General features: G+C 37.8%; 1 protein-coding gene across 7 annotated transcripts; it reads right to left on the reverse strand.

The window, feature by feature from the left end:
* Nucleotides 1-5,970: 5,970 nt before the first annotated feature.
* Nucleotides 5,971-60,056, reverse strand: slc1a3a (solute carrier family 1 member 3a). Of its 7 annotated transcripts, none has more exons than XM_009301170.4 (10): nucleotides 59,966-60,056; nucleotides 51,996-52,204; nucleotides 49,243-49,380; nucleotides 33,201-33,405; nucleotides 27,999-28,041; nucleotides 25,402-25,673; nucleotides 21,462-21,695; nucleotides 18,767-18,961; nucleotides 14,917-15,051; nucleotides 5,971-6,509 (listed from the first exon to the last, which is right to left on the reverse strand). In XM_009301170.4, the coding sequence occupies exons 2-10, from the start codon at nucleotides 52,174-52,176 to the stop codon at nucleotides 6,299-6,301; spliced, it is 1,614 nt and encodes a 537-aa protein (XP_009299445.2). In that variant the 5' UTR covers nucleotides 52,177-52,204; nucleotides 59,966-60,056; the 3' UTR covers nucleotides 5,971-6,298.
* Nucleotides 60,057-69,204: the final 9,148 nt, after the last annotated feature.

Below are 69,204 nucleotides of genomic sequence, written 5' to 3' on the forward strand. Positions count from 1 at the left end.
ACAGAAATGTCTAACAGTGCAGGTCACCGGCATTCCAGGACCGAGTATGGACACCCCTGTCTTAAGGGCTTGTCTTATAAAAAAAACAGCATCCGTGGCCAAAACTCCCATTTTATTTATAGATTTCTTTTTTTTAAGGCTGGCAGTCATCTATAAAAGCCTTGAAGTAAAGCGATTACATCAGTCTTTCAAAAACAATTCATGCATTTGACTCCAGTTTACAGATAAAGTCTGCTGAATTGGTGTAGCATGAAAACATTGAACAGCACTGTTGTTTCTGGCCTCGCTTTGCATCTTAAAGGAGCCCTATTATGCTATTTCATTTTCAAAGTTACAAAACAAAGTTACAAATCTCAAAGTCCACTCCAAAGGGAGGCATGTCATTTAAAAATATACAGGACAGACCAAAAGTTTAGACACACCTTCTCATTCAAAGAGTTTTCTTTATTTTCATGACTATGAAAATTGTAGATTCACACTGAAGGCATCAAAACTATGAATGAACACATGTGGAATAAAACATACATAACAGAACAAGTGAAACCACTGAAATATGTCATATTCTAGGTTCTTCAAAGTAGCCAGCTTTTGCTTTGATTACTGCTTTGCACACTCTTGGCATTCTCTTGATGAGCTTCAAGTGGTCGTCACCTGAAATGTTCTTCACTTCACAGGTGTGTCCTGTCAGGTTTAAAAGTGGGATTTCTTGCCTTAAAAATGGGGTTGGGGCCATCAGTTGTGTTGTGCAGAAGTCAGGTGGAAACACAGCTGATAGTCCTACTGAATCGACTGCTAGAATTTGTATTATGGCAAGAAATAAGCAGCTAAGTAAAGAAAAACGAGTGGCCATTATTTAGTGATGGTGAAATGAAGCTTTCTGAACCAGTAAAGCGCTCGACTCAATTGTATCGGAAAAAGGTTCGTTACTCGAAGCTTTCTAAATCAGAGCTCGATGAGGACCTCTTCTGGTTAAAGTGTGGGAAAGCACTGTGTTGCAATAATGTCAAACGTTCACAACTGACCAAATCATTCATGTAGTAATACGACAACAGCAATATAAACAAATTACTCAATTACTGTAGTTTTTACACAAGATATATTATATTACACCACTGATGATTGTAGTAAAATCCAAGGTATTCAAAGGTTTATCATATTACAACTAGTCCTGTTGCAAGCGGGGATCGAACCAGCGATACCTGCATGGGAGGCGAACCCTCTAGGAGGAATGTGATTGATGGCTTTGGACTGCACGAGCCAGCTGGACTCTGGTAAACACAATACTACGATATGCAGTGGTTTTCTTTAAAGATAGTTAAAAAAATACGCTAATACACTTTAGTATGGTTCAAAACCTTTTTATTGTATTTTAGTTTAATTACTGGTGTGTGGGACCGGTGCAGTGCTTTGAAACAGTAGTAATGTATGTAATCGACGCCTAATCTCTCGCTATACACTTTACTAACCCATGAGGGTGTTCAAACCTTTGAATCAAAATTCGAAGCAGTCACGTGGGTAAAGGCGAAAATGAAGCCTCGGACGTCACTGATCACGTGATGATGGCAAAACGAATCAAGCTCCGGTACGCTGCTTCACTGCGAGATGTATTGTTTTTTTGATACATGCTTCGAAGTCTCGACGCACAACGTCACATCACTACCATTATTACTTTAACAAATGGTCAGTCAGTTCGAAAAAGGAAAAGAAGACCAAGAGTCACCTCTGCAGTGGAGGATAAGTTCATCCGAGTCACCAGCCTCAGAAATCACAGGTTAACAGCAGCTCCGAGTAGAGACCAAGTCAATGCCAGACAGAGTTCTAGCAGCAGACACATCTCTGAGAGAGACTGTTTCTTGCAGCAGAACAACTGAAAACTGACAACGATCACCTCAGGTGCACCTCATGTGCTTTATTCAGTGTTAAATGCTAATAATGTGAGTTTGAATGGCATTTTACATGACATTTATTGCCATACCACTGAAAGCAGCAGCAGATTCACCTCAGATCTGGAAATTAAAATAAACAGTTTGAAATTGAATTTTAGAGCCGTGACTCAAAACCAGCACATATCAGTGATTCAGCAGCTACATTTAATAATGTTAAAGAGGTTTAATATGCATTAATTAGATTATAAACAGTACCATTTTGTTGGAGTGCAGTGAGTCCACTATTCTGTGCTTCTGAATGGCTGTGTTTAAATTTCTGCCGTGTTTCATGAAACAGCCAAATTGCTTAGCATTGCAAATCTCATCACGTAGCACAGGCCCGTGCAGAGACCGTCCAAAGGGGGGTGTTGGGGGGGTTGGGGGGGGGGGGGGGGTGTTGGGGGGTTGTTGTTGCACGCGTACTGAAGAGCGGTGTTGTCGCGCGCGTACTCAAGAGCGGTGTTGTCGCGCACAGGTTGAGCCCTATGTGTGCACGTGCCTGACGTAGCATGTTGTTCAGACACAGGGTTACAATGTAACCCGTTCACCTATTGTGTACTTTCCTAATATTTAAATTATTTTGTAATCAATAATCACATGTGGAACTCTGAATCTGCGTCTCATTTCGGAGTCTGCTACTGTCCACCGGAGGTCACATTTCGGTCACAGGCGCATACTTTGAGAGCCTTCCTGACTGAGTGAAACATGCTGTTTACTAGCAAGCCAACCCGCGGTGCTGAAATATAATTGGATGAACTGGCATTGGGCGGGTTAAAGAGACCAAAACAAAGGTTTTCGTTCCGACACGTGACTCACATTTTCAAAACAGAAAATCTGACTTCAGCATTGTTTTTCAGATAAACAAGAATGTTCACTTAGCATGTTTCTTAAATATCTGCAAATATATTGTGGCATTTTTATGCTTTAGCAGAGTCTTTTTTGCAATTCTGTAAGTAACGGTAACACTTTATAATAACTACACACTATAAATCATTTATTAAGCATTAGCAAATAGGGAATTCATTATCTGTTAAGCCTTAACTCTACATTAATAAACGTTAGTAAGCAGTTTATAACTGCAGCTACAAATGCTCTATTATTGACTTATAAGCAACTATAATGTGTTTAATAATTGTAATTTCATACTTAGTTAAGGATTTATTTTTCATTACTAAATGAAGCATCACATTATTTACAAGCCATTAGTAATTAAGAGTAGTTGAGGGTTTTTCGGATCATTCAGAATGAGTTAGTAAATGATTAATAAACTATTGAAATCAACATTTATATGTCTTATTACTCAGGCATATATTAATGGTTACTATGTATATTAATGAATGCTTTATTAACTCAACTTCATCTAGTTTTGTGACCTAATTTAAAGTGAGGACTATTTATGCTTTATAAATCCCTTAAAAATGACAAATAAAGGCTCAGTTGAGCAACAAAGATCAGTCCAAGGCACTGGAAAATAGTGAAAAATTAAAAAGCCTTTATTCACATGGCCAAATCTCAAAAAACCCAGTTGGCTTTTAGAGATTTAGCCATGTGAATAAAGGCTTTTTAATTTTTCACTATTTTCCAGTGCCTTGGACTGATCTTTGTAGCTGTTTTGATGAATCCCTTACCCAAAGAGCACCGACCATACATTTGAGCTCACCCCAGAGCGCTTTTTGTTTGTTTTAAAATGCTCAGTTAAATTCTAAACAGGAAAAATGACATTATTCATTCCTATTCATTTAAAGATACACAAATGAAACTGTTCTTCAAACGAAAAATAAATCTTTGCAACCTATAAAATCACTGTAGAGTTTAAACATTGCATCTTATTATATTGTTAAATTATTATATTGTTGTTGTTTTATCCAGTTTTATGTCGTATTTTGGCACTACTGTTATTCAGCAATGTTCAAACTTTACAGTCATTTTACTTTTTAGTAAAGATTGCAAGGATTATTGTTCATTTGAATCTGAGCCTGTAATAGTCATTTATAAGGGATTTATAAAGCATAAATAGTCCCCACTTTAGATTAGGTCACAAAACTGCATGAAGTTGAATTAATAAAGCATTTATTAACATATTAGTTTACAATTAGTATATGCCTGAATAATAAGATATATAAATGTTGATTTCAATAATTTATTAATCATTTACTAACTCATTTTGAATGATCTGAAAACCCCTCAACTACTCTTAAATACAAATGGCTTGTAAATAATGCGATACTTCATTTAGTAATGAAATATAAATCATTAACTAAGTATGAAAATACAATTATTAAACACATTATAGGTGCTTATAAGTCAAGAATACAGCATTTGTAGCTCCATTTATAAACTGCTTACTAACGTTTATTAATGTAGAGTTAATGCTTAACAGATAATGAATTCCCTAGATGCTAATGCTTAGTAAATAACTCATAGTGTGTAGTTATTATAAAGTGTTACCAAAGTAACAAATTTAAATTATGTGAAAAATAAAGCCTGATCTCATAAGGAAACTTAACTGTATTACACTTTGTGAGTTTAGTGGTAAAGCGCCTAAAGGCTCGTACACACCGGGACTTTTTTTCATGTGCGTTTATCATCAGCGTTTATCGAGACATTTTTCCTGATTCAAACCCAATCAATTTTTACTGGCGTCGAGCAGAAGAGTATGCAAAATCACTCCTTGATGTAAGATGGCGCTTAATGAAAACAGAAAGACCCCGGTGCACAGGGTGGCGCACTGGTGAACAATAATCATTTCTTCATCGCTAGAGATGGAGCTGCTGCTTGAACCATACATGCTTGTTCGAATCGCCAGTAACTTTAACTACGAGCGTGTCAACTTTCTCTCTTCCTCTCCTGAGTTTCAAGCGAGTGTCAGAAGCTTAAAGTTGTGTAGCGCAAACCCCATGCACCAGGGTCTTTCTGTTTTTCATGAAGCGCCATCTAACATCAAGGAGGGATTTTGCATAGTCTTTTGCTCAACTCCAGTGAAAATCTCTTGGGTTTGAATCAGGAAAAACATCTCAAAACGCTGACGATAAACGCAAACGAAAAGTGTCTCGATGTGTACAAGCCTTTACTCTAGCGCTAAATTCTCTGAGTACAAACAAGTTACTTCGTACAACTAGCACTTGTCATAAAGCCACAGCCATGTCACCCTGAAGCCCAAGACCGGTTACTCACTGAAGCTAAGCAGGGCTGAGCCTGGTTAGTACCTGGATGGGAGACCACTAGGGAACACTAGGTTGCTGTTGGATGTGGTGTTAGTGAGGCCAGCAGGGGGCGCTCAACCTGTGGTCTGTGTGAGTCCTTATTCCCACTAGTAAAAGTGAAGGGGACGCTACACTGTCAGTGGGCGCCGTCTTTCGGATGAGACGTTAAACTGAGGTCCTGACTCTCTGTGGTCATTAAAAATCCCATGGCACTTCTCGTAAAAGAGCAGGGGTGTAACCCCGGTGTCCTGGCCAAAGCTATCGGCCCATACGATCATGGCCTCCCAATCATCCCCTTCCACCGAATTGGCTCTATCTCCGTCCCTCCACTCCACCAATAGCTGGTGTGTGGTGAGTGCACTGGCGCCGTTGTCCTGTGGCTGCCGTCGCATCATCCAAGTGGATGCTGCACACTGGTGGTGGTGTGAAGAGACCCCCCCCCCCCCCATGATTGTGAAGCGCTTTGGGTGTATGGCCATACACAATAAATGCGCTATATAAATACACATTACATTACATTATACATTGTTGTGTGTATTGTCTTTAGTTTTTGAATCGCTAAATGTGTCTTCAATTGTAAGTCGCTTTGGACAAAATCGTCTTGCTAAAATAACTAAAAATGTAAATTAATTAGATTGTACATATTACTAAAAATTAAATTAAAAAGTTACGAATTTGCGTGAGATAGCGTTGGAAAAAATAATGTGCTATTCAAACACATTAAAACTCAAACCACCAAAACATGAGCATGTTCTAGCATAATAGGACCCCTTTTACACCGTAAAACATACCTTAATATTGTTTTATAACACCACAGTTGCAAAATGACTGATTCAATTGACCTAATTTAAAATCAATTTATTTTGTAGAGCCATCATTTTTAACAAACAGTTTCCACAACGACATGCTTTGAATTAATAACACCAAACCTGGACATCTAGAGTTAATAAAAACACGTCTAACGCGATCAGATCTTTACCAAACTAATCCATTTACTCTACAAGAAAACAGTGGACCGCCCGTGTCCATCTCAGCTCGGACTTCACACATTTGGATGTCTTTGAGGAATAATAAAAAAACTTGAGATGAATATCAGACTAGAAGTGTCTGACTAAGTCACTAGTGTTTGTACAAAACCTCCAGGAAATGAAACTCCTCAGGAAACAGGAGTTACATTTTGCTCTCGCTGTCAGGGATCTTGGCATTGTCGCTCTCGCTCTCCTGAGAGATGAGCTGGTAGGATTTCTTGGTCTCGTTCTCCTCCAACACAGAGTTTCCGATCTCCGCGTCGATGGAGCGCAGCTCGTGACGTGACAGATGCTCCACTATGCCAGCGCCAATGGAGTCTCCTAAAACGTTAGTGGTGGTGCGGAGTCGATCTCTGAAATGGCAGACCAACACAAACAGATTCACTTTCATGCAGGAAGTGTCGAAGTCATCTCCTTCTAGGACAACACACACACACTTAATACACAAATATTATTGAACATGTACAAGGGTGGCATAGTGGCTCAGTGGTTAGCACTGTTGCTTCACAGCAAGAATGTCGCTGGTTTGAGTCGTGACTGGACCAGTTGGCATTTCTGTGTGGACTTTACATGTTATTCCCATGTTGGCGTGGGTTTCCTCAGGGTGCTCCGGTTTCCCCCACAATCCAAATACATCTGCTATGGGTGAATTGGATGGACTAAATTGGTCATAGTCTATAGCCCCTTTCACACAGTGATACCGGTAAATATCCGGAAAATTTCCGGAACGACTTTACCGGTGAATTCAAAAAAGCGCTGTTCACACAGGCGAGGACGTTACGGAATTTTTCCGGAAAAGAGCATTCACACATCCATTGCAAAATGCCGGTAAATTCTGACATCATTAACCAGAAATGACCTCTAAACGGCTGCGCTTGTGTTTGTAAACATTTGACTACATTACAAACTCTTTGCATGGATCAGTATTGAGTACAACTCCAATGAAAACATATAGAGAAACATTTTCGCATGTCGAGATGTTCATGATATGTGTGTGTGCTGGCGCTATGGGCACTCACGGGCACACGCAAAGCTTGAAGGTAAACAAACAACGGATTATCATAAACATTTTATCGATAATTATTTACACAGTTAGCAATAAGAAGGAACATAGAAATGTTATCTGACTAACATCTAGCAGCTAAATGTGTCTGGAAAAATATTCAAAGGCTTTTATTCTCCTAAACCGCGCAGACATGAATGCGTCTGACTGTTCTGATTGGCTAAAGCAGACGTTCACGTCAGCACGTTCTAGACGTGCACGCGCTCTTTCCGGCAATCTTCCTTCTGCATTCACACAGCGCAGCATTCCGGCAAATTACCGGTAATCTTACAACTTCTCTTTCCGGAAAATAGCCAGAACGAATAAGCCAGATAAACCTTCTAAAACAAGTTAAAGTAACCTAAAAACCTACATTTTCAAATTTTTAAGTTTTTAAATATATAATTTTTTTAATTGGCCGTTACTTTTTTCAAAAAGTAAATAAATGTGTTCCATTTTAACACTGAAACTACCAAAATAACTAACAATGTGGCCATCATTTTGACCGTTCTTGTCACACCTGTTGCATTGCCCTAGTTTGGACACTTGAGGGCACTAGTTTTTGTAGTTTCACTTCATTTCACGTAATAGTTTTTTGTATTACGATTATTCTTGGATTCCTGTTTGTGTTCGTTTTTGTTAGCACTTGTTAGCACTCCCACCCTGTCCTTGTATTTACCCGTTTTTGGATTTTTGCCAGTTCCTTCGTCTGGTCATCTAGTTTTTGTATCTTGCTTATAGTTCTGTGCAAGATTTGGAAACTTTTGTCTCTTGGAAATCTATGTCTTTTTGGATACCTTTGTCTTTTTGTTGATAAATTGCTGCACTTGGATTTTTGCGTTTTGTGTGATTCTCCCCCATTCGTGACAGTTCTGTTCCAAATTACTTTTTTTGTCATGTCATATTTACATATTTACACCGCAAAGATAATGTTTCACTTAGGCTATGGGATCTGTATTTGATATAAATGGGCTAAAATATATCCTCTATATCCTTATTAGTGGGTTTATTTAATAAGATTTAATATGTAAGGCAGGTGGCACGGTGGCTCAGTGGTTAGCCCTGTCGCCTCACAGTTAGAAGGTCACTGGTTCGAGTCCCAGCTGGGCCAGTTGTGACTTCTGTGTGGAGTTTGCATGTTCTCCCCGTGTTGGCATGGGTTTCCTCTGGGTGCTCCTTAAAGTCCAAAGACTGAATTGAATGAACTAAATTGGCCGTAGGGTTTGTGTGTGAATGTGAGAATGTATGGGTGTTTCCCAGTACTGGGTTGCAGCTAGAAGGGCATCCGCTGCGTAAAACACGTACTGGAACAGTTGGTGGTTCATTCCACTGTGGCGACCCCCAATAAATAAGGGGCAAACCCGAAGGAAAATGAATGAAAGAATAAAAATGTAAGGCATGGTGTTTGCTTGATTCCCAATTTAATTTCTTCTCAGATTGATTTATTAGATGAGAAATAATAATAATCATATTATTATCATATTATTATGTCTGAACACTTCTGAACAATCCTGAGAATGATTAATTAACAGTTTTTTGTCTCGTTTGATGTCATGTTGGAAAATTAATAAACATATACATAAAAAAAAAAAAAAGAAAGTAATGTTCTTGTCGATGTTGATTTATTCTCTGGTTCACACATCTGGATTGCTTAACGTCACTTGAGCCTTTTGTTGTGCTCTGGAGGCCTCAAAAAACTTTCCAGAAAAACAGTTCCTCCATCTTTGCTGCTGTTTGTGCTGAGCCATCTTTCCCAGAGCGAACCGTTTCTCACAATGCCTCTTCTGTTCTGTACGCCACTTTAACCAGCACATAATCTGACAACAAGGTCTCAGAGTGAACCTGAATCCGGGGACTGCTGTGAATGCGGTGGGAATAAAGGTCGCAAGAACATGCTATTGGATACGGGTGTATTGTTCAGCCGGTCCTAAAGCTCATTGGAAGCAGATGTTGCATGGTCCTGTACAATTGGATTATGGGTTATGGAATGTGAAAGATGGAATATCTTGCTTCCTGATTGGCCCGGAAAGATCTGCCTGATGGGTTTGTGTATAGGAATAATACAGTACATCAAAAAACCTTCACATACACTGAACAAAATTATTCATATAAGGTTTTTTTTTAAGGTAAGTGGATGCAAACAATTTATATTTGCTGAATTTCAATTTAATTGAGTAATTTTCAACTTAATTTGTATGTTTAAACGCCTGGATCGTCAAAATAGAGCCCCTTAAATTCAATGAATCATTTTGCTCAGTGCATCAAGTCAAATATACTTGTCGAAAACACACACAGCTTCACAGCAGATTTAGAAAATTTGTACAATTATTATGTCTATAGGGTAAGGCAGTGGCGCTGCTGGTGCAGTAGGTAGTGCTGTCGCCTCACAGCAAGAAGGTCGCTGGTTCAAACCTCGGCTCAGTTGGCGTTTCTGTGTGGAGTTTGCATGTTCTCCCTGCCTTTGCGTGGGTTGCCTCCGGGTGCTCCGGTTTACTCCACAGTCCAAAGACATGCAGTACAGGTGAATTGGGTGAGCTAAATTGTCTATAGTGTATGAGTGTGTGTGTGGATGTTTCCCAGAGATGGGTTGCGGCTGGAAGGGCATCCGCTGCGTAAAAACTTGCTGGATAAGTTGCCGGTTCATTCCGCTGCGGCGACCCCGGATTAATAAAGGGACTAAGCCGACAAGAAAATTAATGAATGTATTATGTCTATAATATATTAAAATCGACGACAGCGACACGGTGGCTCAGTGGTTAGCACTGTCACTTTACAGCAAGAAGGTTGCTGCTCAAGTCCTGGTTGGACCAGTTGGCATTTCTTTGTGGAGTTTGCGTGTTCTCCCTGTGTTGGCATGTGTTTCCTCCGGGTGCTCCGGTTTCTCCCACAGTCCAAACACATGCGCTATAAGTGAATTGAATAAACTTATAAAGTATAATTAATGTGTGTGTAAATCTGAGAGTGTATGGGTATTTTCCAGTACTGGGTTGCAGCTGAAAGGGCATCCACAGTGTAAAACATATGCTGGAATAGTTGGGGGTTCATTCCGCTGTGGTGACCCTTGATAAATAAGTGACTAAGCTGAAGGAAAATGAATGAATGAATAAATATATTAAAATCTTCATTACTGTAAAATTCTCCAGTTCATGCCTCCTGCAGCTTTTAATTAGGAAACATGTTATAGTTTAAAAATTACAGTGTTTTCGATAGTTCACCAAAAATTTAACATTTACTCACAGTTCAATCAACCTCATGTGGTTTCAAAACCTTAATGAGTTCCGTTTTTTACTGTTGGACATAAAAGAAAGTATATTAAATAAAGCTGAACACCCGATGACTTCCATAGAAGAAAAACAAAACAAAACAAATGCTATGGAAGTCAATGGTTACAGGTTTCCAGCTTCCTCAAAATATCTTCTTTTGTATTTAACAGAAGAAAGAAAGTCCAACATGTTTTAAACTAGTCAAGGATGAGTAAATGATGAAAGAACTTTCATTTTTGGGTGAACTATCACTTTAATTAATAAAAGCTCACTAAGATGAAATTGTAAGATTACCTATAACAGTGTTTCTCAACCACGTTCCACCAACACTGCATGTTTTGGACGTCTCCTTTGTCTGTCACACCCATTACAGGTGTTTCAGTCTCTGCTAATGAGCTGATGACCTGAATCAGGTGTGTTTGGTTAAGGAGACATGGAAAAGTGCATAGCTGGTGCTTCTCCAGGAACATGGTTGAAAAACACAGATCTATAATACTGTTATAAATTTTAAAAAGCATGACAGATTTCATTGTGTTCAATGTCGTTACCACATGAATGTGAATTAATATATATGAATAAATACTAGTTCATTTTTGAAATACATAACTACGGTAAGTACAGTATATTCATATACCGAAATTTAGCTGGCAGCTAGCTCTCTGCAACTTACATGGTCGCCCACTGAAGCTAAGCAGGGCTGTGCCCGGTCAGTACCTGGATGGGAGACCACATGGGAAAGCTGGGTTGCTGCCGGAAGTGGTGTTAGTGAGGCTGGCAGGTGGGTCCTAATGCCCCAGTACAGTGATGGAGATGCTATACTGCCCAGTGAGCGGCGTCTTTCGAATGAGACGTTAAACTGAGGTCCTGACTCTCTGTGGTTGTTAAATCCCAGGATGTTCTTCGAAAAAGAGTAGGGGTTTAACCCCAGCATCCTGGCCAATTCTGCCCACTGGCCTCTGTCTATCACCTCCTAAACCTCCCCATATCATTATCTGTCTCCTTCATCACTCTGTCTCCTCTCCATCAATCAGCTGGGGCCTCATGTATCAACGCTGCATACGCACAAAAACTTTGCGTACGCCAGGTTTCACGCTCAGAATCGCTCACGTTTGGATTGGCGACTCCTAGAGGCAGTTGTGTTAAATTGCTCTCTACAAAGTGTCTGAGCCTTGCAATGGCAGCTGTATGAGACGGGTTCATCTAGCAGGTATAAGGTTTCCATACCATACAGTTGACCAGCTAAACATTAAAGCGCAATTGGCAGCAGTCGGCTGTTTTCCCAATGTAATCTGAGCTATTTACTGCACACACAGGGCTATAAAGACACTATCTGAAGATGAATTTGCATGCGTGAATCAGAAACATTTCCATTCAATAAATGTGCAAATAAAATATGATGCACAAACTTATTAATGATTCCAACTTGTCTTTCTTGTGATAAATAGTTGGCAAAATCTGATATGTAGCGGGGGGAAAAACAAGAGAATTCATAAGACGCTGGATTCGAACCGAGTTCATGCTCGAACGTGTCAAAACATGATGACAAGCGTCTTACGAGCTGCGCCACTGAGACCGTTAAGGGTACTGCAACATTTTACACATATAAACCACACTATTTCTTTTCAAATTCACTCAGTGCGATGTTCAGACCCAACTGTGTTAACCGCATCAGCTAAACTCTCCCACTCTATTTTTTTTCTATTGTTGTTAATTCCAGAGAACAAACTTGCAAATAACACCGCTTTTCTCCGGTCCACCTCCGAAAGGAGCACCTACAATTCACATTCTGTTCAAAGTTTCTCTTCTTGCTTGCTTTTGCCTTTGCTTTTTCGTTGGGTTTTGCCAAAGTAGAGTCATTAGCATATTCATACGGGGGAGGAGGCAGGGAGGGGTTTTGTGCTCGTGCATGTTGCGCTCAGTTTCACGTTTCATTCAGATGTACAAAAGAATATGCGTGAGATTCGGCGTACGCAGTGTTTCATACATCTGAATTTTTTTCTGCGTACGCAATGTTTTAGTATGATTTCCACGCAAGTCTTCGTACATGAGGCCCCAGGTGTGTGGTGTGGGGTCTGGCGCAAAATGGCTGCCGTCGTGTCATCCAGTTGGATGCTGCACACTGGTTGTTGATAAGGAGATTCGACCTATGTGTAAAGTGCTTTGAAGGCCCAGAAAAGCGCTATATAAATGTAAGGAATTATTACAACATTATGATATTTTCTTTATAGTAAATTTCAAAAGCCCTTTTTCACATTTGTGCATTTTTGTTGCAAAAAATAACTATAAAATTGTCCTCCTTTATATAACTTTGGATACAAAAGTATGTCTTTATCTGCATATATGCCACTCTTTAGAATCTACAATATATTTAGCAAATATCATTAATTAATACATGCAGTCAAAAAAAGTGATTTTTGCTGCATGTTCAAAATACTTAAGTAAAACATGAAACAACATGTTTTTTGGGAGGCAACACGGTGGCTCAGTCGCCTCACAGCAAGAAGGTCACTGGTTTGAGTCCCAGCTTTCTGTGTAGAGATTGCATGTTCTCCCCGTGTTGGCGTGGGTTTGCTCTGGGTGCTCTGGTTTCCCCCACAGTCCAAACACATGCGCTATAGGTGAGTTGAATAAGCTAAATTGACCATATAGAGTATATGTGTGAATGAGATTATATAGATATCTCCAAGTACTGGGTTGAAGCTAAAAGAGCATCCGCTGTGTAAAACATATGCTGGATAAGTTGGCGGTTCATTCCGCTGTGGTGACCTCTGATGAATAAAGGGACTAAGCTGAAGGAAAATGAAAGGATGAATGAATGAACATGTTTTTAGAGACAACTGTAAGTTACTTTAATCGATTTATGTTGGGACAAGATGAGGGAATTGCATGGAACCCAGCCTTTTTTTACAATGTCTAAACTTGATATCGATCAGCTATTATCTGCTAAATATATTTCAATAAATGGAATCCTGCCAACAATACAATATTCTAAAATAAACCCAGCAGACACACAACAATTTGAGACGTTAATATCAGGTCAGATTTAGATCGTGTCGTCTGCCAAAATTCAATCTAGCCAGCTTCTAAGGACAACTCCATTTTGATGTCCAATAACAATGTCAAATTAGGTTGATATTTGGTTGATTTTAGGTTGTGCTGGAAAGCGATCAAAATCCAACGTCTGATAGATGTCACAGTGGTAACGTCCACAAAACGTTAAGACGTAACATGATTAGACGTTGAAATTTGCTTGATTTTAGGTTGGACATTGGATATTGACGTTGGCCTGACGTTGGGGTTCTGACATCAACCTGATTTTCATTTCCAAACAAAATCCAACGTCCTCACGACGTTGGGATACGTTGGAGTACAATGTCAATATGACATCATGATGACGTTTAGTGCTTGCAGGGAACATTCATTCATTCATCTTATCCCAACTTATCCAGCATATGTTTTATGCACAGATGCCCTTCCAGCTGCAACCCATCTCTGGGAAACATCCACACTCATACACTATGGACAGTTTAGCCTACCCAGTTCACCTGTACCGCATGTCTTTGGACTGTGCGGGAAACCGGAGCACCCGGAGGAAACCCACGCAAACGCAGGGAGAACATGCAAACTCCGCACAGAAACGCCAACTGACCCAGCCGAGGTTTGAATCAGCGACCTTATTATTTCAAATAAGCTTTTTTTTCTCTGTTGGACAATAAAGAAGATATTTTGAATAATGCTAAAAACTTGTACCTGCTGACTTCCATATAGAAAAAACAAATACCATGGAAGTCAAGGGTTACAGGTTTTAAGCTTTCAACAAAATATATAACAGAAGTGCTAAATGAGACAATATATCATGCCAATAATCAAATATCCTAAATTAACCATAATATTTCTGTCAAACTACTCTGAAACATTTCACACTTTCATCAGATTGATGTCCTACCACAACATCGTGGGGACGTTGCATTTTTTTGGAAATTAAAATTGGGTTGACGTCAGAACCCAACGTCAGGCCAACATCAATGTCCAACCTAAAATCAACTAAATATCAATGTCTAATGATGTTACAGCTTGACGTTATGTGGACGTTACCACCATGACCTCTATCAGATGTTGGATTTTGGTTGGCATCCCTGACGAATAAATGTCAGTATTTGACATCAGTATGATGTTGGTTTAAGATGTTGACTTGACTTTGGATTCTGGTCACTTTCCAACAACCTAAAATCAACCAAATATTAACATCATTTCTCGTTATTGGACGTCAGAATAACGTTGTCCTTAGATGCTGGCTGAAGATTGAATTTCGGTCACCTGCCATCCTGACCTAAATCTAACCTAATATTAAAGTCTTATTTAAAGTCGTTGTGTGCCTGCTGGGTTCTCTGAAAAGTCTTATGCACAATGATGTCAGTCAAAAACACTTGGTAGTAAACAAGACACAGTACTCACAGAAACCAATCAACAGCGATAATCAGAGTGATGTCATCAGTGGGCAGTCCCACAGAGGTCAGCACAATCACCATGGTAACCAAGCCAGCTTGAGGGATTCCAGCGGCACCGATACTGGCTGCTGTTGCAGTGATGCTTTAAAAATCATAACAAATATGCATTGTGAAAGGATTTTACATTCACTCCTGGAATATTGTGAGAAATAAAGATTTAAGGCAAGACACAACAAACAACTTCTTTCAGACCTGTGGAAAGAGAACATCCTGCATCCATGCACTTTATTTGTGTTTGTAGTATTCAGTTAATATACAACTTTAAAGGCCCTTTCTCCAGCACAGAGTTAGAAATCTTCATGTTAGAAGCATTTATATCCAACAAACTTTACTTTTATCCGTATTCTTAAAGTTTTTATAAAGAGGTTTGTTAATTTTGTTGTTATTAATTGTATTTCTGACTATTGACAGTGTTTTCGAAAGTGAATAAACCAGAAAACGAAAATAATTTCTATAAATATGATAGTAAATGATTAAACCAGGATATTTCCAATTGTTTATAATTCTGTTCTTTAAATGTACATATGCAATATGCATGCAGTTAGAGATTTTATTTTTTAAAGACGAGACACTTCAGGCAAATCAGTCTTAAGATTTTTTCATATTATTATTATTATTATATTATTATTTCATAAATAACTTTTTTTTCTGTCTAATGGAAGAGAAACATCCAAAATACACATGGTTTTGGTCGTACTTCATCGATTTGAGTCTATAGATGCATATTTTTAAAGAGTGCTTATGTAAAACATATTTTCTCCTGCACTGAGCCATAAATCACCACATCTTTAGCACTTACAAACACATTTTACAGTTTTATTCATACGATTTGTCAGGAGATATGGTCATACATAATTTGTCAACATTTTATTCTACAAAAAGTAGCGATTTTTTTATTTTTTTTTCTTAATTATCTAATGATAAAAGCAGATATCACTTAAATAAAACCTCAAACTAATTTGAGCATGACATTATGTAGTCTTCAGATCTTTGTGCAAGAACTACACACAAAAGCTGCGTCCCAAATAGCACACTATACACTATGCACTCATGCACTATGTACTTATGCACTTACACACTCAACAGGATAGTATATGTATGTAGTGTCGTCCCAAATGGAGCACTGAGGTTTTTTTAAGCGGAAATTCAAACCGTTTCCCTAATGATGGTTGACGGTTGCCAAATCAGTGAAATAAACGACCGAATTATCAAATAATACCTGCCGTGAGTATTCACCATCAGGAGGCGCTATAATCACTCTCGTAAGATAATTTTGCTTTCACCATCCACAATAAATAAAGTTATCCAACATGTGCGCCCAATAGCTCAGCCCCTTCCGCTACATGAGCAAACCTACGGTCGTTGAGTGCGTGAAGTGTCCATCATTACACACTTCATTTTACCGGCTGAATGAGTGCAGTGTGAACACACTACTCACACTCTTTATACTACAAAATGGCGTAGAATAGTACATAGGTATGCAATTTGGGATGCAGCTATAGTTAACTTAATGATGCCTCATTTGCATATTTAAACAACATTTTAGTAAGATTTTCCATAGGTTTTAACTTGGATCTTAGTTTATTTTAGTTTTTTTACTTTATTGATTTAATGATGACTTTCTATAAAATTGGTCATTTTAAATATAATTCAGAAATCTACAAAAGTTTTAAAAGTTTTAAGTTTACAAGCGTTTTAATTTACTGTGAATATTTAAATGGGATCAGAAGCATTTTTATTATTAGTTAAAGTTGTGTCCTTTTACCTATGGGGGTTTTGCTTTAACTGAATAACAAAAGTGTTGCTAGAAGGGACATAGCTGCAGACGATACTCAAAGGGAATTATTTGTATTATTTAACTAATTACCCATTAATTGTATTGTAGTGGTTCATTCCGCTGTGGCGACCCCAGATTAATAAAGGGACTAAGCCGAAAAGAAAATGAATGAATGAATTGTATTTTAATAATATCTACCCCTTTCCCAACCCTCACAGTAATGTAAAAAACAGCAATTATAATGAGAACTATTTATATTATTTATTAAATTACAGATTAAATTGTGTTTTATTAGCATCCACCCTAATCCCAACCCTCACAGTAATATTAAAATATGAATTATTGTTGTGCAGTGTCACAAAAAAATTATTGACGTATCCATAGCTGTACTTCTTCTAGAGTTTACCATACAGTACACTGAAAAAAATAATTAATTGATTTTTTTTTAAGGTAACTACTTGCAAATAATTAATATGGGCTGAATTTAAACAAACAAATTAAGTTGAACATTACAAAATTGAATTAGTTTGTTTAAATTCATTGTTTGCAACCACTTACCTAAAAAATATTAAGTGAATCCAATTAACACTTTATTTCAGTGTAGAAAGCAAACTCATGAGTGTTAAATTATCATGGTAAAGTGTTTACATTATAAAGTTAGATTTTGATAAATGAACACAAACAGAGTTTGAAGCTGATTTGATCCAGTGTAAAATTAAGGAGTTACAGGTAACCAACACTTAATGGTGTTATTTCCAACATCCTGGAATTAATTTGACCCAAAAATCCTAATGCAACATAAGTCAGGTCATTTTTAAGATATTTTAAAGTCTTTAAAAGTGGTCATTTGTTAAAAGTGTAAATGTGTCGTGCTGACTGTCATGACAAATGAACACTGAGTAATGTACAAATTTAATATATTAACACTTTTTAGGGTAACAAACACTCCAGTTTGATGTGAGAATAAACTTGTACGGTGTTAAAATGAACTCTTTGAGTAATGTACAAATTTCACACTTTAGAAAGTGTTATTTTAACTCCAAAATGGAGGGAGTCATATGCACACCCAGAGAGTGTTAAGTTAAACTCAAATTGAGTTAAATGTACACTGATTTTTGTTTTGCTGTGCAAGTGTTAACATGTTTCATTAATAACACAATTGTAAATGTGAACCTTTCTATCATTCTTGGAGAATTGCCTTAAGTACGTTATTTCAGTGATCAGTCATGAGTATTGTAATGTTTACTATAGGTAGACTAGGGTGTGGTGAGGGGGCTAGCCGAGAGCCATGGGATCGGAATGAGGCCACCGCGTAAGTGGATACACCTGCGGTGCTCACCTGCCTCGGATCCCACGGAAGGAGCTCTGGACAATAAAAGGAGGAACGATGGCAGAGGAAGCCGAGAGAGGACCGGGCCCGGGCATTTTACATTTGCTTTCAGTTTGTTTTGGTTTAGACGGCAGCCTCCGTGAGGAGCTGCCGTGACTGTTATTAATAAATCAGTTAAAAACTGCGTCGGTTCTCCGCCTCCTTCTTCCCGGCGGCCAAAGGGCCGTGAACTTCATTACATAGGGTTTTTAAAAAAAAGTTAAAATCTCTCTGTTAAAGTGTTGAATTTTCACTTTTTACACTTAAGTCAGGGAGCAATCAACTCCAGTAGTGTAGACCAGAGTAATTTTTTACACGATTCAGTGTAAATATAACTCAGTGTAAATATAACTATTTTAACTCTGAAAATATTAAGGCTCACTCATTTGGAGTTGATTTTGGCATTCACTCATTTGGAGTTGATTTTGACTCCATTAGAGTTTTAATAGCACTGCTACTTTTGCAGTGTAGCTCTTATAAAACATGCTTGTATTTCCTGAATTGTCATTGTAGTATCGTACAATAAAATTAGTTTGGTAGCTTTTAGACACCAACAGCAATAGATGTAAACGTAGAACAAATCAACACAAGATTTAACTGTATAATTAAAGTGTAGCAGAGTCCTAGTGCAGTAATAGTGCAGTGAAGTACCTGATGGTTAGGATCTCTCCAAAGTTCATCTCCATGTCATTGACCTGTGCAATGAAAATGGCAGCCAGAGCCTCATACAGAGCAGTGCCATCCATGTTTATGGTGGCACCGACAGGCAGCACGAAGCGGGTCACACGCTTATCCACACCGTTATTTTCCTCTAGACACTTAAAGGTGATGGGCAGAGTGGCAGAACTACGGAGAAACACAGCAGATTTGAGATGTTGCTATAATTTATTTATCGTTGTGATTATTATAAACCTGAATTAAAGGGAGATTTTATGCAAAAATGTCAATTCTGTTCAAAATCATTATACGTTTTACTTTAATCAAAACTGTTCAAGTCAATATTTTTTTCTGTCAAACCAAAAGAAGATATATTTAATTGAAAAATGTTGGAAACCTGTAACCATTGACATCTAAAGTAAGAAAAACAAACACTATATGGAAGCCAGTGGTTACAGATTTGCAGCATTTTTCAAAATATCTTCTTTTGTGTTCAACAGAATTAAATTATAAACTAAAACTGGTTTGGAACAAGTGAAAGGGGAGTAAATGATGACAGAGTAAATGATGAAAAGCAAATGGTGAGTACATATTTCCTTTTTGAGTGAACTATCTCTTTAAGTGTAATCCACGGAACAACAAAAGGAGAGTATTGCGCAATCCTGACGCAACTTTTGTCTGATGACGACAGGCTGTCATGCTCCAAGAAAACCACTAAAATAGGCCACAGGAGTACTGCACTTTTGAAACAACATGTGCTTTGGTAAGTAAATAATCATTAGATTGATCTTTAGGTCATGTAGCACTTTAAAACTTGCCGCTAAATCCGTATTTCCCATATATATCTGTAGCCTACATACATTGCTTTTTAACCAGAATGAAATATAAAAAAAATAAATAAAATCACATTTTAATACTGTTATGAAAGTAATTATGGCCTAATGTCAATTTGTTACAATATAAAATCAGTGTACAAGACATAACGACAAAAATCTGCACACAAAAACAACATACACAACCTAACAAAAGTCTTGTCGCCTATCTAAGTTTTAGAAACAACCAATAATAACTTGACTTCTAGTTGATCATTTGGTATCAGAAGTGGCTTATATAAAAAGCAAAGGCCTCTAGATTACGCTCATTTTACCACAATAAAACATGATCAGGCCTTGATTATTAATGATTTCATTAGGACAGTAAAGTTTGACTTTGTTTAGAAAAAAAAGTCTTGTCACTTAACAGAAATAATGTCCAGTATAGAATATAAAGTCATGCTGCAGTGGAAAAAGAGTTAATATTGTGTCTGACTCCATCATGAGCTTAGAGGACTTCACCCATACATCTCTGCAGTGACTCAAATCACTTATTAATAAAGTCATCTGGAATGGCAAAGAAAGCGTTCTTGCAGCATTCATGAAGATTCTTTGGATTCATCTTCAATGCCTCCTCCTTCATCTTACCCCAGACATGCTCAATAATATTTGTGTCGGGTGACTAGGCTGGCCAATCTTGGAGCACCTTAACCTTCTTTGCTTTCAGGAACGTTGATGTTGAGGCTGAAGTATGAGAAGCAGCGCTATCCTGCTGAAGAATTTGCCCTCTCCTGTGGTTTGTAATGTCAGCACAAATCCACTCTGCAGATCTCTCGCACTCCCCTTTACTGAATGTAACTCCAAACCTTTTCCAAATGATCAACTCGAAGTAAAGTTATTATTTGTTGCTCTTACAACTGGTATCGACGATAAGACTTCTGTCAGGTAGTGTAGCACTTAAACCACATATAGTCTGATTGGCAAACAAATGACAAATTGGTTTGTTTTCGTGAGTCAAAAGCATTCAGTGCAACAAACAGTTTAATTATGATACATTCTACTCTGATTGGTAGATGATATGAGAAAGCATGAAGATCAGGATTAGACCAAAAAGGGAAGATTCTATCAGATGATTCACTCATTGAAAATAAAAGCGGCCATTGAATCAACACCTGACTCAATGGACTTAAAGGGACAGTTCACCCACAAAAATAAAAATTCTGTCGAAATGTACTCATCCAGAATGTCTTGTTTTGTGTTCAACAGAAGGAAGAAATTCATAAACCACTTTTTGCCGTTTAAAAACACTTAAGTGTGAGTAAATAATGAGAAAATTCTCAGTTTTGGGTGAAATACATTGGGATAAGTACACAAGTCAGCAAAATATATAACAATATTCTAATGTTTTTGGATGATTGATTGAAAAACATCCTACATATTGTGGCTTTAATATGCTTTCTAATGCATGTACTGTTTATAAAATCACTTTTGTACATTTAATTTGATGCAAACACCAAAATGACCTTTACCAATACTATATAAACAGCTAATAATGATAATAATAATAATAGTAATAAAAATGCAGTAGTAATAACACTAATAATAGAAATAATAATAACTAGAAAAGTAAAATTGCTAGATAAACTTTATAGTGGCTTAAGAAAGCCTAGTCTAAAAGTTTGAAGTAGTTTTAAAGTTTAAATTGATGAAGTAGTTTTTACGAAGTTTGAAACAGTCAGCATAAATAGATAAGTACATGTGTGTTAGCATGTTTCTAGCATGGATTGGCATGTTTCTTGCTAGGTGGTTGATAGGGGGTTCTAATAATAATAATAATAATAATAATAATAATAATAATAATAATAATAAACCCTCACCTGGAGGAGGTACCAAGCGCAGTGATCAGGGCTTGCAAAAGTCCAGCGATGAATACGAATGGATTTTTTCTTGTCACAAGGAAGTAGAGCATTGGCAGTACGATGACAGCATGAATCAGCAGGCCAATGATGACTGTAATGGTGTACATGCCCAGCTGACCGCCCATTTCTGACAGATCGTCCATCTCCACTATCTTTCCAGCAATCAGGAACATTATACCCAGTGGAGCGTACCTGGAGGGAGAAAGCACAGTGGATGTTTATTACCATTTGGTATTTCCGTAATTAAGTGGAAACAAAGACAAAAGGGTGACACTTTACAATAAGGTTTCATTAGTTAATGTATTTAATAACATTGACTAAGTATGAACAGTACTTGTACAGCATTTATTATTTGTAGTTCAATATTAACTATTGAATTTTCTAAATCAAAAGTTGTGCATGTTAAGTTAGGGATAAAGTACATCCAGGAGGTTGTTATCACAGAAAAAAAGTCTAACACAGGATTATCAGCAGCTGTTCTATAAGACTTAGGGGCTTTATTCTGTGAAAACAACCATCTTGGATGTACTTTATCACACTTATTATTAAATGTTTACTTGCCACAAAATATAGAAGTTAGACAAAAAATATTGTTCTGAGTCGTTTATAAAGTAGTTTATTAACTCTTTAATAAAAAGCTGAGAGAAATGAAAAAACAGCTGAATAGAATATATACTAACCTGTCAATTTTTCAGTCACAAGATGGCGCCAAACAGTCAAAAACACAAAGCTGACAAAAATGTAAAACAGCTGATGGATTATACACTAACCTGCGCATTATTCAGTCACAAGATTGCTCCAAACAGTCAAAAACACAAAGCTGACAAAAGCGTAAACAGCTGATGGAGTATACACTAACCTACACATTATTCAGACACAAGATGGCGCCAAACAGTCAAAAACACAAAGCTGACAAAAACGAAAACAGCTGATGGACAATAAACTACCCTGCACATTATTCAGTCTCAAGATGGCGCCAAACAGTCAAAAACACAAAGCTGACAGAAACAAAAACAGCTGATGGAGTATACACTATCCTGCACATTATTCAGTCTTAAGATGATGGCAAACGGTCAGAAGTACAAAGGAGACAAAAAAAAAAAAGCGGCTGAATGGAGTATACACTAACCTACATATTATTAATTCACAAGACGGAGCCAAACAGTCAAAAACCGTGGTGTGACAGACAAGCACATACACATGAATATGGATGTAAGTATATGGATGTGAACATATTCACTGACGGTCAGGGTGATTCAAAGATTCTGAATAAGCCTGTCTTATTGAGAAATTGATTTCTCGAAATAACATACATTGGAATGTTGTGACTGACAAATCAGAATCGAGTGTTCCAGAGAGCCATGTAATAACATTAGTTAATGCACTGTGAATGAACAAGAGCTAACAATGAATAACTTTATTTAACTATTTATAAAACTAACATTAGAAACAAGTCATGATATCAGTCAAAAAAGATTCACGAAACAGCTCCAAATGTAATTCATGAGGAAAGTTTTAAATGAGGGTCTGAGGCTGTTTACACAACTGATTTCACAATGTCACAAAAACCTGAACAGTGTGTAAATGTTTTTGGTCACGACTCATGTCTAATTATAAATGGACAAGGAACCATGCTTTCCTGTTTTTATGGTCACTTAGACACCACTTGGAAGTGAAAATCCAGCCTATAAATAGAGTTAAAACATAGTTATATGTCAAATAAAGTAGTACATATATTATTTAATAATAATAATAATAATAATAATAATAATAATAATAATAATACAACATTTAAGTTACTGATGACCTTTGACCAAATATTAAATAAATACGTTGGCATTTAGATTTATTTATTATTATTTTAACTGAAAATTTGTAAAAATAACAAAAAGCGATGTAGTTCTTTCAGGCATGTTTATATTTTCTTGTAGACAACATAATACCAATAGCAACTTCAGAATAATATGCAGGGAATAGTCCAGATTTATATTCACAATATATATATATATATATATATATATATATATATATATATATATATATATATATATATATATATATATATATATATATATATATATTATATGACCTTGTGCTATATTCTTGAAATAAATGCTTTAAATTTGAAAGAAATTTTAAAAACATGCTGTATAATAAAACATACAACTAGATAAAAATATTTTAATACTATGATTATTATTACTATTATTGTAAATTTAAATTCTATTTGAAAATTTCCCAAGTGATTTTTAACAGAGCAAGGACATTGATACGCAGTATTTACTACTAGGTTATTCTTTTGCGGAAAGTCTTATTTAGTTTGTCTGTAAGGGAAAAATATACAGTGTGTATGTATATATATATGTTTGTTTTTTTATTTATTTATTTTTATCCTTTAATTCCAATTTATTTAGCGTTTATATGACAGTTTGATGGCATAATCGTGTATATAAAAAAGAAACTCAAACACAAAGAGTCTCAAAAACCCTTTTAAAAGAGACCTTCCACTATTTATTTACAGCAGAAAACAGCAGAAACCGTTGCTTAAAAACACGTCACTTTAGAGCTAGTATTTGAATGATTCTTTAGCGTAATGTCTAAAGTGATGACAAAACAGGAGATTTTGTTGACATTTTCAGATTATAATGTTGAACAACATGAAATGCCATCAGTCTGCAGAAATTTCCCTGCATTTTTCTGTTGCAATCGGGATTTCAGAATAATTAACTCTGAAAAGCCAGAGCAAAGCAAACACTACCAGATTACTGTTGTATAAATACAGCACTACAACATACAAGAGAGAGACCAACTTAAAATGTCACTTAGCTGTTTTATAATAATTTGATTAGCTGTAATTTTAAATAAGAAAAGCTGAGTTTTTCTCCTTTAAGGACTTATTATGCGGTCTCTGTCGCCATCTTGTCACCAACTGTGTTTGCTCAGCTCAGTATTACAGGTTGATGGAGCAAATGCGCTGAATCTCCGAAATTATACAATTTAAAAATAGGCACTGTACTTATAAATAAACTGCATTGTTGCAAACTAAACAACTTCATTTTCGCCAACAAAAGCCTCAAAACTGCATTATGTTGTCCAACAGCAGCAATATTTGTCAAAGTGCACTGAGTTTATAGTGCTGTCACTCTATGTGGGTGGAGTAATACAGAAGGGTGAAGAGACCGTAAGAGTGTATATATATATATATATATATATATATATATATATATATATATATATATATATATATATATATATATATATATATATATATCAGAGGTTGCGTTAGACTTTGTCATTGTCCGTCTTTTTGACGGAGAGGTTTGTAAAATTTCTGTCATAACCTATTATTGATGGTTACTTAATTTGCAGACTTTCTAATTGCTTTTTTCATTCATATTTTAATAATAAACTTGCACAACATATAGGCTAAATTATTCATTTATTTCTTTGACAAATAAACAAAAACTGTGCGTACTGGTGCAGAGGCAGTTGTCATTAAATTCTGTGTCTAGGAAACATTTCTTCACTTTAAGCTGAATTCTATAGTATTTTGAAAAATATCAAGTAAAATGTTATCTACTGTCATCACGGCAAAGATAAAATAAATCAGTTATTAGAAATTAATTATTAAAACTATTATGTTTAGAAATTTGCTGAAAAAACAGCAATTGGGAATCCTCTAAAAAGTCATTTAAATGTATTATAATAATTGCATCTTCTGCAACTCCGCATAAAAATTTAAATTACAGAGCGTTTGTCAGGACATAACAATGTTTGTCATGGTTTCATAACCAGTGTAACCAGTGTAACCAACAACACCATATATGAGAACCAAAAATTCAAAAGTGTCTGTTTGTTTACTCACAAACTGAGAACTTTCCCACCCTAAATCACTCACCACATGATAATGGCCACCAGCCTCATGATGGCCTCGTTCAGACAGTCAAAGAAATCCCTCAGTGGCTGGCCCTGTTCCTTCATGTTCCCGATGATCAGGCCAAAACACATGGAGAAAACCACCAGTCCCAGAGCATTTATCCCGTTTACAGTCCCCAGCACCGGGATCACCTCCTCCCGTTTGAGCTCCTGCGTGCCGTTATTCAGACTGAACACTGTGTCGTTCACCAGGACTTTGACTGTGACCACTCTCTTGCCATATTGCGTCTTAAACTGGAGAAAGAAGATAAACACTTACTCGCTTTCGTTCACTCATTCATTCATTCATTTTATTCCCGGCTTAGTCCCTTAATTAATCTGGGGTCGCTACAGTGGAATGAACCACCAACTATTCCAGCACATGTTTTACGCAGCGGATGCCCTTCCAGCAGTTTCTCTGGAAAACATCCATATAGAGGTCCGCGGGACCCGACCAGATTTCTTGCAGCGCGGGAATACATTTTCAGATAAAGCATGGGAGCAGTCGGTAACTGGTGTAATTTGAACGGTAGCGGGTGATCTAACAATATCGCTCCCGACCCCCGAGTGAGCACGCGTATTTATGTGTGTAAATGAGAGAGCGTGATACAGCGTTTAGCTTGTTTGTTGCTGTCTATGTGTGTGTGTATGAGTATGTGTGTGAATGAGAGAGAGTGTCATGCTGTGTGTCGCTTGCTTGGTGCTGTGTGTCTATGTAATTGTATGTTTAAACAGGCAGCTTGTTATAGGCTGTCTTGACTCTGTATCATGTAGCTGGGTGGTTTTTGGTTTTGTTGCTCCTCTGTTAGCAAACACATCAACACCCCATCGCGTCGGGTAGAAATCGGGCCGGACAGCGGGACAACAAATGCTGAATATAAGTGGGAACGGTCGGGTTCGGACTAAAACCTGGCGGGAGCAGGATTAAAAATGTAGTCCCGCGCTGATCTCTATAGCTCGAACCAGTGACCTTCTTGCTATGAGGCGACAGCACTACCTACTGTGCCACCGCATCGCCTGCTTTTGTTCATTATCATATAATTTTTTTTTTAATGTTTGTTTTTTTTGGTAGTAGTATTCGATTTATGAAGTTGTTAAGAAGCATGCATGATTGTGTGTTTTTAACTGTTTGTAAGTGATTTGTGTTTTTACTCACTGTAAAAAAAATCTGTTAATAAACAGTTTCTGTATTTTGTGATACACAAGGGTTTTTCTGTTTATTTACGGTTGTGAATTGCATTATGGGATGTTGATCTCTGTTCTGTCGACTTTTGATGTTGAAAATTCAACTCTACAGTTTAACAAAGGGACTTTTATTGACGTTGCAACCCAAGCTCATTCTGAAAACGTAGCCCCGCGGACGTTTCTGGAGACCGCGATTTACGTGGCCGGAGGTACGTATGGCTGCATTTCGTTTTTTCAAGCGAACGCTATGTGGCGGTGTGACGCCGCTCCTCTTCACGCTCGCCAGCTGACGGCTCACCTCCTCCATGTGGAGGGCTTTCCTGCCGCAACCAGTTTGTCCGGTTAGCTCGTCGTGTTACGTCAGCGGAGCGGTGCAATAGTATCTGGATGCAGCCTTTATGATGCAAGCTGAGATTGCATCACTCAGCAATGCAATGTCAGACACGATGCACTCAATGGAGAGAGTGACGTCACTGTGACAGGTAGGGTTAGGGGTGGGGTTAGTTAAGCGTATTTAAAAGCATTGGATGCAGCTCAGATTGTACTGCACCAGGTCTGCATCCAGACCCCTCTCGAGCGGAGGCCCGGAGGAAGAGGAGCCGGCCGAGTTCGAGTCCGGGGATAAGCGGTTCCAGAAATCAGGTAAGACAAAAAAACTGAATTTGTAAATCGTTACTTGGGTTTAGGAAAGAAGGAAGAGGAGGAGGGTGGCTAGGTCAGTCGATTTGCCGGCAGCCCAGTCAATCGTTTAGTCAATGAGCCTGGGTTAGACAATTTAGTAGTTTGAAGTAATGTATACGAAATAATATTTAGAGAAATAAGTCTGTAAAATAACAGAAAATGTCCTGGCATTTTATTACCAGGTTTTTGTAGTGTAATACAGTGGCCAATCCAATACAAGAACTCATTAATTATTTGTGTTTATTTATTATCTCAGTCTAAGCGATCTTTTATTTTGAAAAATGACCGTATTCTCTCAGTTATATTTCGCCTCACAGCAACAAGGTTGCTGGTTTGAGGCTCGACTGGGTCATTTGACATTTCTGTGAGGAGTTTGCGTGTTCTCCCCATGTTGGCGTGTGTTTCCTACAGGTAGAAGAATTGGATGAACTAAATTGGCCATAGTGTTTGAGTGTGTCTGTGAATGTGAGAGTGTATGGTTATTTCCCAATACTGGGTTATGGCTGTATAGGCATCCGCTGCAAAAAACATATGCTCATTCCGCTGTGGCGACCCCTGATGAATAAGGGACTAAAGGAAAGTGAATGAATAAATATTCTATTTATGAAGTTTTTATGAAGCATGCTGTACTGTGTTTTTTTAATGTTGTGTGTACGTGATTTGTGTCTGTGTTGTGTCATGATGATATTCATTCTTGTATATGAAAAACATTACCTGTTGTGTACAAGCTTGCACCAGATTTGGTGGAAACATGTTTCTGTTAAAAACATAGCAAAAAACAATATTAGGTTCAATTAAACAAGATAAATGATTCATTTAGTACTGTTTTCGCAAAGTAAACATGAAAAAGAATACTGTATATTGTCTGATGAACACTTACTTGATTGAAGATACTTTAGTTTACTTGATTATCCATGCAGCATTTGAAGAAAATTATTTTAAAATGTAAATGTCAAGTATGATCCGTCAGGTATTTGAGGATGATTTGTTTGCTCATCTTTCAATCATCATTGTATTGCATTAACTTAAAAGGATAAATCATGCAAAAATTAGTTTAAAGTGGTGGTCCGCAGTGTATTTTTAAGGCTTGGTTGTGTTATTGATGCAAAGCAATGTGTGCTCATGCTTCACTTGTAGAAAATTATGTTATTTTTTCATTTATCTCACTTTGAATATATACCGTTACTCAGCTAACATGAAAACGCTGTCATATTTCCTAGTTCCTCTAAAAGGCCTGCTCTCAAGAGGCTCTGATTGGTGAGCTAACATAATGTGCTGTGATTCGCAGATTGGCTCCATGTCACAAGGAAGCGTCACTTGTCTTCAAGCACACACTTTTTACGCTGTGTACAGTCAGTTTAAACAGTCAGTCAGAGAAGCTGTTAGCTGTACCAGTTTGCCCTTGAATCTGACAGAAAGTAAAAAGCACACAGTTGAACCTCACACCTGCTTTTTAAAATAACCTCTGACAAGTGTCTTTCACGTACATTTGAACTCAGAATTATTAAACCCCCTTTTAATGTTTTTTTTTTTTTAAATATTTCCCAAATGATGTTTAACAGAGCAAGGGAATTTTCACAGTATGTCTGATTATATTTTTCCTTTTGGAAAAAAATTCTTATTTGTTTTACTTCAGCTATAATAAAAGCAGTTTTAATTTTTTAAAAGCCATTTTAAGGTCATAATTATTACCCCTTTAAGCTATTTTTTCCTGATGGTCAAAAGAACAAACCATCGTTATACAATTACTTGCCTAATTACCCTACCCTGCCTTGTTAACCTAATTAACCTAGTTAAGCCTTTAAATGTCACTTTAAGCTGTATAGACAACCCAAGCTCATTTTGGAAACGTAGCCCCGCGGATGTTTCTGGAGACCGCGATTTACGTGGCCGAACGTACGTAAAGGCCACGTTTGGTTTTTTTCGAGTGAAGGCTGCGGGGCGGTGTGGCGCTGCTCCGCCCCTCCTCTTCGCGCTCGCCGGCCGACGGCTCGCCTCCGAGTGGAGGGCTATCCCGATGCAATCAGTTTGTCTGCTTAGCTCACAGCGTTGCGTCGGCGGAGCGGAGGCCCCGGAGGAGGAGCCGGAGCTGGCCGCGGTGGACGACGACCGGGATCAAGTCCGGGGAACAGCAGGTTCCGGAAATCAGGTAAGACGAAAAAACGGAATCCGAAAAATAAGAGCGAGAACGCAGCGGGATCCGAAAACGTGGTCGAAATCGAAGACGAGGGCTTTTGGTTTTTCTTTTTCCGATCCGGCGGCTTTTCAAGCGAGAACGGCGCGGGCGCGAACGCCGCGGATCCACGAAAACAAAAAACGCACGAATATGTACCTCCCGGGACGTAAATCGCGGTCCGCAGAAACGTCCGCGAGGCTACTTTATTTGAGCTGTAGAAAGCAGGGAAAGAGTTTGCATAAAGAGACACGCACGCGCTGGTGAAGATTGTGGGTTTGACTGATAAATATAAATTTGTAGCTAAATTATTAACAGGGCTAAACAATTGTTTACATTCTTGTTTACATCCTCACTACAACATGGGCCCAATCCCAATTCTACCCCTTAGACCTTCCCCTTACCTATACCCCTTGTTTTGCGCCCGCGCAAGCCAAGGGGTAGGGGTGTCCCAATTCTCTAGCTTGAAGGCGTAGGGCTAAGGGGAAGGTGGGAATAGGCCTTTGAACAAAGATTTTTCAGGACCACACTTGAAACCAAGGGGTAAAAAAAATTACCAGAATACACCTGCCACAAAGGCAGTATTGCTGAGCCCGGAAGTAAGGAAATCGACAAATTTGTATTTTTTGTCATTATTACTAATTTTTATGCCAGCAAACATGTGTTTTAACATTTTTATAACCGCGTTCGTGTTTTACCGTCATGCTTAAAAAAACACACCAAAAAAACAGTGTTTGCTATAATGTTAATGCTGTTTTTGTGTGTTTACATTGATGAATATGGCCACTGTGTAAATACACAGTACAGATACAATCTTATTGCCACATTAGATCATTATGATAGCATACTATATGCCTTCAGTGATTTCCTGAAGATAAATACCAATAAAAAACACAAATGGAATAACTACAGCAGTCGCTATCGTCTGAACTCATATGAAGCATCAGATCACGAGGACATATGATGATGTGTGGAGGTGCTGTAGTGCTGTCCCAATTCTTAGGTGTAAATTTTGAAGCCCTTCCCCTTAACCCTCGGTTGTAAGGGCCAAAGGGAAGGGGAAGGGGTACAAAAATAGAATTGGGCCTAAGTGTTAATGCTAGAAACTGTGCATGTAATTGATAAATTATTACAAATATAAATACAGGTTGTGGCTTACAATCCAAAACTTATTCGGTTGGAGGAGTTTTTTAGCCAAATCCTGCAATGAACTGAGAGGGATTCTGGAAGTTATCCTTTGTCAAATGCTAGAGCTATATATATTTATAATCTTCTGAAACATAATTAAATTTAGATTGTAAGAATTTCTGTCTTTGTGTCGTTTCATTTGGAAGCCAAAATACAGAAACAGAATGACCTCTGTGGAAATAGCAGCATTTGGACACCATTTTAGCTTTCTCTGCTGTAACATTACAGCGCCTCTGGCCACACCTCTTCACTGCGCAGAGTGTAAGCGCAAAGTGAATGCACGTAACCAGAAACACTTGTGATGTCATTTACCCGGATGTATTTTTTTATAGTCCCCAAACTTCGTTTGCTGTTGGCTTTGCTAAGCTAACTCTGTAAAAGCCAAGGTCTCCCTTTGCATTGAACTTTAATCGTCTTACATGCAGAGATGTTGTTTATGTTCACACAGCTACACTACACATCAACTAAAGTTTAAAATATGATATCGAGTGGACCACCCCTTTAAAATGTATTTACTTTTAAAAATTATTTAATTTAATTAAGACTTTTTTTTCATATGTCAGGCTTTTTTTTATATTTCTTTTTATTGAGATTTAGCAAAAATGTGATGACAATATAACACATCCCAATCATTGTTGCATCTGTTTTCAATTTAAAACAAAAAGAAAAAAGAGAGGATAAATAGGAAATGAAAAAGGAAATGACATTCCACAACCATATGTTTACCAGTTTGGTTTCTGTTGCATTAAAGAAATTTTGGGGGTTCTTCTTCTTTGAGTAAATGTTCATGCGTGAGTCGCGTGCAGGGCCGGCGCATCCATGCCAATAGAGAGGGCGGCGTCCCCGACACTATCCTCACCACCCGCGCCCTCAGTTATATCCGCATCTAGGGCGGCAGAATAGAGAGGGCGGCGTCCGCAACACTACCCTCACCACCCGCGCACTCAATTATATCCACGTCTAGGGCGGCAGAATAGAGAGGGCGGCGTCCCCGACACTACCCTCACCACCCGTACCCTTAGCTATATCCGTGTCTAGGGTGGCAGAATAGAGAGAGCAGCATCCCCGACACTACCCTCACCACCCGCAACCCTCAGTTATATCCGCGTCTAGGGTGGCAGAATAGAGAGAGCGGCGTCCCTGACACTAAACTCACCACCCGCGCCCTCAGTTTTATTGGCGTCTAGGGCAGCACAATACAGAGGGCGGCGTCCCCGAAACTACCCTCGCCAGCCGCGTCCTCAATTATATCCGCGTCTTGGGCAGCAGAATAGCGAGGGCGGCTTTCCCGACACTACCCTCGCCACCCGCGCACTCAATTATATCTGCGTCTAGGGTGGCAGAATAGAAAGAGCGGCGTCCCCGACACTACCCTCACCACCTGCACCCTCAGTTATATCCGTGTCTAGGGCGGCAGAATAGAAAGAGCGGCATCCCCGACACTACCCTCACCACCTGCACCCTTAGTTATATCTGCATCTAGGGCGGCAGAATAGAAAGAGCGGCGTTCCCGACACTACCCTCGCCACCCGCGCCCTCAGTTATATCCGTGTCTTGGGCGGCAGAATAGCGAGGGCGGCTTCCCCGACACTACCCTCGCCACCCGCACCCTTAGTTATATCCGCGTCTAGGGTGGCAGAATAGAGAGAGCGGCAACCCCGACACTACCCCCACCACCCGTGCCCTCAGTTATATCCGCGTCTAGGTCGGCAGAATAGAGAGGGCGGCGTCCCCGACACTACCCTCGCCACTCGCACCCTCAGTTATATCCGCGTCTAGGGCGGCAGAATAGAGAGAGCGGCGTCCCTGACACTAAACTCGCCACCCGTGCCCTCAGTTTTATCGGCGTCTAGGGCAGCAGAATACAGAGGGCGGCGTCCCCGAAACTACCCTCGCCACCCGCGCCCTCAGTTATATCCGTGTCTTGGGCGGCAGAATAGAGAGAGCGGCATCCCCGATACTACCCTCACCACCCACACCCTCAGTTATATCCGCGTCTGGGGCGGCAGAATAGAGAGAGCGGCATCCCCGATACTACCCTCACCACCCACACCCTCAGTTATATCCGCGTCTGGGGCGGCAGAATAGAGAGAGCGGCGTCCCTGACACTACCCTCGCCACCCGCGCCCTCAGTTATATTCGCGTCTAGGGCGGCAGAATAGAGAGGGCGGCGTCCCCGACACTACCCTCACCACCCGCACCCTCAGTTACAGTATATCCGCGTCTAGGGTGGCAGAATAGAGAGAGCGGCGTCCCAGACACTATCATCACCACCCGCGCCCTCAGTTATATCCGCGTCTAGGGCGGCAGAATAGAGAGTGGCGTCCCCGACACTACCCTCAGGGCGTGACCGTCCTTTGCCTAAAGCGGCAGTTCAGCTTGCTCCGGCCCTGGTCTCGTGTGTCCAATGCGGCATCTTGTATAAACAATCTCATCATGTCTTGACTTAAAAAATAAATGAGATTTTCTTCCAATTTCTGGCTAAATTTCAAAACGTTTATTTTCTGGGCACTGATCCCATTCTGTTTTCATTTAAATTAGGAGTTAAATCATACCTGATGAGATCGAGGAAGGCGTCTGCTGGACTGACTTGTTCGATTTTCTCGTGTTTGGTGAATTCGTCTTTGGAGCCTTTTCCTGGGTGGATGATGAGCACCATGACGATGCCGATAAAGACGGCGATGATGGTGGTGGTGGTGTAGTAAACCACAGCTCTCACTCCCATCTTCCCTGAAGCTCGACTGTCCAGAGCTGCCATTCCTACACACAGGTGACATTACACTGCATCATTAGTTTCTCTGTGTATTTCTATCATTTTTGCACTGCAACAGCAGCTTATACTGGACGTACAGTGCTCAGCCACAAATGACTACAACTACTTTTGGAAAATGTTTATTTTTTGTGGTGCATTTAAACAAAAGAGTGCGTAGCGCTGTCGCCTTACAGGTGGCTGGTTCGAGCCGCGGCTTGGACAGTTGGCATTTCTGTGTGGAGTTTGCATGTTCTCCTTGTGTTGGTGTGGGTTTCTCTGGGTGCTCCGGTTTCCCCCACAGTCCAAACACATGCACTATAGGTGAATTGGGTAAGCTAAATTGTCCGTAGTATATGTGTGTTAATGAGTGTGTATGGGGATTTCCCAATAGTGGGTTGCAGCTGGAAGGGCATCTGCTGTGTAAAATATTAATAATAATAATAATAATAATAATAATAATAATAATAATAATAATAACAACAACAACAACAACAACAACAATAATAATAATAATAATAATAACAATAATAATAATAACAATAATAATAATAACAATAATAACAACAACAATAATAATAATAATAGTAATAATAATAATAATAATAATAATAATAATAATAATAATAACAATAATAATAATAACAATAATAACAACAACAACAACAATAATAATAATACTAATAATAATAATAATAATAATAATAATAATAATAATAATAATACATTTTATTCAAAGGCACCTGCCTGGCAACTCAAGGACACCGTACAATAAAACAAGAGCAATAAAACAAGAAGAGAAATAATAAAAATATACACAACAATAGTGCATATAATTAGTTAAGTATTGAAAGCCATCTTAAATAAGTGGGTTTTGAGTCTTGATTTGAATAATGTGAGGGAGTCAATGTTTCTGATGGCAGGTAGTAGTGAGTTTCAAAGCCAGGGAGCAGAGCAACTGAATGCTCTATTGCCCACAGACGATAGACGATCAGAAGAAACAGACAAGTGGAGGGAGGAAGAAGATCGCAGGGTGCGAGAAGGAACAGAAAAGTGGATGAGGGCAGACAAATATGGAGGGGCCAGATTGTGGATGGCTTTGAAAATACTAAATATCTTCAGGGAATGTGATTTTTTATTTAATACTCCATAAAAGAATACTTGCCATAAAAGAAAGATCTATAATTTTGACCCATCAATGTGTTTTGTCTATAACATAAGTTTTGTGCTCCAGGATCAAATTATAACATAAAATGATGTTGAAAAAACACGGCATCATCATTATTGTGGAAGAACTGCAGCTATTTTAGCAAATCAGGATGTAATATCACTCTATAAGGATTTTTTCAAGATTTCAAGATCAGATTTGATTCCACCAAGATTAAAACATTTGAAAATTTCTGACTTTGCTGCTGTTTTAAACCAGTTATTAAGATCCTAAAAACATAGAGTCTGTTAAATTCAGTGTTCAAAGTTCAAACTTTTGTTATGCACATATCGGGATATAGCATAAAAATGCTCTATGGCAGTGGTCTCCAAACTTGTTCCTGGAGGGCCGGTGTCCTGCAGATTTTAGCTCCAACCCTAATCAAACCCACCTGAACAAGCTAATCAAGGTCGTACTAGGGCTGTTTCTCAATTCCAAGAACGCAGAGAATGGACTTCTTGTGGACTTCTTGTTCTTGTGGAGACCGGTCTTGCCAGGTGTCCTCGGAAGAACGAACTCAGGAGACTGCGAGGGCAGAGAACGCGTCCTTTAAGAAATGAGATGCTGCGTTCTTCCTGATGGTCACATGACCTTCACGCTTTTTAAATGGTAAATTATTTAAACAGTGCAGCATTCATACAACTATTTATTGTTTTTCCCCTTTTCAAAATATATACTCTGCATAAAAACTGCATAATACAGATTTTAATACGAATTTCAGCAAACAAACACCCTTAAAGTGTTTATTCCTTTATTAAGATGTTCATGGTTTTGTTTACTATCACAGTTTCATTTAGGAAAACTCCTGAGGTAAATAAATGATATCTCTGAACTTTAATAATAAATCTAAATGAAATGCTGCGCTTCCCACCTCCAGTCGCAATGACTTCTGGGACTTTAAGAGCACGTGTTCGGTGCTCAAGTCTGCATCGGTGCGTCCTCTATCAAGATCACATCCGGGAAGTTTCACGCGTCCTCCGTTCTTGCGGTCTTGAGTATTGGAACTGAACTTAGGCAGCTGATGATGACGTTGCAGGAGAACACGAGGACGCAAGACCGCTGAAGAACCTAGGTATACTTGAAACATTCAGGCAGGTGTGTTGAGGCAAGTTTGAGCTAAAACCTGCCGGGACACCGGCCCTCACGGACCGAGATTGGTGACGCCTGCTCTATGGACTGACTTAAAAAATGGACATAAAAATAATAATGCATGTGCTTTTGTAATGTTTTACTTTGGTTACAATGCTTAAAAGTGTTTAAAAACTTTATTACAACCAAAAAATACGATGTTGTAAAAAAGTTTTATGTTTGCTGGACACACACACACACACCACAATAATGCTCATACATAGTTCTATACAATGGCTGTTCAGTCCTATAGAGAGACATGTGCAAACGGTCAGTGACCTTCAGGAAATTTACTGCCTTACTGCTATACAATCTATTGTAGATGATGACAAATGTAGAGACTATTTTACTTTCTTTCTTTCATTCTTTCTTTCTTTCTTTCTTTCTTTCTTTCTAGTAACAATAGCTTAGTCTTAACTTATGCACAAAGTTGAATAATGCATAAAACAGTTGAGAATAAAGCGCCGTTTCCTTTCCATGTGTTTAAGAGGATAAAACCGTGACTTCTTGGGAAACTAATGTGATAAATTAGTAATAAAAATAAAAGTCCCTCCAGGCTGTTGTAGCTCTTTATTCTCTGTAATAAATGCGTCGTGTCTCATGGAGAGCAGCAGACGCCACATGCAGCGAGAATTATGTTTGGGAACACAATCAGTTCTGGAAGGTAATAATGCAAAACCATCTGGATGATGGGCTGTCACTCAGATCTGGACTTTTGTTTGAGATGATGTGATTTAGGGTGACACAGTGGCTCAGTGGGTAGCACTGTTGCCTCACAGCAAGAAGGTCGCTGGTTTGAGCCTCGGCTGGGCCAGTTGGCATTTCTGTGTGGAGTTTGCATGTTCTCCCCATGTTGGGGTGAGTTTCCTCCGGGTGCTCTGGTTTCCCTCACAATCCAAACACATGTGCTATAGGTGATTTGGGTATCCACTGCTTAAAACATATGCTGGAACAATTGGTGGTTCATTACGCTGTGGTGACCCCTGTTTAATAAAGGAACTAAGCCGAAAACAAAATGAATGAATGTTTCTAAAACATGAAAACAGTACCAAAATCCAACCAGGCCAAAGGTGTGTGTTTGTGTGTGAGGGAATGTGTGTGTGCGTATGTGTTTTTGTGTGAGGGCTTGTGCGTGTGCGTATATATGTGTGTGTGTTTGTGTGTTTGTGTGTGTGTGTGTGTGTGTGTGTGTGTGTGTGTGTGTGTGTGTGTGTGTGTGTGTGTGTGTGTGTGTGTGTGTGTGTGTGTGTGTGTGAGCTCATAAAACCCCTGAGTGTCCGACACAGTGGCCTGGGAACCTTCAGCTCAGGTCATGTTCTGTTCCTGCTGCTCTCATTAGTTCTGGACTCTCTGGTAACAATGACTTCCCCTGCAAGAGTCTTATAAAAGTCTTATTCTCCTATACGGCAAAGTAATTACCTCACACACACACAGAGACACACAGAGAGAGTCTTCAAAGATGAATTGTGTGTGACCCTCACAAAGACATTCTCGTCTAATGAGAGCACACACTCTTCGTGGACATCAGTGAACGTACTGATTTTTGCTGATAAAATAAATCCGTCTGTTGTGTCAAGAGGCTGTTTGACTAAATATTTAAGGCACTGTACTTTTTGGTTGAATCAAATTTTTTTATAGAGTCATTTGGACATTGATTCATTTGAACTGAATCCACTGAACTGATTTGAACTCTGAGACACTTAAAAAATTCTTGCTGCCTTGATTTGTTTTAGTTGAATCAACTTACATCAGCCAAACTGACTAAAATATTATTAAAATATTGACTAAATTTATTACTTTTCCAACTAAACAATGTATTAAAAATTTCTGCAAAAAAATCTATAAAAACACAGTAAAAATTCTTGCTGCCTTGATTTTTTTTTAGTTGAATAAACTTACATCAGTTAAAATGACTAAATTGAAGTCAGAATTATTAGCCCCTTTTGATTTTTTTTTAATTTATTTAATATTTCCCAAATTATGTTTAACAGAGCAAGGAAATTTTTACAGTATGTTTGATAATATTTTTACTTCTGGAGAAAGTCTTATTTGTTTTAATTTGGCTAGAATAAAAGCAGTTTTTAATTTTTTTAAAAACTATTTTCCGACAAAATTACATTCAGGTATTAAATCAAGCATAAGGACAATGATAAAGCATGTGTTTACAAAATACATTGTAACAAATTATTAATTTCAATGTAAGAACAAAACATTTAGAGTCACTTTATATAAAGTGAACCCGTGTTGCTTACTAGACTTTTATATTATGACTGTAAAATCCATCAAAGTTTATTGCATGAAAACTAAGAAGAGGAAAAGATAATAGATTTTTTAATAATTAAAAAAGAAAACACATAATTGTTCCTTTGAGTTTGGGCTGTAACATGTCAGAACACATTATTAAACAGTTAAGAATAAAGGCTACAGATCAGCTCGCATTCTTCAGATAAGGCAAAGGTCTAGTTTTTCCAGTCAATTTTCCCTCAGGTTATAATGCAATGACTCTTATTCTCTGTCACTCATAAACACACTGTACATAGTAACACTTTACATGCATAATTGAAATGTACATTAGAGTTATGCAACACTGGGGCCTTGTTTTGACTTTTGTGGAATGATCTGACCTAATGACAGGCTGTTATGCACCACGTGTGTGTGCATGTGTGTGTGTTTTAAGCGGTTGATCTGAATGTGCCTCTGCTGTGTCATTGATGTTCAGCCTTGTGACTGTGTAAGTGAGTGCAGGAGAGAAACAAACAGCATCTGAAAACATCTTTAAACAGCTGCTATTATATCCATGACAATAAGTCAAAATGAAATCAAAACAGACTCGGCGTTCCTAATACACTGGTCCTATTGTAAAGCAGTTGTTCTCAAAGTGGGGGTTGGGACCCCCCGAGGGGTCGCGGGACAATGGATGGGGGGTCTCCTGGTGATTTCCAAAAATCTATTTATTTTTATTAAACCCAAGTTGATTATAGTTATACTATATAGTTACTATAGTAGCGTATAGTTACTAGTTCTATTGGACTGCAACCCCTGGGGTAAATACATTACATCAAAGACACAGCAGTAGCGTCAGATGCAGCAGATTGATTTTATAATACCAGGTTAAACTTTCTGGCACATTTACAGCACTGACTGAAAATTAAACAAAGAATAGACTTCGGCCTGTTGGTGTGTGCGCGCCATTGCATGCAAGATTTCTATATTTATAACCACCTCAGAGGATATTGGGGATCGCGATTTACTGCCATTGTCATTTTAGGGGTCGCGGGCTGAAAAGTTTGGGAACCCCTGTTGTAAAGGACATTTCAGAGAAAAACAGAAATATTTGTCTTGATCATTTTTTATCGAGATGCACTTATCTTTTATTATCAGACTGAAGTCATGAAAATGTTTGACTTTTTAACACAGACAGACCCCATTCTGGTATTCGACATGTATTTTTTCTAAAATTAAAAGCATTAAAATGTAAACTCATTAAAAGAACATTATCTGAAATTAAATAAAACACACATATATTTTCTATTAATCTATTTTCTAAAAATATAGTTTTAAAAAAGGTATATATTTTATAATTTGTATTTAAAATAATTTAATATAGGTGAGACGGTGGCTTAGTGCTTAGCAGCACCGTCGCCTCACAGTAAAAAGGTTGCTGGTTTGAGTCCTGGCTGGGTAGGTTGGCATTTCTGTGTGGAGTTTGCATGTTCTTCTTGTGTTAGCGTGGGTTTCCTCCGGGTGCTCCAGTCCAAAGACATGTGCTATTGGTGAATTTAATCAATTAACTTGGCTGTAGTGTATGAATGCGAGAATGTATCGTTATTTCCCAGTGTTGGGTTGCAGCTGGAAGGGCATCGGTTGTGTAAAACATATGCTGGATAAGTTGGCGGTTCATTCCGCTGTGGCGACCCCTGATAAATAAAGAGACTAAGCTGTAGAAAAATGAATGAATGAATGAGTAATGTAATATATGCATCCTCTGAGTGTCATTTACTTAGTTCAGAGAGTGTTTGGTCCCTCTTTATTAATAAATATGGACAAACAGGTTGGTAATAAGTAAAATCCGCTGTTTGTGGAGTTATTGATCGAGCTGATGTTCTTCTGAGATTTTGAGAGATTCAATGTATTATAGTTCAGCTGATTTCTTCTAAGTCAGTTGTAGTTGTGTGCTTCTTTTCAGTGTGTCTGCTTATTAACAGCAGGTGTTCATCATCAGTACTCAATCATCACCTAATTAATCCTTTCATTATCTCATTAACTTGAGTAATTTTAATTCAATTTAGAGAGGGACCAAATACTAGACTCTTGCTTAGGATTTTGCTGTTTAAACTACAGTTTTTCTTAGTGGCTTTGGTGCATTTCTCACAACATTATTTACATTTGCACAACAGTTACTGCATTTCTCAAAACAATTAGTCATTTGTGCACATCATAGTAGCAGTTTCTCATTCCTTACAGCAAATGTCTTCATTACATTACTGGAGTCATTACATACACAGATGTTGAACTAGTTGTCAAAATATGTCAAACTAATTTTATTTTTAAAAAAAATTGTAATCTTTATTTTTTCTGAAAATGTCTTCTAAATTAAACAATTTCATGACTGATTTACAGACCTGTGTATTTTGTAGATTCAGTTTTTAACATGTACTGCAATATTGTACAGTTGTGCACAGCTCTAACAAAGGAAGTGTATGCTTGTTGTAAATAAGTGTTTAATCCTGTGCACAATGCTGTGAATAAATTGGAATTGTAAAGAGCAAATGCAGTAAAACCGTGAAACATACATATTCAGTGTCTTGTACTCATATACCTCACTAAATGCAGTGATGTCTAACTTTGCTGGAGTTTTCAAATGGATGTGCAAATAGTCTATAGTGCTGTCTTAAGCATTTTCAGGAAGTGCCACTAAAACCTGACAGTTTTGCATTGGAAAACATTTACAGAGTAAACTGTCATAATGAAAACATGACAAAGCCATTTGACCATCTTGTTCATAAACAATGGTGTCAGGACTTTTCATCTTGAGGACACTGATACTTTCATTGACATCAATACTTGCTTTTGAGGAATAACCTATCCATTTTGAGCAAAGCAACTAGGTTTTGCGGTTTGTACTAATTGTTTTGAGAAATGCATTAACTGTTGTGCAAATGTAAATGTAAATGAGAAATGCACTAAAGCCACTGAGAAAACTGTAAAATAATTATACCTTAAGCAAAGGAACTACAATTAAAAGCAAATGATTAGCTCCCTGTAAAATTTTAAACCTAAAATTGTAATTGATTAAACGTTTAATTTTTAAAAAAAATTCCTAGTGATGTTTAACAGAGAAAGACAATTCTAACAGCGTTTACTCATATTTTATTTATTTAATAATTTTCTTTTTGGCTTAGTCCCTTTATTAATCTGGGGTCGCCACAGTGGAACAAACCACCAGCTGCAACCCATCTCTGGGAAACATCCACACACACATTCACACACACACACCGGACAATTTAGCCTACCCAATTCACCTGAACCGCATGTTTTTGGACTGTGGGGGAAACCAGAGCACCTGGAGGAATATCACATGAACGCAGGGAGAACATGCAAACTCCAGTGCCAACTGTGCCAACCAAGACTCGAACCAGCAACCTTCTTGCTGTGAGGCGACAGCACTACATACTGCGCCACTGCGTCACCTCATATTTACTATTTCTTCTAATTTGGCTGGAATATATATTTATATATTTTTGTTATAAAAATAAATAAATTAAGGTGTATAATATTTTTTTCAATTATTAATCACTTAAAAAAAGTATTATAGTCTTCAATTGGCAACAAAACAAATCACTGTTATTTAATAACAAAACCTAATTACAGTTTTTCTTGATTGCTTTGATGCAGTTGTCAACTGAAACTCCACCTTTTCAAAACAGTAAACACACAGGCCTAAACAGCGGCACTCATGGTCAAAATGACACATTTTGCTTGCAAAAGGCACATATCATGTCAAAACATTTAACATATGCAACAAAAGCTAGTTTTACCTTCAAACAACACAACTTGCAAACAAGTATATGAGCTCTTTCAATTAATCATTACACAATGCACAACAAAATACAAAATACAGAACTCAAAATGCACCACCATTGCTTGCCATTGTAGCTTATAGCCAATGGCATTTGTTGTCTCTACTTGGGCTGTCAAATTTGCCTTTTTGCAAAGAAATAAAATAATAAAATACTGTAAATATTAGAGAAAACACATGTAAACTAATATACAGTCAAAACTATTGAGAGTATAGGCCATATTGACCTCCTCCATCAATGCTTTCACCGTTTATATAAGGTTTGCAGAATGATAGCTAATTGAAGATTTGTGTGAAGGAGTGTCAAACCGGTGCTTCAGTGATTTCATACTGATGTTGGTAGTTTTTAATAGTTAGGAATAGATGGATTCTGTTTGGTTACCAAAACTAAAACAATGGAGTTTGGACTGCTTGAATGACATCTGTGTTAACTGTTTGGAAAAATGGTGGGGAAAATGTGTCTACCCAATGAGAAAGGGTTTACACATTTGCAAGACCGGTCCTCTGCTCTGCTGGGATAGTGATAATGAAAATGAAGAGGAACCTTGTTTCTTTAACCAGGTCAAAGCAAACTAGAAAAACTGTAATAGTACTTTAAGCTAAATACTAGTATCTTTTAAAATAACTTTTAAAAATAATCAGTAATGTCGTCATGACAAAGACAAAAAATAGCTATTAGAAATGAGTTATTAAAACTATTATGTTTAAAAATGTGTCTCTGTTAAACAGAACTTGCAAGATATCTGATACATTAATAAAAAGAATAAACATTTCATAGTAGGGATAATAATTATTTCTTCACATTAATATAAACATATCTTTAAAAAGCCAGATCTAATACACATGACGGAAACTCAGCAGGTGAAGTCAGAATTAATTTAACGTCAATTTATTAGCCCCTTTAAGCTTTTTTTTTTTTTTCGATAGTCTACAGAACAAACCATCATTATATAATAACTTGCCTAATTACCCTAACCTGCCTAGTTAACCTAATTACCCCAATTAAGACTTTTAATGTCACTTTAAGCTGTATAGAAGTGTCTTGAAAAATATCTAGTCAAATAATATTTATTGTGATCATGACAAAGATAAAATAAATCAGTTAGAAAAGAGTTATTAAAACTATCATGTTTAGAAATGTGTTTAAAACAGTTTCTCTCTGTATACAGAAATTGGGGGGAAAAATAAATAATACATAGTCAATAAATAATTTAGGGGGCTAATAATTCTGAATTCAACTGTATATATATATTTAAATGTACAATTGTTAAATAAAAACTACAAAAGTTACTTGATGATACTAAAATAAGACTATATAAAATATACATATTATAGACTAAACTCATTCATTTTTCTTCAGATTTCAGAGGTGGCCACTGAGCCATCCCTTATAGACTATGTAAATAATACTAAAATATGTAGGTGAACTGTCTCATGAATGGACTCAGTAGCTGGATATGCATTTTAGATATGCACATAAACGAGCGGTTGATGGAAACGGCAAGATGTGCATCGATTTTGAAAATGTGCATATAAAAACATATGCGCATAAGTGAGTAGAAAAAACTTTTTATTCAACAAAAATAAGACAATATGTGCATAAACTATGATAGAAACCCTTTTACCTAACACGCTCCATTATGCTCATTAAAAAAAGGTCATGTGATTTTGTTATAAGAGATCATGTGATGATAAAAATTTGTGTGAATGGACAAATCAGCAGGCTGTGCACTGTTAAACATCTGAAATGTTGTTTTGGTCATTCTAAAATGCCTTAATCATTTCAGTAATAGTGTTATTGCATTATTAATTACTGCGCAAGTCAATTATTAAATACAGAAAAGACTCACGCAGCTTCTTCTACCATAGCAAATTCAGTTTTTACTGTTGATATTTGGCGCCGGTTAATCAGGAAGTGGTGATTTTGCTCTCTTTGACTCTTAGGATGGAAACGCTGCTTTATTCACACGTTTTTTAATGTGAAATTCCAGTCTTGCGCCTAAATTTACTTCGTATCTTTGGATGGAAACACAGCTAGCGTCATAAAAGCAGCTTTTAAACTTTGAAAAACGAACAAAAGCTAAAAGTATTGCCTTGATCATTGTTTATCAGCTGTGTTTGTTTCATAGACGATCTATAAATCTGCACGGCAACCATCAATCTGTCTCAGAAACTATTTGTGGCTTTATTTAGAAGATGACAAATGCTATTTATACATGCAGAATTAGAGAGTGTGTGTGTGTGTGTGTGTGTGTGTGAGTGTGTGAGAGAGAGAGAGAGAGAGAGAGAGAGAGGTGACTGAAAGAAACACTTGTTCCTTTCTCTGTGTGGTCACTTTGACCTCTGACTTCTTGTCTGTTTGGAAAAAGACCATCAAAGCAGTGACCTTACACACACACACACACACACACACACACACACACACACACACACACACACACACACACACACACACACACACACACACACACACACACACACACACACACACCTGCCCCCACTTGTGTGACCGGCCGAAGCCCTCAGAGAACATATGTTACGCTTCCTCAGGATTTGCCTTTATTTGTGAACAGAACAGACCATTTCAGCATTTCTGACTTGCTTTCCAGTGCAAATATCTTCACTTTTAAGGATCAAGATTCAATTCAATTGAAAAGAACAGCCACTTACGATACTAAATGTGCTTAAAAAAAAAAGTATTGTCTCCATTGAACAGAAATTTAGGGGAAAAAAAAAAAGGGGGCGAATAATTCTGACTTTTCCAGCACATTTCTAAACATAATAGTTTTAATAACTTATATATATTTTCAAGACACTTCTATACAGCTTAACGTGACATTTAAAGGCTTAAATAGGTTTATTTGGTAAACTAGGCAGGTTAGGGTAATTAGGTAAGTTATTGTATAATGATGGTTTGTTCTGTAGACTATCGAAAAAAAAATAGCTTAAAGGGGATAATAATTTTGACCTTCAAATGTTCTTAAAAAATTAATAACTGCTTTTATTCTAGCCAATATAAAACAAATAAGATTTTCTCTAGAAGAAAAAATATTATCAGACATACTGTGAAAATTCCCTTGCTCTGTTAAACATAATTTAGGAAATATTTAAAAAAAGAAAAAAAAATCAAAGGGGGCTAATCATTCAGACCTCAACTGCTTGTGTGTGTGTATGAATAAATAAATAAATAAATAAATAAATAAATAAATATATATATATATTACAATATAAGTAGGCTTATAGGTAGACGTATTGGTTTAATCGATTATTAGTATGCTTTTATTATTTTTTTATTGAAAGAAAAACAAGGTGAATTATTACATACAAGGATTTGACAAGTCTTTTTCTCTTTTTTTTGATACATTTTCTCCTATGAACAACCTCCCTCCCCTTCAAAAAAGTAACAAAGTATATTTTTATTATTAAAGTAATTATTGTTTATAGTATATACAGTATATAGTTATAAGTATATACTGTGTATATGTGGAATATTATATATATATATGTATATATTATTAATATATATGAAAAATATATAACAATTAATATATATATAACAATTAAAATATAAAAAAAAATGATAAAGCAAAAGAAACAATCCAAAGAGAAATCAAGATGGTTTCTTACCCCATTAACAGATATGCTTTATTTCTTTACACATAAACCCAAAAATACATGAATAAAAGCTTGAATCAAATCTGTTGATCATAGAAATCAATCAGATATTTACTGAAGATGTTAGAAGGAACTGTCTGATTTATGAATAAATATCAATTATGTTTTGTAACATCTTTATAAATGTTTTGAAGAGTTTTGCTTGAATGTACTTCTACTAGAAAAAGTATCAAAATATCTCCATTTGTAGCTGTTCTGAAAAAGAACCAAAGTCATTTTTGATGTAAAATAACTAAATGTAAGCAAACTAAATGTATACTGATTTAACCCTTCTGCTATGTTTAAATTAAACTACCCTTTTGTTATGTTCAGGATGAAAACATCCACTGAATTGAACTGCTGTAAAATGCATCAGATAAATTTAGTTTTTCATTTTTTTTTTTTTTTTGCATAAATCTGGTAATCAACTTCAATCCTGATCAAAACTACTACATGTTTTTAAAATTTAGAAGATTTTAACTCTTTGATTGCCAAGTAAACAAATGATGTCACTTATTTGGTGAAAAACACACACAAAATGACGTATTTTCAATATAAAAGGTAGGTGTAGACAGGATTTTTTTTAAACCTTTTATTACAGTCTTGGACATGTGAAAGATTAGTGACAACACTGGCTTTGATGCATTGTTAGATTTTCATTCTCCCTAATGTACTGTAGGTGGCTGTTTTTGCTCCACTGACTTCCATTATAAGCACATTTGATGATGCATAAATACACAGTCTTTGTTTTTGTCTACTCCATGTTGTTCTGAGAGCTGAGATGCATATGTTGATTTTGTTAGACACATCAAGGTAGGTGCGTAGACACTCTCACAGACTTACAGACACACATATACAATTTAATTCGCTGTTATACTCTATATAAAATCCAGAAACTAAGCTGTTTTTGCACAGGCCTATCTAAAGGGTTAATGGTGCCAACTTATCAACAGTGAACATTACAAATTTGACCTCTTCCCAACAAGGAAAACCACCAACAATCAGAAATGCATAAGTATATAGTGTCATGGATAATAAAAAAATGTCAACCCAAGTTCATTCTGAAAATGTAGCCCACGCAGACGTTTTTGGAGGACGCGATTTTTGTGGCCGGAGGTACCTATGGCTGCATTTAGTTTTTTCACAACCCAAGCTCATTCTGGAAACGTAGCCCCGCGGACGTTTCTGGAGACCGCGATTTACGTGGCCGGAGGTACGTAAAGGCCGCGTTTGGTTTTTTTCTAACGAACGCCGCGGGGCGGTGTGGCGCCGCTCCGCCCCTCCTCTTCGCGCTCGCCGGCCGACGGCTCGCCTCCGAGTGGAGGGCTTTCCCGACGCAATCAGTTTGTCCGCCTAGCTCACAGCGTTGCGTCGGCGGAGCGGAGGCCCCGGAGGAGGAGGAGGAGCCGGAGCCGGCCGCGGTGGACGACGACCGGGATCGAGTCCGGGGAACGGCGGGTTCCGGAAATCATGTAAGACGAAAAACGGAATCCGGAAAATAAGGGCGAGAACGCGGCGGGATCTGAAAACGCGGTCGAAATCGAAGACGGAGACTTTTGCTTTTTTTTTTTTTTCGATCCGGCGGCTATTCGCACAAGAACGGCGCGGGCGCGAACGCCCGAGACGCGAAAAAGCGCGCACAGCGGCCTCTCGCGGATCCGCGAAAACAAAAAAACACTCGAATACGTACCTCCCGGGATGTAAATCGAGGTCCGCAGAAACGTCCGCGGGGCTACGTTTCCACAATGAGCCCGGGTTGTTTTTTCAAGCAAACGATACGGGCGGTGTGACACCGCTTATCTTCGCGCTCGCCGGCTGACGGCTCACTTCCTCCATGTGGAGGGCTTTCCCGCCGCAACCAGTTTGTCCGGTTAGCTCTTTGTGTTACATCGGTGGAGCGGAGGTCCGGGGGAGAAGCCGGCTGCGACGACGACCGGGTTTGAGTCCGGGAAAGAGCCATCCCAGAAATCAGGTAAGACAAAAAAACAGAAATCAGTCCAGTTCATAACGGGGCAAGAATGCAGTAAAATCTGAAAACAAGGTCAAAATTCGACAAGGGCTTTTCTTTTTTCTGGGCGGCTTTTGTAAATCATCGCTTGGGTTTAGGGAAGGAGGAGGAGGAGGGTGGCTGAGTCGGCCGATTAGGAGGCCGCTCAGTCAATCGTTCAGTCATTCAGTCAATCACTCCGACGGCTTTTTATGCGAGTACAGCGCAGACGCAAATGGCGCACGCTCGCGAGGTGCGCACAGCGGCCTCTCGCGGATTCGTGGAAACAAAAACTGCACAAATACGTACCTCCCGGGACGTATTTCGCAGTCTTCAGAAACGTCCGCGGGGCTACGTTTCCAGAATGAGCCTGCCTTAAAAAATGTAGTTATAATGGCAGTCAATGAGGCAAAAACAGCCGCCAACAGTAAATTAAGGAGAAAAAAATGAAAACCAATCAAAAACAACGCATCAAAGGCAGTGTTGTTTTACATGTCCAAGACCTAGTCCAAATAAATCTAGTCCAGATCTACTTTTTACATTGAAAATACGTCATTTTGTGTGTGTTTTTTCACTGAATTAGTGTCATCAATTATAAATTTGACAATTAAAAAGTTAAATCCTGTAATTTTCTAAGCAATTTAGTAGTTTATATCAGGACTGAGGCTGAATAGCAGATTTTTGCAAAAAAAAACATGTTAACAATATTTATCTGATGCATTTTTACAGCAGTTTAATTCAGTGGATGTTTTCATCTTTAACATGACAAAAGGGATAGTACATTTCCAAAGTGTATCGTTGAGTTAAAGAAAAAACAAATCCAAAGCATTTTCCCAAAATATTTGTCAAAATAAGATTTGTCACCAAAAATCATTCTGCTAGCTGAAAAACACAGAGAAAGTTATATCCAAATTAAGACACAAAATCACCCCAGATTTCATGAAAACATCCCCAACACTACATAAGGGTTAAAAACCATAACAGAAAACAAGACATAAATACTCTAAACCAGTGTTTCTCAACTGGTCGGTCGGGTCGCAGGAAAATTTTCAGTGGGTCGCAGAGTATGTGGTAAAAAAACAACTACAAACATTTAATTTTTAACTTATTTTGCTAATACCAGACTTTTATTTTGAAATGCATGAGCGACAAGTGTACCGTATAAAATGTAACATTTCATTTAGTAACAGAAACAAATATGTCGAAGTGCAAGTACGACCCCAAATATGTAAAGTATGGATTTACATATACTGATGACAAAAAAAGGCTTAACCTCAGTGTGTCATATGTAGTGATGTGCTCTCACAAGAGCACATTTAGAAACCAAACATTTGTCATTTTTACTTTGTAAAATTTCTATAATTTGAGACATTTTGTTAAATGACAGCAATAATATACTGTTTATTTGTAAGTCTTGGTGATTTTTTTATGATTTATCTGTCACTACTTGTGTATGTTAACAAATAAATACAAATATATTATAATTCCTAAAATTATATTCTAGATCCTTAAAATTTGGGTCGCTGGTTGATGACCATGTAAAAATGTGGGTCCCATGGCCAAACCAGTTGAGAACCCCTGCTCTAAACTACAGTAATGACTATAGAAAAGTGGATTCACAAACACATGCTCAACTTCACAAGCAGACTGAGTAGCTTCAGCTGCCCGAGGGACATAACAAAGGGCAAAGCCATAACAAATCAGTCAGTCATCGCTCTGTGAGGATGGCCCGTCCCGTCAGCAGAGTGTGTTTGTGTCAGACTGGTGTCTGGTGGCGCCACAGAGGCTCATACCTGTGATTAAACTGGACACCAGCAGGGGGAGCACCAGCATCTGCAGCATCCGCATCAGCAGCTCTCCGGGGAAAGAGAAGTACTTCACCTCCCGATACGACATCTTATACGGCCGCAGTCCGAATCCCAGGATTATTCCTGCAGGAGGAAAACAAGGATGTCTTTAACTGTTTAACAGGTATTGCAACATCATATCATAGAATTAAAAGAAACCTATCCTTTAAAAAAACAAAGCTCAAATTAAACTCAAACTCTAAATTGTGTTGGGAACACAATGGGGTATATAGGGGACTTTTTATTTTTAATAAACCAGCCTTCTGTTTCCGGTGAACACCATTACAAAATTGCCCCATTTAGGATCAGATTTTTAAAAACATCATTAATCTTCACTGCCTGATTGACATACATTATAAAGTGGGTCTCAGACTGAACAAGTAGCATGGCTTTAAATGACATCTTCTTCACGCTTTGTCTTTAAAATATGCAAATTTCTTTTAATTTTTATTTATTTTCCAGTATTTTCAGTGGAGTTTCTGCGCTTGCCAGCTGCTACCGATGGTGCTTTTGTTGTGTTGTTTTTCATCCTATTTTACGCTTGAACAACTAAATAAATGCTTAAGTCTATTTAACTAATTGTATTTGAATTACATTACAACATTATGTAAAAGGAACCTTATGTTATTGAAAATAGTCACATTAGCCTTTCCCCGGAAGTTTATCATTGGCTGAACAACACTAGGGGCCCTATCATACACCCGGCGCAGTGTGGCGCAAGACGTGGCGCAGTAGTCTTTTGGTAGTTTCAGCTTGGCGCAAGAGTCATTTTGAGGTGTTGCGCTACGCTGTTTAAATAGCAAATGCATTAGCGCTCATATGTGCGCCCATAGGCGTTCTGGTCTAAAAAGGAAGGCGTTCTGAGGCGGACCGCTGGCGCGTCGCTATTTTGAGAAACTATAATAGATTTTTCATTAGACCAAAACTAACCCGGTCTAAACTCCGGCACAGAGTTGCGCCTCGCTTACACACTGCTTAATACACACAAGAGAGCAATAGGCAAATATCTTTACATATGAAAAAATGTAAATATTAAGGATATATATAGGATATAATAAGAATAGATATAGAATATAAATATAAAGGATTAAAATATTACACAACATATTATTTTCTAGCCTACATAAATCAATGTCTTCTTCATCTCGGGAGGCTTTTTCAGTTCATTCATAACAATTTGCTTTTGTATAATGACATATTATTTGCAGTGTTATTTATTATATCCATATTTATATTTGTTTTATTAAAAACAAGCTTAGATTTGCCCACCTTTGACAGGTGGGCAAATCTAAGACCATATGGGGCAGGGCAGGTGTATTTGGAAATAACTCAGTATTTTGACCACACTTGGTCATTATTGTTCATTTATTCGTTTGCTGGAAATTAGAACTGAATTTAAAAAATAGTTTTGAAACGAATATTTGCGCTTAACAAACACAATTTATTATTTATAGACTAATTGATGTCTGTGCGTAAAGGTTTCCGTATCCAAGAGCGAAAGTGAAAGTAGATCCATTATCTCTCATTCTCACGCAGTAGATGCTCTGTTTAACAGTTTTCTGTTAAAAAACTGTTAACTGTTTGCTTGTGAAATGCTCAGTTTTTCCACTTAGACTTACTTTGCGTCCTGTAAATAGCGAATGCGCTCTTGGCGTGATGCAGCTGGCTCTTAAAGGGAATGGGAGATGAGACTCTAATTGGTTTATTCTAAAAACACACCTATAACTCATTAAGAAAATAAACTCAACCCTTTTAGACCATGCGCCATGGCGCAAAGCGAATTTTCCCGTCCGTAAATGAGCAAAAATGCGTTCTGACACGCCCTGAAAGCGTTTGCGCCCTGCGTTTTGCTCTCTGCGCATGGACCGTCAAAATAGAGCCCAAGCTGTGCATATAGCCCATTGATTGATCAGCACTTGTGTAGTTGGTTCGTGCTGATGGATTGGGGAGCGTCTGGTTTTTCAGCTGTTTCTAATCTGTAATTAGATTTTCTAAGATGGAGATGTATATTTAAAGCCTTTGGAAATGTCTGGATGTATTTTTGTCCGCTGAGGAAGGCTTTTAAGTCGAATGCGTTTAGTTTATTTCATTCAATTTTAATTATAACTCCTTTATTTACTGGAGTTCCCTATTTTTTATTTTATTTTATTGAAATATAATACTTTAACCCAGAATAACTGTTAAAAGTTATTAGTTACTAGATAATTAGTTAAAGTTATTAGTAGCTAATAAAGGTATAGTAAGGAATAACATTATTTTATTATATATATTTTATATATTTTTATATATTTTATAATTATGAAAAGCACAACGTTTCTGTGTGGAGTTTGCATGTTCTCCCTGCCTTCGCGTGGGTTTCCTCCGGGTGCTCCGGTTTCCCCCACAGTCCAAAGACATGCGGTACAGGCGAATTGGGTAGGTTAAATTGTCCGTAGTGTGTGAGTGTGTGTGTGTGTGTGTGTGTGTGTGTGTGAACGTGTGTGGATGTTTCCCAGAGATGGGTTGCGTACAAAATGCTGGATTAAGATCGTCTAGGGGGTCGAATCGAGATCGCAATTTTTTTACGATTAATTGTGCAGCTCTAAATTATGGAAAGATTTTTCAGGAGGGCTAATAATTCTGACTTCAACTGTATATGTATGTATGTATGTGTGTATCATAATTTCCATAAAATATTGATTAAAAAAGCATAATCTCACCCACGATGACGGCAGCGACGGTGAGGATGACGAAAGCGTTCCTCATGAAGAAGCCCTTGACGTCATTGCTGGAGATGTTCTGGACAGTGTTTTTGGCCCTCAGCGAGCGCTCGGTCAGGCCATCCCGCAGCTGCTGGACTCTGCTGCGCTGCAGACGCGTCTCTCCGTTACTCTGAGTCATGTCTGGAGGAGACGCCACACCGCCGACACTGCACACAGCAACACACGGGTCTGTAACGCAACAACCAGCAATACAAGTCAATGAATCATCAAACACTGCACTACAAAAGAAAATGACTCATTGGATTTCGAGAGTTCACACTTAGCTGATGTTTGTTTGGCATGCTGTCCCGGGAGAGAGCCCTGAGCTCAAGGGATCCGCGAGCCCAGGGCTCCCTCCCGATCGCAGAGCGAGAGGGGAGCTTAAGCTTAGGTAGATCTCAAACTACCCGGCTGCGATAGCTAAGGAAACATTTGAGGAGAAAGGGAGTAAACTAGTGCCTGGATTGCTTAATTATGTATATATTTGGATGGTGGGAAGAAACGGGAGGACCTAGGGGAAACCCACCTGGACACAGGAAGAATAAACAAACTCCGCACAGAAACTCCCAGCCGGGCGAGGACCAGAGCTGGCAGTGTTCTTGCTGTGGGGCAACAGTGCTAATCACTGGGCCACTGTGCTGCCTAATCTAAGAAAAGGAGGAGGAGGAGGGGGGGGGGCCTTCCATAGGAAGATAACTATGGACTGAAACTATGCTTATTTATAGCAAATGGGAAATCATATGATTGGGAGATTGTCAGGCCCGGATTGGCTTATCGGGAGAACCGGGAGAATTCCCAGTGGGCCGGTCCATTTTTTGGCCGCGAGGGCCGGTGTCCCTAGCTGCTTGCACTCTCAGCAGTTGTACTTTTTTAATTTATTTGTTTATTTGACCATACCCTCACTCTTTTTATTCATTATTTTGCCGCAGCTCTGCTCTTTTTATTTATTTTCTCGCGGCCCCGTGAGCAAAATGATCATCATTAACCTGCGGGCTGCACCCCATTCCACCCCAAACAGCGGCACCTTAGTGAATATTAATTAATATTAATAAATATTACACCTGCTTAATGAAAATCAGATGATTTACTACATTAATAAATCTTAACTTTTAATCTTAACATAACTTGATCAGAAATCTAAAATATGGAGAAAAAGAGTAGGGTAAAATAAGAGTAGATATCAAGTCGTAGCTATCGTAGTCTAGTGGCTAGCACGTTATGCATTAACGCAGCCGACCCGAGTTTGCACCTCACCAGAGTAAAATATGTTTTTTTTTCAGTGTTAAGACATAAAATACTGTTTGGGTTATTTATGTAGGAATACATATTTTTTTGTGTGTGTGACGACTGTTACAAAGGACTGGATATCTATAAAGAATTAATATTCTCATATTTATGAAAAACATTTGAAGTTCTAAAGCAGCTGTGTCCTTGAAAAAGACGTGTTATTGTCATTTGAAACTGAATTGGAAATGACGTTATTTTAATATTGTCAGTCGTCGACTGAGGTGGGCCGCTCTAAGGCTTGAAACTTCAGAGCTAAAAAGGAGTCCCACTCCGGCCCTGGAGATCGTGATTAGTAAATGCGAGATCAGCCGTGATAAATCATAATCACGTGATCCTCTCGAAATTTGTTTATAAATAAACTTCACTTACACAATTTTTCAATTTCAAGGTAATTGGTTGCAAACAATTGATATGGGCTGAAGTTGACCATAACTCAATTCAAGTTGTTTGTTTAAATCCAGCCCATATAAAATGGTTCCAACCACTTACCTTAAAAAAACATTAGTAAATCCAATGAGTCATTTTTTTTCAGTGTGAAATGTTGTGAGGGATTGTGCAACTGTGTTTGCGCCACTATATGGTTGCATATCAGAAGAAATAAAAATTTGTCTTGGCCAATTTCACAATTCTATAAAACTATAGAAGTTGCGGTCCCACTTTATATTAAGTGTCCTTAACTACTATGTACTTACTTCAAAAAATAAATACAATGTACTTACTGTGTTTATAATGTATTTGAGAACACTTGTGGTGCTTTTGAGTTGGGATAGAGGTTGGGTTATGGACAGGTTTGGTGGCATGGGTAGGTTTAAGGGTGGGTTAAGGTGTAAGGGATGGTCAACATTGTATTTACAAATGTAGTTACAAAAGTTAGTTACAGATGTAATTACATACATGTATTTAATCAAGCATAGGTGCACAGTAAATACATGTATTTACACAATAAGTACTCTTAATTCCTGTATAAGTACATATTAGTTAAGGCCACTTAATATAAAGTGGGACCGAAGTTGCTAGTAAATTTTGCAAATAATTATTAAGATAAGACAAGTCATATGTTGAAATAAACCTGAAAAACCAAGGTGTGATCACACAAGGTTTGTTTAGCAAATGAAAACTAAAACTATTGGTCAAAAATCAGTTTTGTTTTGTGCAAGTGTGTTTGCGTCACTATATGGTTGCATATCAGAAGCAATGAACATAAGTCTTGGCCAATAATTTGGCAATCTTCATTGATAGAAGCTGCTCGTATTTAAAATTAATTACATAGGAAAGGCAAGTCATATGTCGAAATAAACCTGAAAAACCAAGAAGCGTTCACATAAAGGTTATTTTTGTAAATTGAAACTAAGACCAAAACTATTCGTCAAAAATTTGCTTAATTAACTTAAATAATTAAAAAACCTCAACTACTGAAAAACTAAAACGAAATAAGACTAACAAAAGTCACAGAAAAATGAATTGTAATAAAATAATCATTAACATTAAATAAATGATAAGAGGTTTGCACAAGAGTTGATGTAAGCTTTGCAAAAAACGCTGCTTTGGTGGACACTGGAAATGTTCTGTTGACTCTGTTAAACTACAATTACAAAAACTGAAACTACATTCATTCATTTACTTTTCGGCTTAGTCCCTTTATTAATCTGTGGTCGCCACAGCGGAATGAACCGCCAACTTATCCAGCATATGTTTTACGCAGTGGATGCCCTTTCAGCTGCAACCCATCACTGGGAAACACCCATACCCTTTTACTCACACACATACACTATGGCGAATTTAGCCTACCCAATTCACCTGTACCGCATGTCTTTGGACTTGTGGGATAAACCAGAGCACCCGGAGGAAACCCACGCTAACACAAGGAGTACATGCAAATTCCACACAGAAATGCCAACTGACCCAGCCAAGGCTTAAACCAGTGACCTTTTTGCTGTGAGGTGATCGTGCTACTCACTGCGCCACCGTGACGCCCTCCGAAGCTATATATAAAAACTAAATCGAAATGTTTTCACATTTCAAAAAACTATACAACTGTATATAAAAAAAATCTTTGTCCACAAGAAAACGAAAACACACCGTAATGCATGTTATAGTACACATAAAATCAAAACTAACCATATTGAGTTTATTAGCTCGCATTGCTAGTTTTGTGGCGAACAATTCATCTGTGCATGTCATTAAGAAAAATAATAGTTTGCCCCTATAATCTTTAATTGAAATCTGTAAATGCACTTTCTGTTTGTTTTCAGTCAAATTTCCAGATTACGTCAGAAATTGGGCATAGCTAACATAATTAGCCACGCCCCTCCAGCTGTTTTGACAGCAAACAGAAATGGTGAGGAGTTAGGTTGTAATAACTCTCCCCAAACCCTTTTCTAGATCTTTCTGAATGAAATGCCAACTTTACTACAATCAATCAGGTCGCAGTAGAAAAACAAGCCACGCCCAATGATTTCTCATTGAATATTCTGTTTCTCTAAGAACGGCGTCACACTACGAAAAAATAAAAACAGTCACAGCTTCTGGTTCATGCAGACTTTAACAGCATGCCCAACCAAGAGGGGGCGATAATGACAGTTTTAAGCTGAGTTTACAACAAACGTGGAATTAAGTATATGTGCAAGTTCACTGCATACAAGTCAGTGCAAGTATGAGAACAGAATGACACGAAATACGTGACGTGTTTGTCACAAATGTGCAAAATTCGGCTTAATCACAGGTTTGAATTTGGTGTGAACCCAGCCATGTTGGCAAATCAAAAAGGAGAAAATAGAGTACACTCTGGTGTCATGACGTGAACATTCATTTGTAGTGTCCACACGACCACACTGTACCCAGAGTTTTAGAAATTATTCACCCTGACCAGAGTTTTGGTTTCTGTCACCTGATAATTAATTTTCGTTTGGACAAATGATGAAACCGCATAGAAAAAAACTGTGGTTTTGAAACTACTCATGTTAATGTGGACAGGGCCTGAAGGAGTATAAGTGCGCGAGCATGTAGTGTTTCTTTACAGACGTACATCTACTGGCCCGGCATGAATAATACAGCTTTTTCACATCTATTTTCGTAGATCTATGTGTGAAAGTTGTCATAATTTAGTTTCAGACAAATGAAGGAATAACATTAACATTTTTAGCGCATCCTAGTTTTATAAATGGACCCTCAAAACTTCTTCTAAAACAACCCACTTCAAATAAAACTGATTTGTTTTAACAGAATCAGGCTTCATTTTCATAGATCCATAAGTGAAAATCTGTCATCTGTACACACATTTAGTTTAAAACACATGAAGGAATTACATTTAAATTTTTAGCACATCCTTGTTTTGTAAATAGACCCTCAAAATTTCTTTTGAAACAAACAACGACAAATAAAACAGTTGTTTTTAACAGAATCAGACATCATCTTCATAGATCCATGTGTTATTAAAAATATTTAAAGCACACTTCTCCTGAAAAGACCACAAGATCTGAAGTGTCAGCCATGCAAAAAAAATAGTTGCATGCTATGAGCATATTGTAATCATTAGGGTTTGTGGTTTCTTCAGATCTCTAACCAAAAGTATGAGCAAAAAATAATAGTGATGCTTGCCTAAAATAAAAAAATTAACTCTTATATAATCTGAGTTGATTAAAAGTTCGAAATTCATTAATACACTGAAATTACTTTCGAAAAAAAAAGTAATTGCTATTACATTTCAGAATCAATAACTGATAAACAGCGAGTAGAATTTAGCAGATAGCATTTCTTAAGTAAAAAACCTGAATAGTATTTTCTTGTGGTTCAGTATCTATAAAATATATTTGGTTCAAAGATGAAAAGGTGTTAACAAGCAATAAAAAACTGCAAGTTGTAAATGTTTTTTTACACCCTATAATGTGTCGTTTCATTTTAAACCTTCATACTTCGCAAGTATATCAAAAGCCACTAGATTTTACTCATTTATCAATACATTTATTTTTATATAATTATTTTTTAGGGGTTTTCACCTTTATTGATAGGACAGTGGAGATTGACAGATAGGAAAGTGTGGGGAGCAGAGACAGGGAAAGGATCGGCAAAAGACCCCGTGCTGGGAATCGAACTCAGATTGCTGCTAGCACCCAGGTGCTATATGTCGACGCACTAACTAGGCTATTGCCGCTGACTTTATCAATTATTTTTAAAATAAAATATGGAAAAATATAATCACATTTAATTAAAGATTTCAAAAAATAATAAAAAACAGTGCTTTCTACACTGTAAACAAAACATATCATTCATTATTTAATTTTCCTTTGGTTTAGTCTCTTATTTATCAAGAGTCGCCACAGCAGAATGAACCACTAACTATTGCAGCACATGTTTTACACAGCAAATGGTCTTCCAGCCACAACCAAGTACTGGAAAACACCCATACATTCTCACATTCGCACACACACTCATTCACTATGGCTAATTTAGATAATTCAATTCACCCATAGCGGTGAATTGTTCAGTTTTAGTTTACTCACCGGAATGAACCACCAACTATTCCAGTATATGTTTTACACAGCAGATGCCCTTCCAACTGCAACCCAGTACTGTGAAACATCCAAACACCTGGAGAACATGCAAAGTCCACACAGAAATGCCAACTGACCCAGTCGGGAATCAAACCAACGACGTTCTTGCTGTGAGGCGACAGTGCTAACCAATGAGCCACTGTGCTGCCCCATTTACTGTACTATTTACAATTAAGTTTTACATAACATACACTCTTTTCATGTTTAGTAATGCTTATTTGTCCAAAGACTCCTTTTAGTCAACACATTTAGCTGGTTTTACAATTTGAGGTCACACAACACATTTTACTGAATGTATTTAATTTATCTAAAAGTTTATTACACGTTTATTACATCGCCACTGGATTGCATGGTTTGGGATTTGCTCTTTAGTGTTTGGACTTTCAGCAGTGAAAATTAACCCACACTGAACTGAACTAAAATGAACTCTGAAAACTGAACTGACACTGCTTCAGTCTACTGTAATCTTCTATGTTAAGCTGCTTTGACACAATCTACATTGCAAAAGCATTATAGAAACAAAGATGAAAAAAAAAAAATCTATAGAGTTTTTGGCTTGTTTCTAGTCCAAATATCTAAAGAAGCATGTTCCAGAATAGAAAGAATATTGTTTTGTTTTCAGAAACATTAAGTCAAAATTAAGTCAGAATCATTTTTTTCCTTAAAAGCAAGCTAATCTACTACAGGGATAAATAAAATAATCTTGTTTTTATTTTTTGTTTGTACATTGAATTTCTTTTTTCTCCTAATTAACTTTACTTACTTAAAATGAAATTTACATAACCAAAAGCTGGGAGGCACGGTGGCTCAGTGGTTAGCACTGTCGCCTCACAGCAAGAAGGTCAGTTGGCATTTCTGTGTGGAGTTTGCATGTTCTCCCCATGTTGGTGTGGGTTTCCATCGGGTGCTTCGGTTCCCCCCCACAGTTCAAAGACATGAGCTATAGGTAGGACCAGACAGAATGTGTGGACGTTTTTTTTTTTTTGCTATGTCCGCGCAGAAATTTGTAAAAAAAAATCTGCATATTAATGTGGAATGATTTTGGGATTATTGTAACTAAAAACTTAATATATGAAATAAAAAAATACCCTTTTTAAGTTTTAATGTTTACAATGCAAATCCAATTAGATCCTCTTATTTGGTAAACAAAGCAAGTCTCTCATATAATATATCTACTAAAAGGCAAAAAATACTACTGTACAAACTGTATTGTAAATACATAATATAAACATTTTCATATTAGTCAATAATATAACTGACATTATTAAAAAAAACTGAACAAATATATACTGTATTTACACATGTTTACACAAATAAACGAATGATAGGTCACACAGATTCCATGTGGGCATAGCTATTGGTGAATTGGATGAACTAAATTGGCTGTAGTGTATGTGTGTTTCCCAGTTTCCCAGTACAGGGTTGCAGCTGGAAGGGCATCCACTGTGTAAAAGAGATGCTGGATAAGTTAGCGGTTCATTCCCCTGTGGTGACCTCTAATAAATAAAGGGACTAAGCCGAAGGACAAGGAAATAACCAAAATTTCCTTCAATTAACACATTTAACTTGTTTTACCATATTAAATTGTATTGAAATATTTTGTACTTATTTTACTTTACTATTATTATTACTATTATATATATAATGCTAGTTACCATAACTTTATGAGTTACTTATAATTTTAAATACTTATAAATTTAAATATGACAGAATTGTACTGAATTTTGTTTTACTGAAAATGTACATAACCATACACATTTGTCCAGATTAGTAATGTAAGTCAACTAAAAGCTCCTCCAATCAGCAGCACATTTAACTTGTTTCACCATTTGCAGTCTCACAACAAACAACATAACCCAGTGAGCTCGTTAGAAGTGAGTAGAGTGCAGGTCAGCACAGGTCTCTGAAACCCAGCCAGATGCGTCTGCGTCTCAATAGTTATCTAGCAGCGCAGTTATCTTTCCACGTGTGCTAGGAAAACAGCCAGACCAAACATTACTGCTGCTCTCTCACACACTTGGACTCGCATGCTCTGAGAACCACACACACACACACACACACACTTAGAAGATCACTAGACAGTGTACTCACATCAGAAAAATACAGGATTTGGTTCAGGGAAGATCCTCCACGCCGAGGGAGCAGAGAGAAGTGTGTACTTAGAAAGAAACTGCAGGAGTTTGGAAGGGAAGAGTGTGTGTGTGGAGGGTGTGAAGGAGAGGGAGAGGGAACGCCAATCAGAGAGCAGAAGAGAGATGAGAAGGGGCGGGTCTTTAATGAAGGACAGCAGCTCTTTCACAGCTTGGGGAGGAGAAACTGCCAGCTCAACTGGGGGTGGGTCTTGGGGAGAGGCTCCACCCACCACGAGATGAAGAGATGGAGGGAAAAAAGCATGTGTTTGTTTTCACATTCAGTGGGGGTTTTAAACGGCTGTGCAGATATAATGGGGAAGTTCTACATACTATTTACTCGCTCTCAAGTGGTTTCAGGTCATTATGGGTTTCATTTATTCTGTTGAACACTTAAGAAGATATTTTGAAAAATGTTGGAAACCTCCAAGCAGGCATTTTTTGTTTTTAAAAGATGTCTAATAGACATCGAAATGTAGACAGCTTGGCTAAAACAAAGCTAAATTTGGGCTGTCAATGAAAATCTTATAGACATCTAGGAATTGGACAAAACTGGACTAGTCATCAAATAAACAGAAATTAATCATTATGTAATGTAATGTACTGTGTATTTATATAGCGCATTAATTGTGTATGGCCATACACCCAAAGCGCTTCACAATCATGAGGGGGGGTCTCTCCACACCACCACCAGTGTGCAGCATCCAATTGGATGATGCGACGGCTGCCACAGGACAACGGCGACAGTGCGCTCACTACACACCAGCTATTGGTGGAGTGGAGAGACAGTGATAGAGTCAACTCGGTGGAAGGGGATGATTGGGAGGCCATGATCGTAAGGGCCGATAGAGGGACTTTGGCCAGGACACCGGGGTTACACCCCTGCTCTTTTACGAGAAGTGCCATGGGATTTTTAATGACCACAGACAGTCAGGACCTTGGTTTAACGTCTCATCCAAAAGACGGCGCCCACTGACAGTGTAGTGTCCCCTTCACTTTTACAGGGGCATTAGGACTCACATAGACCACAGGTTGAGCGCCCCCTGCTGGTCTCACTAACACCACTTCCAACAGCAACCTAGTGTTCCCTAGTGGTCTCCCATCCAGGTACTAACGAGACTCAGCACTGCTTAGCTTCAGTGAGTAACCGGTCTTGGGCTGCAGGGTGATATGGCTGTAGCATTACACATATAAAGACTGCCTAATCTGTCTATAGGTGAATTACCGGATTGTAAACATTCAGATTGCACGCACATCGAGGTTGCAGAAAAAAAAAAAAAACTGGGAGCACTAGGGAAGGGAATGACATCTGATGCGGTACAGAGTTTGTTGTTGTCTTAAGAGATAAGTTATATTGATTACATATTATATAAATTATTCACATAATGCTCTTGGCATATTATAACAGCTTGTCTCCCAGTGATAAGCACAGTTATTCTGCAAAATTAACGTTAAAGTGAGCAGCGTTCATCTGACAGTTCCATTTGCGATTGGACTCCTATTGGATAAGACGAAATGGCCAAGCATCCAGCCCCAAATATACAACTAACTTCTTGAAACTTCAAGTGTTTTTACAAGAGAGAAGTTAAAGGCCTACAAGTCTTTGGGTGCCTACAATTGTGTTCTGTGTGGTCATGTGCACAAAATAATCTTCCATGATTACCAGATTCAAAACTATGTAGTGCTAAAAACCGAGGTTCTTCCAAGCCAAAGACAAGGAAAGAAGATCAACAAGCAAAACAACTGCAGTCTGACAGCGAACTGCACCTGTACGGCAGGGTATGTGAACTTACATATTTACATTTCATTCTAAGAATTCAGTGTCCGCAGTTTAATTCACCATATTTAACGTTTTTTGCTAAAATCATTGCTGCAATCACAAACAAGTAATGTGTATGATCCAGCATAGCGTGAACAGAGGCGGACTGGCCATAGGGAGCACCGGGACATTTTCACTGCGAGTCTGGCCTGCCGCGCCTCCATTAACCCCCCACCCCCGGCTCTTCACTTTCTAGATCGCATTAGATGTGGCCTGACTGACTGTAAAGCCTGATTTATACTTCTGCGTCAAGTGACCGGCGTAACCCACGGCGCATGCAACGCGCGTAGCTGTGCATTTATACTTCTGCGCGCTGTCTCTGTTGGTCTGCATTAACACTTCCGAAACGCTAGTTGGCAGTAAGGTGTAAATGTTCCTCTGTGTCGAGTTTCTTCGCTGCTTTTTTGCTTTTCCTGAACACTTCCGGGATGTACAAGTGGCTCAAACTCGCTCATTTTGAGGCAGGAACCGGCGAACGTGCAACAACTTTAACTATGAGGTAAACAAAAAAAACAAACTATCCATCCGGAGCTCCTTCACGGGACTCCACACTTGTAAACAATCGCTCGCGCCATTTGCGCGGCTCTCTGTCCCGCCCCGACTCGTCAGCGCTACCAAGCCGACCAATCACAGAGCTTGCGCTTCGCATTGTTGCGACGTGTAGTTACATTTTTTGAGAGGTGCACGTCAGTGACGGCGACGGCCACGGCGAAGGGCTATGCGTCAGCGCCGTAGCATACGCCGGTGTTTGACGCAGAAGTATAAATTAGCCTTAAGATTGGCTCGGTGGAAAATGTTTTCCCAGTCCGCCCCTGAGCGTGAACTTACCTGATATAAAATGAGAACTGCAGCGTCAAGCATTTTTAATTAGGTCCTCACTTATGATGGCTGTAAGTCAATTATATCTGCGGTCAGCATTAAAAGCAGTGCGGTGTACGGTAAAATGTAACTTTTCTATTTTTGGACTTTCGATTTTGGCATCCAACCCCACAGCACGACATGTTTGCTATTGCAACCGGTCTTTTTTTTGCAACCTGTATGCGCGGTTGAACCTGTGTGATGTCATGTGTGACGTAGGTTGGTAATCCGCCTATTTGACGACTAGTCTAGTTTTGGGCTATTTTTGGGCTATTCTTAGATGTCTATAAGAGTTTCACTGACAGCTCAAGTTTAGTCTTGTTTTAGCCAAGCTGTCTACCTTTAGATGTCTATTAGATGTATATTAAACACAAAATTGTTTGCTGGGCTGTAACCATTGACTTCTGTAGTACACTGAAAAAAACATATGCATACATTTGCAGTTTTCCATATTTTTTTATTTTTACTTTATTATTATGCTTTTGAAATGCATTATGGGACCTTGATATTTCTTTTTTTAAATTTATTAACAAGAACCAGCATGTACAGTTTTCTTATACAACAAAATCACTTTACATTTCTTAACAAGAATGGAATAAATAAGGTAAAAAAATAAATTAAATAAAAAGAAAAAGAGAAAAAAACACAGAGGAGAGGGTACCTAATTATCAAATTACATACAAATATATTACGGACAATTTTCTAATTTTAGTTATTAACAACATGCACTTTTACTACAGGAAATGCATATATACAAACATTTTTATGCAAAAATGTTAAAGGAGAAGCATATATTAACTGTTTTAATTGCGTTTTTATTTTCAGACTTAGAAATCATTTTTATTTACAGTACATCTGAATCTCTTTTTCTAGCACCATGAAGAGAGGTTTGCTTTAGGCAAACTTGGATTTATGTATGTGAAATTTACATAGTCATAAAATAAAGTTTATAATAAAACTTGCATCTTTTAAAGAGCGATCCTTAACATATTAACCCAAAATCACATGTTTATAAGATAAGGAAAATGAGCTTCAACATTAATCCAAAAAAGTTGAGTATATTGGCAAGAACAAAATAAATGTAAAATAGTTTCATTAAAGCTTTCACAAAAACAGCATTCTAACTCAATATCAATTTTAAATTTTAACCTTGATCTTTCTTCCAATAACTTGTAACATTAAAAAGTTTAAAAAAGGGACTTTTATGAACATTTTTAGTAGTTTAAAGTGATATATTGTCTGGGTTGGTGTTATATATTATGCTACAAAAACCTTGTAATAAACTGTCAGTACATATTCTTTTCTTTTACAGTCTTATTTCTGTATGTCATTTCTTATATGTTATTTCAAACTACTAAAATGTCAATAAAAGTCACTTTGTTAAACTGTAGAGTTTAATTTTCAACATCAAAAGTGGACAGAGCAGAGATCAACATCCCATAATGCAATTCACAACCATAAATAAACAGAAAACACACAAATACAGAAACTGTTCATTAACAGATTTTTTTACAGTGTAGGTAAAACAAATACTATAGAAGTCAACGGTTACATGTTTGCAACATTCTTCAGAATATCTTCTATTGTGTTCATCTGTCACTCAAATAGGTTTTTAAATAGAGAAGGGAGGGTAAACAATGAGAGAACCTTCAGTTCTGGGTGAACTGTCTCTTTACGTGCATACTATTGTGAACAATATTACATTTCAGATTCTGAATGCGAAGTTATGTGAAAGGTTAGATGTTTATCTGCTGAATTGACTTTGATTGTTCTCAGATCATGCTGGAGAACACGATCATCAGGTTTTTTTTATCTTGTTGATTTCATGCTGGCTTTAATCCAAGCTGGCATTAACAGCTCATTTCTCTTTCATCATAATTGAATATTTTTCTGAATAAAATAAGTAAAAACAAAAACAAAACAATAATAATAAATAAACAATAATAAAAACAAATCTAAATTATACATAGCATTAAATACAATATATCTAAAAATGTTTATTTATATGCAATATAACAGTGTTTATACAATATTTGTATTATTTAATGCATATCTGTATTTAATGATCTATAATTAAATGTTCAAATACTTCTTTTTAAAGACTTTATTCCATGCTTATTTATTTTTACTATTCATTACATTTATTATCTATTACATTCTTGTTTATTACATGCTTACTACTCAGGTAAAAACAATGGCTTTTATAAGCAGACATATATATGATTTTAAAATATTAAAACACTTTAAAAAAAGAAAGTTTTCATTAAAAAGTGAACAATTTTGATTGATTTATATAAAAGAGGTATTAATTGTGGGCGTCACGGTGGCACAGTGGGTAGCACGAAACAAGAAGGTTGCTGGTTCAAGTCCTGGCAGGGTCAGTTGGCATTTCTGTGTGGAGTTTGCATGTTCTCCCCATGTTGGTATGGAGTTCCTTTAGGTGCTCCGGTTTCCCCCACAGTCCAAACATATGCGCAATAGGGGAATTGGGTAAACTAAATTGGCAATAGTGTGTATGAGTGTGTATGCGAACATGAGAGTCTATGGATGTTTCCCAGTACTGGATTGTGGATGGAAGGGCATCCGCTACGCAAAACATATGCTGGAATAGTTGGCAGTTCATTCCACTGTGGTCACCCCTGATAATCAACAACTAAGCCGAAAGAAAATGGATGAATGAATACACACTGTAAAAGTTATACAGTATGATTAATAAGTCATGACAATACATGTTTTTAGTTCATTCATTCATTCATTTTATTTTCGGCTTAGTCCCTTTATTAATCCAGGGTCGCCACAGTGGAATGATCCGCCAACTTATCCGGTACATTTTTACGTATGCCCTTCCAGCCGCAAACCATCACTGGGAAACATCCACACAATTCACCTGTACCGTATGTCTTTGGACTGTGGGGTACACTGGAGCACCCGGAGGAAACCTACGCGAACGCAGGGAGAACATGCAAACTCCACATAACTTATTAAACTAAGTTATTCATGTTAACTAGGGGCGTACTCACACTATGTACAGTTGCTTTGAACCGTTCCGAAGTGCAATTGCCCACCCAAATCTTGCTCTGGCACACCTTCAACCGAGCCACGTCCGGTCATTTGTGTTTGGGCCCTATTAAGAGCACTCACACTTGTCAAACAAACCGGGAAACATGCTTGGGAACAGTTCAGATAGTATAGTGTGAGTGCACCCTAAGTTAATTTTATGAGTTACGCAAGCTGTTTCAAGTCAGTTTGATACAAATTAAAATGACTCCTAAGCTTAATTTGATTCAGCTTAAATATTAAGAAAACCAGTAGAGCAGGGGTGGCCAACCCTGTTCCTGGAGAGCCACCTTCCAGCAGATTTCAGTTGCAACACATTTATATAAATAAGTTGTATTAATTGAATTAATGCATATCGATTGCTGTAGTGAAAGAAAGTTTAACGCTTTACAATACGGGACATGCAGTTGATGTTAGATACCGTATTTACAAACATTAAGCAAATGCATGTACAGCATTTAATAATGCCATTAATTATAATTTAACATTTGCTAATCCACCCTGGGTTAACATGAACAAATGTATTGTCGTAAACTAACAACAAAGGCGAATAAATACAGTATCTTTACATAATAATTGTAATGTTCATTGTGTTATGGAAAAAGTTAATAAATTTATTGTCCAATACATGGTTATTGTGTAATACACTGGTAACAGTGTGCACATTAATAAAGCTCATTTGAATTGAAAAGTTAGAGGTTTTATTTAATCCACAATGTTTCATAGCGTTAACTTTTCTTCACTATTATTTTATGTTATTTAATGGGTGAAGCAGTGGCGCAGTAGGTTGTGCTGTCGTCTCACATCAAGAAGCTCGCTGGTTCGAGCCCCGGCTCAGTTAGCGTTTCTGTGTGGAGTTTGCATGTTCTCCCTGTGTTCGTGTGGGTTTCCTCCGGGTGCTCCGGTTTCCCCCACAGTCCAAACACATGCGGTACAGGTGAATTGGGTAGGCTAAATTGTCCGTAGTGTATGAGTGTGTGTATGAATGTGTGTGTAGATGTTTCCCAGAGATGGGTTGTGGCTGGAAGGGCATCCGCTGTGTAAAAACTTGCTGGATAAGTTGGCGGTTCATTCCGCTGTGGCGACCCCGGATTAATAAAGGGACTAAGCCGACAAGAAAATGAATGAATGAATGAATGAATGTTATTTAATGACGACAGAGGATCTGAATGAGAGGTTATGTGAGATTGTGGGTTTTGTTTTTGTGAGAGTTACTGGAGTGAAATCTGTCCGCTCATCAGATCTGAACAGCATTTCTGTCCTGCCATCTCACCCTTTTCCAGGAAGTCAACAGCGTTTCATCATCACATTTGTAGTGAAAAGGGAAGCAAACAGAAGAACCGTCTGGTCAATAGACACTGAGTGCACCAAAAGGCTTGACAGGTTAATGTGTTAACAAGTTACATTTGAATCAATTACATTTGCGCTTAGGTAATAGAATCTCCTCCCACTGATTAGTGAGGAAATATTGGTGCTTTATAGAGCAGGTCATTTGGGTTTTCCAAAAAAATCTTATTTGTAGCTGTCCTTAAACATTCACTCATTCATTTTCCTACTTCGACTTAGTTCCTTATTGATCAGAGGTCACCACAGCGGAGTGAACCGCCAACTATTCCAGCAAATGTTTAACGCAGCGGATGCCCTTCCAGCCGCAACCCACTACTGGGAAACACCCAAACACTCGCATTCACACCCACACTCATACACTACAGCCAATTTAGTTAATCTGATTTAACTATGTTTACAATTACAGAAAAACACAAATATTACATTATTACATTACAAATTACATCTAATTACAAAAAAACAGTTTGTATTGTGAAGTCCTAGTTGGGAAACCTTGCGTTTTAAGCTCAGCCTAAGTACTTCCTTATTGCTCAGATAACTGAATGTTTGGAAAATGTATTGGTATGCTGTCTGAATAAGATTTGACGTTTTGGATACCGGCATTATGAAGTTTCATTCCTCCATTATCTGCGAGTCGTTCAATAAACGCAAAAGTAGATATTTCAACGCTCTCAATGTTTTTTTCACTCTAAATCAGTGAGAGCAGTTTTGTTTTTTAGTTTTTTGTTTTTTTACGCTTAACTTAAGGAAATGACCATCATCCAACAGCTAAGACATTTTTTTGTTTTGGTTTTGTTTGTTTTGAGAGAAGTTTCAAAGATATTGGGGGTTTCTTAACTTTGTATTGTTGTTTTGGGTACATGATTTAGTAATTCAACATATTTTCCATCTAATAAATACAATATATATTTGCATAGAAACTAGAACAGCATTTTTATTTCCATTACTCCAAAGTGTCCATTATTACAAGTGACAAACATTTCATTCTGTTACTATATACAGCATATATATATATATATATATATATATATATATATATATATATATATATATATATATATATATACACACACACACACACACACACACACACACACACACACACACACACACACACACACACACACACACACACACACTGAAAACCCTAATAAGTTGACTGTACTAAAATAATTGAGTAAACTCATTGTTGTCTCAATTTAATTTATTTGAATTGACTATACTTAAATTGTTCAGTTCACCAAATGTAGTAATAAATAGTTGTCACGTGACATAAAAGATGAGGAACCCAATTGCAAGAAAAAACAAAGTCTTTTAATATAGTTCTCACAATTAGACAGATAATTGGTGAGTGGCTGGAGGCACTGAAAAGGTGAATAATATAGCGGTGGTCTGGTTCGGCAGCACTGATCAAATGTTTATAAACTCATCAACAGAGCAGATAAAACATTCGTCATAGAAGAGACCGGGATGTCTCAGATGTACTTCATCAACAGAGCGGATCACACATTCATCAGGAAGAAACAGGAAGCATCAGATACTGCAACATGGAATATAACCAGACCACTCACCACCAGCGAAGAGAGGAGCCTGACAAAACACAAAGAACCGTGAGCAAAACAACGAACTGACAACGTGAGACAGGAACGCTGAACATTTATAGGCACAACAAATGTGCTACACCTGTAGCGCGCTGATTATCAGCCGAGCGGCGCTACGGAACAGTTCCGGTAACAAAGATCATGTGACCGCTCAGCTGATGACATGAAAACAAACACCCACTGACAGCCACGCGACACCCACACAAACACAGAGAGAGAAAGGCACACATACTTAGAAACACGTATAATAATAATGAACTGTCACACAACGCAGACACTTCAAATAAGGAGCAGATGAATCCACAACCGTGACATTACCCTCACCCCTAGGGACGCCTCCTGGCGTCCCCAGACGAGCCTACCTGGCGATTGTAATCATCGATAAGAGAGTGGTCCAGTATGTCCCCGGCTGGAACCCAACTTCTCTCCTCCGGACCGTAACCTTCCCAGTCCACCAAGTACTGAAATCCTCGTCCCCTCCGTCTAGAGTCCAGAATGCGCTTAACCGAATAAGCAGTC

Source organism: Danio rerio, chromosome 5, assembly GCF_049306965.1.
Source record: "Danio rerio strain Tuebingen ecotype United States chromosome 5, GRCz12tu, whole genome shotgun sequence".
NCBI classification, from domain to species: domain Eukaryota; kingdom Metazoa; phylum Chordata; class Actinopteri; order Cypriniformes; family Danionidae; genus Danio; species Danio rerio.

Coding starts and splice junctions, on each gene's coding strand:
- slc1a3a (XM_009301170.4), bottom strand. CDS start 52,176: ATGACTCAGAGTAACGGAGAGACGCGTCTGCAGCGCAGCAGAGTCCAG. Junction 25,674..27,998: donor TGCAAGCTTGTACACAACAG/GTAATGTTTTTC, acceptor TTCTTTCTCCAG/TTTAAGACGCAATATGGCAA. Junction 18,962..21,461: donor GCGCTTGGTACCTCCTCCAG/GTGAGGGTTTAT, acceptor GTTTCTCCGTAG/TTCTGCCACTCTGCCCATCA.